The sequence below is a fragment of the Lycium barbarum genome, chromosome 6 (genome assembly GCF_019175385.1).
Source record: "Lycium barbarum isolate Lr01 chromosome 6, ASM1917538v2, whole genome shotgun sequence".
Lineage (NCBI taxonomy): Eukaryota > Viridiplantae > Streptophyta > Magnoliopsida > Solanales > Solanaceae > Lycium > Lycium barbarum.
In genome coordinates, this window is record NC_083342.1 from 82,047,195 (window position 1) to 82,119,283 (window position 72,089).

General features: G+C 38.9%; 1 protein-coding gene across 2 annotated transcripts; it reads right to left on the reverse strand.

Annotated features, from left to right (window-relative positions):
* Positions 1-24,158: 24,158 nt before the first annotated feature.
* LOC132644385 (uncharacterized) lies at positions 24,159-30,103 on the reverse strand. 2 transcript variants are annotated; one of them, XM_060360974.1, is made up of 10 exons: positions 29,851-30,103; positions 29,660-29,765; positions 28,999-29,087; positions 28,760-28,898; positions 28,247-28,321; positions 27,869-27,990; positions 27,712-27,787; positions 25,438-25,497; positions 24,576-24,746; positions 24,159-24,371 (listed from the first exon to the last, which is right to left on the reverse strand). In XM_060360974.1, exons 2-9 carry the CDS (start codon positions 29,759-29,761, stop codon positions 24,609-24,611), a joined length of 801 nt encoding a protein of 266 aa, XP_060216957.1. In that variant the 5' UTR covers positions 29,762-29,765; positions 29,851-30,103; the 3' UTR covers positions 24,159-24,371; positions 24,576-24,608. The 2 variants fall into 2 exon arrangements, with proteins under 2 accessions (XP_060216957.1, XP_060216956.1); XM_060360973.1 differs by having other exon boundaries at positions 24,159-24,417.
* Positions 30,104-72,089: the final 41,986 nt, after the last annotated feature.

A 72,089-nucleotide genomic window follows, 5' to 3' on the forward strand; every position in this document is an offset into this window, starting at 1 on the left:
GTTGTAAAGTTGTTACACGAAAACGTTAAGGCTACGGATTATTAGGAGTAACTTGAGAATGTAGTAGCCGTATGTGAATCGTTATGGAATGTTGTGAATGTGGGCTATTTGGAATGTTATGTGGGCTGTCCGGATTGGTATTGAACATATGATTATTGATGTTGGGGTGGTTGTATGTAGTTGATTTGAATGCGAACGAAACGTCGTCTAAATGTTTGAAAGGGATTGTTGACGTTAAAGTACGTATTGAATTCCCTCGTAGACTAATTGTAGCTCTTGATATCTTGATATAGGATAAGTGTTTTTGGGCAGCAAGTACAAGTTATAATACGACTAAACGCTAAAGGTATGTAAAGCCTATTCCTTCTTTCTTTTGGCATGTCCTAGACGTAAGTATGAAACGATATGAACCTTGGGGTAAATTCTATTCTCTAGTTCCATGTATGACTTATGATTCTATATTTTATTAAGGTTGTTGTCATGTGCCTACAATATGAGTGACTAATGAATAATGCATGAAAGTTCCTATTCTTAAAGAATTGCACAACTAGAGACATACTTGACTTTTAAAAGCTACATCATGTTAAAGTGATACATGTACATGAAATCTGAAACGTTTCTTGTAATAGTTTGTTATGAGACTTAAAATGAACTGAATATGAATATTATTTTGACACTTTAGAGCTGGTTAGTTGCTTATCCATTGAGTCTAAAAAGATGAATTGCATATATGTGGTTGCTCATTATTCTGCTCGTGCTTACCGCTATATCCTTCACTGAGTCCCGGGCCAGGACACGTTTTCATGCGCATGTTTACTACATTATTCACCGAGTCCCTCATTAAAGGGCCGGGACACGTTATATATATATATGATGATATGATGATATGATAATGTGATGATATTATGATATGGAGATGGCGGCCAGGAGGGCATATATTCCTTATTACCGAGTCCCTCATTAAAGGGACGGGACACGTACATGTTTATTTTTATGATTCTATGATTATAATTACCGAGTCCCTCATTAAAGGGCCGGGACACGATATATATGTTATATACAGAATGATTATGCAGCTTTGATTACAAAACTCTATAATGACATTGATATGAGAATTATATAGATGGAATATGTTCAAAGGCAAGTTTTATGAAAATTCTGGTTGTTGCATTGAGTCCTACATACCTTGTCTCAATATAAGTCTATTATTATGTTTCAAGCTTTACATGCTCAGTACATATTCCGTACTGACCCCCTTTCTTCGGGGGGCTGCGTTCATGCCCGCAGGTACAGACGCTCGTTTTGGAGATCCGCCGGCTTAGGATACCTATTCAGCTATTTTGGACTGCTCCTTTGTTCCGGAGCCTAGCTTGTGGTATAACTTCCTTTGTTGTATATATAAGTGTTTATTTGGGTATGGCGGGGCCCTGTCCCGCCATATGATACGGTCATTACTCTTAGAGGTCTGTGGACATCGGTGTGGGTCTGTTTGTAGTTGTTGATGCGTTTTAGGTCTATGACTTATGTTTGGGGCGTACCCATTCGTAATGGCAGCCTTGTCGGCTTGCATATATATGTATGTTTGGTATTTTGTATATCGTGGCAGCCTTGTCGGCTTGCGTAGTAATATATATATTTATGTGGTTATTTAAAAGTGCAACTCCTCAGGAGACAGGTGCCTAAGACACATAAAACTTTGACAAATTTTAAATAACTCCCTATCTCTTTATATACAAATGAGATCATGACATGCTAATTGTAAATGACTATAGTTAACAGATAATATGAGTGTCCAATTCGGGCACGAGTCACGGCCTACGGGGTTGGGTCGTGACAGAAGTGGTATCAGAGCGGTTCAATCCTCGGAGTGTCTACAGACCGTGTCGAGTAGAGTCTTGTTTATCGTTGTGTTGTGCACCACATTTATAAACAGGAAGCTACAGGACATTTAGGATTTCATCTTTCCTTTCATTCTAGATCGTGCGATAGAGCTGTATTATCAGGATAATCTTTCCCTAACAGATTGTTATGTTTACAACGATGCCTCCAAAGAAGGCAACAACCGCCCAGAAGGGCAAAACGGTAGTTGGAGAGACCAGTGGGACCCCGGAGGGTCACTAGAGCTTATTCCCAATATGTGCCTGAGATTAGGCTTCTGTCAGCGAGCTCCGCTACACCATCATTATCAGAGGAGCCTAGGGCAGCGGCAGCTACAGATCAGGAGACAGATTTACCACCAGCTCCTGAGGCTCCAGCACCCGAGCCTCCAGCTCCCCAGCCTGGGGCGGAGGATAGGGCTATGCGTGACGCAGTACAGTTATTGACCAGGTTGGTGTCGGGGCAGGCTCGCAGACACGGGTTAGGAGGTGATTATGCGGACAGACACGATAGTTCGAGGGTCCATGATTTCTTGACTTGTAAGCCCCCAGAGTTCTATGGGTCAAAGCCAGCAGAGGATCCACAGGATTTTATCCGATAGATGTTGCGTACGTTGAGGGTAATTAGAGCTACCGAGACTGAGTCCATTGAGTTGGCTTCATATCGGTTGCGTGATGTGGCTATTAACTGGTACGAGTCCTGTGTATTATCTAGGGCCGAGGATGCTCCTCCAGCAGTATGGGACGAGTTCGTGCAAGCCTTTTTGGGTCATTTTCTGCCTCCGGAGATGAGGCGGGCCAGAATTGATAGATTCCTACACTTGAGACAGGATGGCAGAAGTGTTCGAGAGTATAGTCTCGAATTTGATTCATTGGCTAGGTACGCGCCCGCTATTGTAGCTGACATGGCAGACAGGGTCTATCGTTACGTAATGGGGTTGGATAATTACTTGATTGATGGCTGTATGGCAATGGCTTCTCAGCCCGGTATGGACATCGCTCGAGTGCAGGCATATGCACAGGGGGTTGAGGGTCGACAGAGAGGGCGTCGATTTGATAGGGATCAGGATAGGGGTCATCAGAAGAGAGTTAGATCAGCTGGGTATTCTGGTGAGTTTTGGGGCGGGCAGCCCCAGCCGCAGCACAATAGATATCCTTCTCAACCGGCATGGAGTGAACCTCCACGATTCACTGGTAGAGGGTTTGATAGCACAGGGTATTCAGGAGCTGGTCAAAGCTCCATGACTTCCGATTTCCAGATGCACAAGGACTCAGGCCAGATGAGGCCATCTATACCACAGTGCCCTCGGTGTGGCAGGCGCCATCCGGGGGAATGCCGCCGCATTACTGGTGCTTGTTTCTCTTGCGGCCGTCAAGGCCATACTATGAGGGAGTGTCGATTTGGGGGTGGTGCAGGTGGTACAGCTCAGCCTACGGGATCAGTTGCTGGTTCTTCTTCTTCAGTTTCCATGCGTCCTATGGGACAAGGTATTCCGACGCCAGCAGGCCGTGGCAGAGGCCGTGGAGGGGCTTCCAGTTCTGGCGGTCCTTCAAACCGCTTATATGCTTTAGCTAGCAGACAGGATCAGGAAGCGTCGCCAAATGTGGTCACAGGTATACTATCGATTTTCTCCCGAGATGTATATGCATTGATAGGCACAGGCTCCACACTGTCACATATTTCTCTCTCTTTGTTGTAAATTATGACGAGTTTATAGTAAAAAGGAGTAGTAGTATGATTAAGATGAGAGTACAGAGGAAAAAGAATTGTGACGGATGCAAATGTATTGGTAGGACAGGCTGTGAGGTTGTGAAGGATAAGATTGACCAGGAAGGGTGAAAGGTTAAGTGTGCTTAGGCAACACTAATGTAACATTCGAGGACGAATGTTCTAAAGGCGGGAAGAATGTTATATCCCATATTTTCATATATTGGGACGTTTTAAACTAAACGTGACAAGTTAAAGACAAGACTATTTTAAGATACAGAGTAGAGATTTTAACTTCCGGTTTCGTTTCAAGTCATAATTCAACTACAATTTCGTTTGGCATTGATATATTAATGAAAAGTGGGATTAAACTAACCATTATTGGGATTGGGAACCAAAAAAAAATCTGCCCATATTGTTTTCCATGTGTAGCCTAGATTAGTGCCATGGTCAAAGGTTATTGACCCAAGATTAGTGTGGTACACATGTCCAAGTCTTGTAGGGAATACACATAATGAAAAATCAGATTTACTCCACAACTCACTACACCATTTCAACACTTACAAGTTAAGAACACATAGAGAGAGAAAAGGAAACTCTTGACCTAGAGTTAGTCGAAAGTGAGGTCCAAATTTGTTCCAAAAAAATCAGTTTTCTTCCTCAAATCAACTCCTCATTTAGTGTACAAGAATATGTAGTAGTTGTTGAAACGAAACCAAGAAGTGAAGCACCTCAATAGTGTTGAAAATTCGTCCAAAGTGAAGAACAAGATTGTAAGGTAAGAATGCTTATTGTTCTTGTGTTTCATGACGATTTGAATGTATAGTTCATGCATGATTGTTGTTGGATTGTTGTTGTAGTTGAAGTAGAGAGTTAGCCATGAGTATTGGTGAAGTCATGGTTGATTTCATTTTGCTTGTATTGTTGATGAATTGAATATGTATCAACATAAGTAAATGAACAAAGGTTGTAGAAGTTTGTTTGTGATGTGGCATGTTGGATATTGGACTGTTTTTCTAAAAATTAAAGTGAGCCATGGGTTGAAGACTCTAATGAAATCATGTCTAATCTTCTTGTACATGTATTGGAAATGGATTGAATGTGTTGTAGTTTGGATAAAAGGATGAAAATCATGAAGTTGTTGGACTAGTGTTAAAGCCGTGTAAAGGGACTGTTTTAGGGGAGATTATGGACTGTTTTGTGCCACATTTTGATTGTTGTTGTTATGGACATTGTGGTGTATTGTATGCATGTTAAATATGTGAATTAAGGTGCTAAAGAAATGAATTATGTTGAAGCATACAAGCAGTCCAAAACAGTGGACTGTTTTAGTGCTAGAGGTGAAATTGTATGTGTTGAGTGTTGATTCTTGTTATGAACGTTTAGTGGAAGTGAAGCATAATGATTCAAGTTGAAATTGATATGAATTGTGGGCTGTTGTAAGAATGGAAATGATGCTAAAACAGTTCCAAGAATCATGAAAGTAATGTCATTAAACATGTTGTTGTCGTTGTAAGGTTTTTGTGTCGACAAGGTAGTTGTTTGCGTACGAATTTGGTGATGTATTTGTCGTGTGGATAGCTGGTCATAACCTACTGAAAATATATGAAAAGAAGGCATGAAATAATGTGTAAGAATCATAGGTGGTTTGCTTAGTATGTTCGTAAATGTTTGCAAGAATTCCGAACATTGTTTAGGGACTGTTTTAGGCGTGTTGTTGATTAGGGACTGTTTTGGACGTGTTGTGGTTAGGAACTGTTTTGGACATGTTGTATTCTTTAAATTGGAAATACTAATGATAGTTAAGAATATATATTGTATTTACGTTGTTTGGGTTGTTGTAAAGTTGTTACACGAAAACGTTAAGGCTACAGATTATTAGGAGTAACTTGAGAATGTAGTAGCCGTATGTGAATCGTTATGGAATGTTGTGAATGTGGGCTATTTGGAATGTTATGTGGGCTGTCCGGATTGGTATTGAACATATGATTATTGATGTTGGGGTGGTTGTATGTAGTTGATTTGAATGCGAACGAAACGTCGTCTAAATGTTTGAAAGGGATTGTTGACGTTAAAGTACGTATTGAATTCCCTCGTAGACTAATTGTAGCTCTTGATATCTTGATATAGGATAAGTGTTTTTGGGCAGCAAGTACAAGTTATAATACGACTAAACGCTAAAGGTATGTAAAGCCTATTCCTTCTTTCTTTTGGCATGTCCTAGACGTAAGTATGAAACGATATGAACCTTGGGGTAAATTCTATTCTCTAGTTCCATGTATGACTTATGATTCTATATTTTATTAAGGTTGTTGTCATGTGCCTACAATATGAGTGACTAATGAATAATGCATGAAAGTTCCTATTCTTAAAGAATTGCACAACTAGAGACATACTTGACTTTTAAAAGCTACATCATGTTAAAGTGATACATGTACATGAAATCTGAAACGTTTCTTGTAATAGTTTGTTATGAGACTTAAAATGAACTGAATATGAATATTATTTTGACACTTTAGAGCTGGTTAGTTGCTTATCCATTGAGTCTAAAAAGATGAATTGCATATATGTGGTTGCTCATTATTCTGCTCGTGCTTACCGCTATATCCTTCACTGAGTCCCGGGCCAGGACACGTTTTCATGCGCATGTTTACTACATTATTCACCGAGTCCCTCATTAAAGGGCCGGGACACGTTATATATATATATGATGATATGATGATATGATAATGTGATGATATTATGATATGGAGATGACGGCCAGGAGGGCATATATTCCTTATTACCGAGTCCCTCATTAAAGGGCCGGGACACGTACATGTTTATGTTTATGATTCTATGATTATAATTACCGAGTCCCTCATTAAAGGGCCGGGACACTATATATATGTTATATACAGAATGATTATGCAGCTTTGATTACAAAACTCTATAATGACATTGATATGAGAATTATATAGATGGAATATGTTCAAAGGCAAGTTTTATGAAAATTCTGGTTGTTGCATTGAGTCCTACATACCTTGTCTCAATATAAGTCTATTATTATGTTTCAAGCTTTACATGCTCAGTACATATTCCGTACTGACCCCCTTTCTTCGGGGGGCTGCGTTCATGCCCGCAGGTACAGACGCTCGTTTTGGAGATCCGCCGGCTTAGGATACCTATTCAGCTATTTTGGACTGCTCCTTTGTTCCGGAGCCTAGCTTGTGGTATAACTTCCTTTGTTGTATATATAAGTGTTTATTCGGGTATGGCGGGGCCCTGTCCCGCCATATGATACGGTCATTACTCTTAGAGGTCTGTGGACATCGGTGTGGGTCTGTTTGTAGTTGTTGATGCGTTTTAGGTCTATGACTTATGTTTGGGGCGTACCCATTCGTAATGGCAGCCTTGTCGGCTTGCATATATATGTATGTTTGGTATTTTGTATATCGTGGCAGCCTTGTCGGCTTGCGTAGTAATATATATATCTATGTGGTTATTTAAAAGTGCAACTCCTCAGGAGACAGGTGCCTAAGACACATAAAACTTTGACAGATTTTAAATAACTCCCTATCTTTTTATATACAAATGAGATCATGACATGCTAATTGTAAATGACTATAGTTAACAGATAATATGAGTGTCCAATTCGGGCACGAGTCATGGCCTACGGGGTTGGGTCGTGACAGGATCATGCCAAAGGAAAGAAAGGATAGCCTTAACATACCTTAAAGTATATCCAATCGTCCAACTTCTACCTCTCGAACTTGCAAATCTACAATTAAGATAACATAGGCCTTAATTAGACTATTTGCCTCGCTTACTAACCATCTTTAAATACATATAGAGCTTAACGAATTATGGACATCATTTCCCTTGTAAGCTCAACAGCCCTTCGACTTCCCATTCAATCTAACATCGTCAACCACAATGCCCACAACAACAATGACAACACACACACACACACACACACACACACACACACACACACATATATATATCAAAATATACTTAAATCCATTTCCAATCATCTCTTAAAATAACCCCAAATCACTATATTACCCTTCATCAACTTACCACTTCCATAAGTCTCCTCTCTCTACTTAAAATCACTAAAACTCTTGATAATAAACTCAAATACAAGGGTAGAAATCATTTACATACCTCGAGGGGTCTAAGACTCCAAGAATCACTCCAACTCCAACTTCCTAAGCTTCACAACCTTGAAGAAACCCTAGAAACAACCTTCTTCTTGACAAGCACGGGTTCACGGGGCTTGGATCTTTTATTTATACTTGGAAGCCAAAAAGTTATAGTGGTGCGGTTCGACGAGCGGGTCAACGACCCATCGACGTGTCGAAAGTCCGTCGACCTGCGCTTGCAGATTCAAGGCTGCAGAAACATAACGATGCCGCACAACGACGGTCCATCGACCATGTTGACGACCCGTCGGCGATGACTGGTGTCTGCAGATTTTCTCAGATTCAGCTCAGATCGCGTCGATTCGATTCGTTTAACTTCTAATCCTGCAAATTGCCAGGAACACCTGCTGGTACCTTTATACACGGGGTAAGACACTTTCTATCTCCAAAACGCGAGCTCGGGTCTCTATTCCAAGGGCATACCCGACTAGGAAACCATAGGTTCTGCTACGACGCAAATGAGAGGCGTAACATGTTCCATGTAATTGCTTGTATTTTTTTTTAAACTATTTTATTCATTTAGCATAACCGTGTTATAAACCCGTCAACCGGTTCGGGTTAACCGGGTCAAACCAGTAATCGGATCGGTAAAATCGAAACCGGAACTGAAACCGGTTGAACCGATTCCAGTTAATCGTTTATTAAATACCGATCCGGTTTCGATTTTTTTGGAACCGGAACCGGACCCGGACCCGTTAAACCGGTAAAACCGGTCGAATTAATTTTTTTTGAAATGTAGCCGTTGGGCTGCTTTGTTGGACTGTTGGCCAACGGTCCATTTGCAAAAATGGTCGTTGCCAAACGGTCCCAAACCCACATTTTGGCCCCCCCAACCCCCCAAACTTTTTTTTTTAAAACACTTTAACACATCCCCCACCCCTGTATAAACCCCTCTCCATTTCCATTTTAATCCACACCAATTCACTCTTCTCTTTCTCTCAATCTCTCAATTATAGTTACTTTGCAACAATTAGCCACTTTAAATTTCTCTCAATTAAATATTATAAGGCCTTATTATAGTTTCAATTATTAATTTTGCAATTATACTATTGTTGGTGGAGTTGGTGATTTTGCAACAATCCGAAGTAGCTTTGGTAGATTTGCAATTCTAGCCGTCTTCACTTTGTTGGAAATTAGTCCGGCAATTTGGTACCTTCGTTCCAACTCTATCTTTATTTTTCGCAATTTAATTTATGCAATTTAATTCTAGCAATTTAATTTGTTGCTATTTATTTTCTTGTGATTTAAATTAATTCTATTTAATAATGGCGAAGAGATTTTGACGTGGTGCCGGTAGTAGTGGTATTGTTAGTGTCACGACCCAACCCCATGGGCCATGACTAGTGCCCGAGCTGGACACTCACATACGTACATGTTAGGTATAGTCAAACCGAATCTATGAAATAATATGGAAACTTGCATAAGAACTCCAAAGGTTCGTAACGTCATCATATATATACATACTCAAATAACCTGTCTCCTGAGGAGTCACAACTAATCAGAACATACTATGATACGCAAGCCGACAAGGCTGCCACTACATATCAATATCATACGCAAGCCGACAAGGCTGTCGCAACATATCAATATCATACGCAAGCTGACAAGGCTGCCACAACATATCAATATCCATAGCACATCGTATAGACACAGCTGAACAAACTTATACACAACCCACACATATGTCAACAGACCTCTAAGAATATCGATAGAGAAATATGACGGGACAGGGCCCCGCCGTACCCGTGGGTAAACATATATATATATATATATACACCATAAGATCTGTACCAAAAGTATAGGCTCCGGAACAACGGAGCTCTCCAAGACAGCTGAGTAGAAGTCCTATGCTGAAGGGTCACCAAACCGACTATCTGTACCTGCGAGCATGAAACGCAGTCCCCCCGGAGAAAGGGGGGTCAGTACGGAATATGTACTGAGTATATAAAGCATGAAATACAATAAAGAAGATCATAGCTGAAATAGAGATTACCAGAAACAAGTATGACTTTTAAAATATCAATACACTTGCCTTATGAAATGAAAATCATGCATATCAATATCATATATCATATCCGGCCCATTATGGGACTCGGTGAATAAGGTCGTCACATACCATCCTTGGCGCCATAATCACATCATAACACCATCACATCATTACATCATAACACCATCATATACATATATATATATATATATATATATATACACCGTACCCGATCCTCTAGTGAGGGACTCGGTGAACAATGCAGTGAAACTGTGCATGAGAACGTATCCTAGCCCGGGACTCAGTGAAAGATGTATTGAGGCATGCACGAGTAGAGTAGTGAGCAACCATATGCAAATTAAATCATATCTGAGACTCAATAAGATAATCAAAATGAACCATCATTTGAAAATTTAGACGATAGTCATATCAAGTACCTTTCGAATATCACTACAGATTATATTAAAATAGAACTTCTGGAATCATATACACGTATCAAGACATAATGAAATAGCTTCTGGAAGTTAAGAACATTAGCCATCCTAGTGGCTCTAAGAATAGGAGCTTCTGTGGAGTCATATATATATACGTCGTATGTTTGTTTCATAAAGATCATGCCATAAAGAAAGAAGGGATAACTTTACATACCTTTAACACTTATTTAAATGTCCAACGTCTACTTCTCGAGATCGTAGGTCTAAAATTAAGATAACATAAGCCACAGTTAGATCATCCACATCACTTACTAACCAATCCAAGTACGAATGAAACTTAACGAAATTTGGGCAGCATTTCCCCTGAAAACTTAACAATCCTCGAGATTCCAATTTAGCCAAACATCAATCAAAATACCAACAACAACAACACCAACAATTTCATATCAAACTAGAATTAAATCCATTCTTAAATCACTTCCAAAACAACCCAATATACATTCGTATACCAATGCTTGTATACACTTCTTTATTTTCGTATATCTATAGTATAACAACAAACACAACAACAACAACTACAACCAATCCCACGATATTCCAGCCCACAAAACAATTCATAACAACCACCAAACAACCCCAAAATATTGTCACAAAACAGCCGCGAAAATCATATAAAAACAGCCCGGTATACGCTTTGTATATGATATCTTCATACACTTTATTCTCCCAAATTCAAGAACAAAAACTTGTCAACAACATCAACAATTATTATACATCATAACTCAGCTAATTCCATCCATTTAATCCAACTAAAATAGCCCCCGATCCATAAATCTCAACAAAACAACAAACGAGTTTATAACGATATTTTCTCTGTTCTAATCCGTTAAAACTCTAAATAAACACTTTAATAACATAAAAGGAATCTTATACATACCTTAGAAGCAGCTCAACCACGAAAATATCCTCCCCCAGGATCAATATTTAGCTTAAAATGACGATGATAACTCGTACTACACTTTATCCTTCACGAGCCTCGGGATTCGGGGCCTCGAACTTGATCGATTCTCCACTTTCTCTCTTTAACTCTTCTCTCTCTCTCTCTCAAATATTCTGGATTTTTTTAGTGTAAAAATGAGGCTAAAGACAGAAAATTTCCCTTAAATAGCAAGGGAAACGGGCCTGACCCGACTTGGAATCGGGTTGGGCCCATTTCACTGCCCAGCTTGACCTTTCTGCCTTAAAACGTTCATAACTCTTTATTCCGATGTCACATACAGGTCCACGACCTATGGTTGGAAAGCTAATTCAATTATCTAAAACTTTCATTTTAGGAGTTTTCCTAAATTCTCAAATAATGATGGGGTTATGGTCTCCCGAAGTCAGAACATCCGAAAACGTAACTTAAAAACATCTTTCTGGAGGGCTTACACTTGGATTTGGCTCAAGGGTCCTTCTTGAGTTGTGTTTAACTTTACATATATTGTCCATATAACTTATCATATGTCCTTTATAAAAATCCCATCATGTGGGCCCCACCTCAGCTTACGGTTACGAGGGCTATATATCTTTTAACATATTATTCCAATCATATTGTACGAATTCCAAATATCATACTCATGCTACTACAGTATAATTTCATTCTTTATACTTGTGATATTTGCTCCCCCTCGAGCTCACATTAAGCCGTCTGTAGCCTTAGTAACACGAAATTTTCTGGGGTGTAACATCCTTCCCCCATTTGGAACATTCGTCCTCGAATGTTAAACTAATTCTGCACTTCCAATACTTCCTTAAATGTTCTTTTACTGAATTATGCCCTGCACATGCCTCCTTCATTGGTCGATCCCTTCAGTTTATTATAACGCATTCCAGATCTCTAAGTAACCATTCCCATAATATTTGTTCTTTCTCTTGCCTCTCGAGGTGATAATTCCACGCCGTTGTCTTTACTCTCCTTTTCAGTTCGCAGTTGGTTGACGATTGTATTGCGAGCTCTTCCGCTGAAATCTTACTCTCTCCTGGTGCACATAGTCTTAACTCGACTCTTCCTTCTTCTATAGTTACTCCTTTAAGACGTATCGTTCACTTCATCTTACCTCTCATGCGTAGACGTCCCTCATCGATTTATTAGACTTTACAATCCCTGGAGTATTTCATGCCTCTGGTAACCTGTAGACCCTTCGCAGACTCTGCGAATAAGACGAAATTTCCCTTGGTGTAACATTATTTTGCTTCAATAACCTTACATTGCTCTGTGTTACAGTCCATATTCTGGAATCTTCAGCATCATGTATCACTTCTCGACTTTCTTATTAAACGATTTTAATTGTCACTTTGCTTTTAGCTCTTAATCTCGATCTTTAGAATTGGCTATCAAGTAGCGCTGGAGTTCCCTCATAATATAACTTTACATAGCTGCTCTGTGCTCTGTCTATCATTAATTGGTATAATTCTGAAAGAATTTTTTATTTGACATATACATTCACTGTCATTCAGTAACCAGCTTGTTCTGATCGTCTCGCCTAAACCATTTCACAATTTCCCTTAACCCAACTTGTATCACTTTAGGCATATCATCTCGTGTCGTTTCTTTACCCTTAATTCAGACTCTTCTACTGCCTCTTTACTCAGATTTTGCTCGTAGTTTTTCTGTCACACATTATGTTGCAATCTTTACAAGAATGTGCGAAGGTGCTCAAATACCTTAGCGTCGTTTCACTAGTCCTTATGCTTTACCTTGCATCCTCTTCTTGTATCTCTCAATCGGTATCGGGGCTCAACTATGGCCATGTCCTATTTGCCCTCCGTACTAATTCTATCTCGGTACTTGACTCAAATCATCCTACACCTTTTCTTAATGTGTCCAGAATGTCACACCCACATTGTTGTTACTAAATCCTTACTCTTCTTATCAAGTACTCACTTGGTCTCATTCTTAATATACAAATATGCGTAGATCGCATAGCTATTCTTGTATAACTTGTACAAAGTACATCCAATCTTAGTCATAGTCTTTCCTTCTCCTGGTTTATTCTGCTTTACATATCTTATTTGTACTAAAACTCACTTGTTGTCTATCTTGTCGTACTCCTTTCCCTTCCTTTACTTACCATTCAATTTTCTCATATTCTACTATAGGAGATTCCCTATCTCTTCTCCTTTGCTACTTATAAGTCATAATATCATTAGCAAGCAACCCCGTTGCCAACATCTCAACCTTCAATCCAGTATAGCATTGCTATCCTTTATAATATCTCTTAAGTTACTCGTTACCATTTTCTTGTCGTATTCTTCCTTTTTATAGGCATCCACTTTCTAATGTCACGTAATACAAAATATTTACAAATGATCCTCAGTCTTGTCTCAAATACCATCCTGACTACTACTCGTTTAGCGCTGGCTTTCAAATCTTACCAACTTGTTTCCGCATGGGATCTCACTTGAAGTTTGAGTATCCATATTAGATATAGTGTCAATTGTCTCCATTTGTACTTACTTTGCTTTCACCCGCTTCCCCCCTTTGGGGTTGTACTTATACCATATCCATGCCTTTTCTTTATCATTTATAACTTTGATTCCCCACGTACGAACCCTCGACCAAATCACGAAGCAATGAGAACTCTCGATATATAGTACAAATCTTATCTGATGGTTGGTACTCGAGTAATGTAATTATTGTAGCAATTTATCCAAAGCCACATTCCATTTATTCCGGTCAGTAATTAGCTAGTGCTTATAGTCGTTTCAAATTCTCAATTAGATAGCACTTATATTCTGATGATAAGTGTCCCAAGCTTTCTTATAACACTATCTTTATCCCAACGAATATCATCTGTTTCTTCTAATAAATTCACAATACATCAATTGTTTTGCAAATCCACAATCCTTGTCCTTTAAGGATTTCACTATTTCCGAGGCGAAGTCACATACACGCAGTACTCCTTTATGCCTCATGCTCTTTCACCCTTGTTGTATACCCAACGCTAACTCCTAACTTACTCAAAATCATATCAAATTCGTCTTAATAGTGGTCTTGTCTTATCACCTTCTCGTTGTACTACACCTTAAGTTCGTAGCTATATATTTCCCTTTTATCCTATACTCATACTCAATTAATTACGTCTATCTTGGGTGCTTCCTTTAGTATTCCTTTCATTTCTCCAGTCTATGTCCATCTTTTATTTTGTGCACGAGAAATCTCATGCTACCTCTGTATCCTTCGAAAAACACTATTTCTACATAACCCCTTTTTCTCATTCTCCAAACGTATTCTGTTCATTCCTGTTTGTTCTTGTCATACTAGTCATTTTCTAGAACTCATTCTACCTCGTTGCTCATCTTTCTATAGTCTAGTCTTTCACAACTCTGTCACTTATATTGCTCGTGTTCTCGGTTATACATGTCGTAACCAATTACTGCACTGTTATTTTGCTCGCTTCCTTCTTATTTCCTTCTTTCAATTAACTCCTTCTTTTCTTGTGCTCACTTTCATTTCCGTTATCGCATAATCTTTATTCTGAACTTTCCCTACAGAACTTTATGAGTCCTTCTCATTCGTTCTATACCCTGCCGTTCCATTTCACATTGGCCTTTATACTTTAGTCACATAGATCACGTCATATCTTTTAGTTACTTCCTCACTGGGCTTTACTCATTTTTGTAGCTATCCTTATTATACTCACGTAATATCCTGTTCGTAATCAATCCTATAGTGTAACACTTCTTAACCTTATTCACGATTCTTACTGTGGTTTAATTACACTCTGTGGAGTAGGCGTACTTAACCTTTCACCTTTTCTGATCAATCTTATCCTTAATGTCTCACAAGCTGTTTTATCAATACCTTCATAATTTGTCATAATTCTTCCTCCTCCGTACTTTTATCTCAATCATACTATTACTCCTTTTAACTGTAAACTCATCGTAATTTATCCTTACTTATCAGTTCACTCGATACCTCTAATAAGCATTCTGTTAAGATTTGCCACCTTTTTCTAAATCATCCCTTAGTGTCACAAGCCCTTCCAAATCATCCTAGCATTTCATCAACAACACATGAAACACATGATCCTAGACAGCCCACAAGTTTGAGTTTTCCTTCCACAAATTTCCATCTCCAATTTGTTGATTAAGAACTAATAAACTCAAGGACATAAAGATATGATGAAATGTCACCTCAAGAACACAAGAACGCTCCAACTCCAAGATTTCGTTACCATGAAGCATCCTCCGAAACTACCACAAGAAGAGCTAGAATCCGACAAGCACCACGAGACTTCTAATGCTTATTTCACATAGTTCCCTCCAGATTTGTTCTTGGGTCACGAACGAACTATTTAGTTCATAAACTACTTGTTGTATGCTTTGTATTCTTCAAATAGAAATGAAACTTAATTGCTGGACGTTTTTGCTCTTCAACATGAGCTTTTTCTAAGGTAAAATGTGACTGGAAAGTATTCTGGTCCGTTCAAATGAATTCCAAACTTTGCTGCTCATATATGCTTCTTTGAAATAAAATTTACCAAGTAAGAATGATGCCTCTTATGGATGACATGGAGAGTATCTCCCAAAGCTTTAATCCAACATGATAAATTTACCCTATCGATATCGACCTCATACTTACTATTACTATCAATTCAATAGTTAACTTCATTTCTCGAAGTCAGGCTCGCAACTTGGTCAAATCCTATTATTACTGTCGACACGACCTTTCAAGACATGTTACGAACTTATATCTCATTCCCTTTTTATTTCTAAGAAAATTTTGGCAGAGTTTCCTCTGTATTTCTTACTATCCCAAAACCTGCACGCAGGAAATACCAACAATGCCTCACAGGGCCAACATATATACGTATGTATCATATCATATCATAGCCACACAGGGCTCCCAATTTCAAGTAGAAGTATAAAGATGTCGAAACGTACCTGATCCTTTAACGATCTGTCCTGTTATACCTTCCTATCTACCTTCCCTTTCACTCTTCAACTTTACATTTCAATCATACTTCAATATTCTTACCTTATCCGACATACATCTTTCGCGCCGTTGCTTACCTGTGTACTTTGTAACTTCCAGTATTATCAGTCACTTTCTTCTGTCGATGCCGTTCTTCAGCTGAAATCAAGGGTTAGTATAAGGAATTTCATTTCCTATGGCTGGGCTCTATCGCACGATCTTAGATATGAAAGAAAGGTAACATCCTAAATGTGCTGTAGCTTCCTGTTTATAGATGTGGTGCACAACACACCGATAAACAAGACTCTACTAGACACGGTCTGTAGACACTCCGAGGATGAACTGCTCTGATACCACTTTTGTCACGACCCAACCCCATAGGCCATGACTAGTGCCCGAGCTGGACACTCACATACGTACATGTTAGGTATAGTCAAACCGAATCTATGAAATAATATGGAAACTTGCATAAGAACTCCAAAGGTTCGTAACGTCATCATATATATACATACTCAAATAACCTGTCTCCTGAGGAGTCACAACTAATCAGAACATACTATGATACGCAAGCCGACAAGGCTGCCACAACATATCAATATCCATAGCACATCGTATAGACACAGTTGAACAAACTTATACACAACCCACACATATGTCTACAGACCTCTAAGAATATCGATAGCGAAATATGACGGGACAGGGCCCCGCCGTACCCTTGGGTAAACATATATATATATACACCATAAGATCTGTACCAAAAGTCTAGGCTCCGGAACAACGGAGCTCTCCAAGACAGCTGAGTAGAAGTCCTATGCTGAAGGGTCACCACACCGACTATCTGTACCTGCGGGCATGAAACGCAGCCCCCCCGAAGAAAGGGGGGTCAGTACGGAATATGTACTGAGTATATAAAGCATGAAATACAATAAAGATGATCATAACTGAAATAGAGATTACCAGAAACAAGTATGACTTTTAAAATATCAATACACTTGCCTTATGAAATGAAAATCATGCATATCAATATCATATATCATATCCGGCCCATTATGGGACTCGGTGAATAAGGTCGCCACATACCATCTTTGGCGCCATAATCATATCATAACACCATCACATCATCACATCATAACACCATCACATCATCACATCATAACACCATCATACACACACACACACACACACACACACACACATATATATATATACACCGTACCCGACCCTCTAGTGAGGGACTCGGTGAACAATGCAGTGAAACTGTGTACGAGAACGTATCCTAGCCCGAGACTCAGTGAAAGATGTATTGAGGCATGCACGAGTAGAGTAATGAGCAACTATATGCAAATTAAATCATATCTGAGACTCAATAAGATAATCAAAATGAACCATCATTTGAAAATTTAGACGATAGTCATATCAAGTACCTTTCGAATGTCACTACGGATTATATTAAAATAGAACTTCTGGAATCATATACACGTATCAAGACATAATGAAATAGCTTCTGGAAGTCAAGAACATTAGCCATCCTAGTGTCTCTAAGAATAGGAGCTTCTGTGGAGTCATATATATATACGTCGTCTGTTTGTTTCATAAAGATCATGCCAAAAAGAAAGAAGGGATAACTTTACATACCTTTAACGCTTATTTAAATGTCCAACGTCTACTTCTCGAGCTCGTAGGTCTAAAATTAAGATAACATAATCCACAGTTAGATCATCCACATCACTTACTAACCAATCCAAGTACGAATGAAACTTAACGAAATTCGGGCAGCATTTCCCCTGAAAACTTAACAATCCTCGAGATTCCAATTTAGCCAAACATCAATCAAAATACCAACAACAACAACACCAACAATTTCATATCAAACTAGAATTAAATCCATTCTTAAATCACTTCCAAAACAGCCCAATATACATTCGTATACCAATGCTTGTATACACTTCTTTATTTTCGTATATCTATAGTATAACAACAAACACAACAACAACAACAACAACAACTACAGCCAATCCCACGATATTCCAGCCCACAAAACAATTCATAACAACCACCAAATATCCCCAAAATATTGTCACAAAACAGTCACGAAAATCATATAAAAACAGCCCGGTATACGCTTTGTATATGATATCTTCATACACTTTATTCTCCCAAATTCAAGAACAGCAACTTGTCAACAACATCAACAATTATTATACATCATAACTCAGCTAATCCCATCCATTTAATCCAACTAAAACAACCCCCGATCCATAAATCTCAACAAAACAACAAACGAGTTTATAACGCTATTTTCTCCGTTCTAATCCGTTAAAATTCTAAATAAACACTTTAATAACATAAAAGGAATCTTATACATACCTTAGGAGCAGCTCAACCACGAAAATATCCTCCCCCAGGATCAATATTTAGCTTAAAATGACGATGATAACTCGTACTACACTTTATCCTTCACGAGCCTCGAGATTCGGGGCCTCGAACTTGATCGATTCTCCACTTTCTCTCTCTAACTCTCCTCTCTCTCTCTCTCTCTCTCTCTCTCTCAAATATTCTGGATTTTTCTAGTGTAAAAATGAGGCTAAAGGCAGAAAATTTCCCTTAAATAGCAAGGGAAACGGGCCTGACCCGACTTGGAATCGGGTTGGGCCCATTTCACTGCCCAGCTTGACCTTTCTGCCTTAAAACGTCCATAACTCTTTATCCCGATGTCACATACCGGCCCACGACATATGGTTGGAAATCTAATTTAATTATCTACAACATTAATTTTAGAAGTTTTCCCAAATTCCCAAATAATGATGGGGTTATGGTCTCCCGAAGTCAGAACACCCAAAAACGTAACTTAAAAACATCTTTCTGGAGGGCTTACACTTGGATTTGGCTCAAGGGTCCTTCTTGAGTTGTGTTTAAATTTACATATATTGTCTATATAACTTATCATATGTCCTTTATAAAAATCACATCATGTGGGCCCCACCTCAGCTTACGGTTACGAGGGCTATATATCTTTTAACATATTATTCCAATCATATTGTACGAATTCCAAATATCATACTCATGCTACTACAGTAGAATTTCATTCTTTATACTTGTGATATTTGCTCCCCCTCGAGCTCACATTAAGTCGTCTGTAGCCTTAGTAACACGAAATTTCTGGGTGTAACAGTTAGGGGTGGGTTTAATGAGGAAACATTTGTGGAAGAAACACCTAATTTAGGTATTGATGTTGGTGGAAATAATCCACTTTTAGATCATGAGGCAATGCAACAACATTATACCAACACTTTTAATGAAATTGATGATAATGATGAAACACAAGCCCCCGAAAATCCCATAGGAGATACAAGTCCTGCACAATCACATACACAAGATAAACTGCCTAGAACTCGTAAGCCAACCGCTAAAATTTGGAAATTTATGACTAAGGATAAGGAAAGCCAAACAGCTAAATGTATCCTATGTGGACAAGTATTTGCTTTTAGGCAAGGAACTAGTAAGAATGGTGAAACGGGTACACTAAATGGTCATATGAGAAAGAAACATATAGATGTTTGGGGAGAGCAAACGGGTTCAAATGTGGGGGGTATTCAAATGACGATAAACCCACAAACCGGTAAAAATTTTAAGTATGACAAGAAAAAAGAGCGTGTAGAAATAGCTTATGATTGTTTACCATTTTCCTTTCCTTCGGATTTGGGGTTTGTTACTTACATTCAACGTTGTTATAATCCGTTATTTGAGGGTATTCCTAGAAGTACTTGTAGAGCGGATGTTATAGATTTGTATAAAAAATATAGATTTTATTTGCGCCATGTATTTAATTATTTAAATTGTAATGTTTCTCTTACCGCTAATTTGGGTCTTAGTCTTAACAAGTTAGATTTTTTTGCTATTACATGTCACTGGATTGATGATAATTGGGTTATGCAAAAAAGAATTATAACTTTTTTATATGATGAAGGGAAAGGTCGTCACGGTGGAAAATTTTTAGCGGATTCAATGTCTACTATTATGAGATTTTTTAACATTTATAGAAAAATACTTTGTATTGCTTTAGATAATGCTTCTAATAATACAAAGGCGATTGGTCTTTTAAAAAGGGAATTAAACCCTCCGCTAAAAAATATTTTTCATGTGAGATGTAGTTGTCACATTTTAAACTTAATTGTTAAAGATAGTCTTGTGTGTTTTGACGATTCTATTCAAAAAGTTAGAGAGGCGGTTGTGTTTCTTTTTTGTAATGGTAATAGGGGAAGAATGAGAGATTTTAAGAATTATTATGTGAAAAATAACCTTAGACCTAGGAAAATTCAAGTAGAAATTGAGACTAGGTGGAACTACACTTACATTATCCTACAACAAGCATATGAGTATAGGATTCCCATACAACAAGTTCACAACAAATATAATATTAATAATGATGATTGCTTAAATTTTACGCATTGAGAAGATGTTAAGGAATGTGTTGAACTCTTAGAATTTTTTTATAATGCAACTCTTGCTTTTAAATCAATTCTATCCCACGGTAACCAGAATTTTAGCCTACTTAGCGGAAATAGCTAGAGGTTTACAAGAGTATAAATATAGACCCGGACCCGGTTATCAAGCGGCTATTTTTGATATGACAACAAAATTTAAGAAGTATTTTTTTCCCATCCCAACTTTATTTATATTGGGTTCTCTTTTAAATCCTTGTTTAAAAGTATCTTATACTAAAGCATTGGTTAATCAAATTTATACATTTTTAGAAATTGAAGAGGGAGTTGAACCATCTTTAGCTGAAGCCGACCTCGCTATTGATGCCGAGTTTAGAAAAGTTTTTAGTCATTATTCTAATTTGAAAGAACATGCTACACCCGTTGCTCCACGCCCTACTACTTCTCAAAGTAGCAAGAAGGGCTTGTCGGGTTTGTCGCATTTAAAAGTTTTACATTCACATCCAACTCCTTCTTGTAATGCAAACTTTGATGAATATCACTTTTATTTGATGCAGCCAAATGTGGATATCAAGGAACTAGATGATTTGGACGTCTTAGCATGGTGGAAGAAATACAAGGCAAGTCATCTGATACTCCCAAGAATGGCTCGAGATATCCTTACGGTTCAAGTATCAACCGTGGCTTCGGAGAGTGCATTTAGCCAAGGAAGACAACAAATTGGAGACCATAGACACTCATTATCCGGATTTAGCTTGCAAGTACTAGTGTGCATTCGCGATTGGATTAGATAGGAGCGACGCAACCAAAACTTAGAAGCGATGGAAGGCAAAGATGAAGAGATTGAAGATTTGATAGCAAGTAGAGCGGACCAAATGGAAGACTTTGAAGATATCTCCATGACCGAATATGATATGAGGGAAATTAACCAAATGATTGAGAATTGGTGATTTTATTATTCTACTATTTCTTTGCAACTCATGTATTATTTGCAAGTTAAAAAAAAACTACAACTTGCAAATAAATGTTATCCAAGAATGAATAAAATATATGGCTCATTGAGCTTTCTTCTATTTACTTGTGTTCATATTTTTACTTATATTAAGTTAGGAATATACTTAAAATATACTAAGAATATACTTATAATATACATCTACTTAAATTAAAAACTAGAAAGTTATATACTTGAAAAATAACTAAAATATACTAAGAATATACTTATAATATAAATATACTTAATTTATAAAATACGAATTTATAAACTTAGAAAAACATTAAGCTATAAATAGCTTAAGTTATAATATATAAGTATATATAGTATACATATAACTTATATATATATATAACGTCACCCCATATATTAAAAAAAAAACGTGCACCCCATATATTAAAAAATCAAACAATATTCATGTAATTCCCAAAGTATCCTCATCAAGTCAATAATAGTGGATCATTGCCACATGCATATTAACCCATTAGTGGGAGCAAATGAAATTATTGCAAGCAAAAAACATGAACCTCATATTATTACTTTTCTTCAAAATATTTAATTGTTGTATTTGTTATTCCGCCATGTCATTTATTTGTTACGTTTACTAAAATAAATATACTTAAAATTTATATATTTAAAAAATAAGATACAATTTAATTACTTTTTTATTTTTATTCTTACTCTAATAAATGTGAAAAGAGATTAATATCAAATGAAGATCAAATAATGAATAAAGTAAATTAGTCAAATTATAATTCTAATTCACGTTTCCTTAAAAAATCATGCAAAAGACAACATGACAAGTAAAATGAGCTAAACCGAGAATAGTTACCAAAAATTAAAAAATAACATTTCTTCGTTTAAATAGAAAATCAATTTCTACTTGGTTTCGTTTTAAACATGTAAAATTAATTTAATAATTTGAATTAGAATTATCCAAATTAAAATTTGATAACAAATAATGAGTATTTTACACATTTAAATTAATCGAATTAAAATTGAAAGTATCAACTGATGCTTAAATATTGCTATTATTTTATCTCAAAGAGAGAAAAATAGTTTTCTTTTAAACGATTCTTCTCTTTTAAAAAGTATTAATAAATTTTCGTAGCAAACATGAATATAATAAAGTTTTAGATACGGAACACAAACTACAATGTTATATTAATCGTATTTTGAACGCAGTGTGTGTATATATATATATATATATATATATATATATATATATATATATATATATATATATACATATATTATCACTATCTAAACACAACTACATATACATATACATAGATACACTATAATCCGAAGTGTTGGGCCCGTGGCCATCTAGTATTTAAAATAATGATCAACTACGAAAAAAATACACAGTCATTTAAATTCGTTTATGATGTTTCTATGTATGTGTATTTGAACCAGTGATGCATATGTTTGCATGTTTTTGTGTATTTGAACCAATGAGGACGTATTTTTTTGTATGTATTTGAATTAGTGATGAACTGCGAATCAAATACACAGTCATTTAAATTCATTTATGAATGTATTTCTATATTTGAATTTTTCAATAAAAACTTAAATACAATTGTTTTCTAAGTGTTTTGAAGTTACAAATCATGTATTTTTCGAATTACTGGTTGAATGATCGTAGTCTCTGTTTTTGTGCTTCCTTCTATTATTAATGTTTTTGAATTTTGAATTTAGTTACAAAAAGAAGGGAAGAGAGAAAGAAAATCCTGGTTGGAAAAAGAAATGGAAGCTAAAATTATGGAACAAAATTTACCTTACCAAAAGAAGGGAAGAGAGAAAGATATTAAAAAAAAAATCATTCTGTCTATTAATAAACACCACCGTTAATGCCTAAATTTAAGGGATCTGGTTATTATTTACAGATTAGTTATGTATTTGAAGACCTTCAAATACACGCGTCCAAATACATAAACTAACGAAATGGTAGCTACATATCGTAATATTGAAAAGGGTAGCTACTAATAGTAAGAACCTATAATAAGGTAATTATTTCTGTAAATTTACCATAAAGAATGGAATAATTACTTGATTACCTTACCAAAAGCAGGGAAGAGAGAAAGATATTAAAAAAAAATATATATTCTGTCTATTAATAAACACCACCGTTAATGCCTAAATTTAAGGGATGTGGTTATTATTTACAGATTAGTTATGTATTTGAAGACCTTCAAATACACGCGTCCAAATACATAAACTAATGAAATGGTAGCTACATATCGTAATATTGAAATAGATAGCTACTAATAGTAAGAACCTATATAAGATAGTTATTTCTGTAAGTTTACCATAAAGAATTGACTTGTTCGAATCTTCCTTAGTTTCCAAGAAACAACTTATCCGACGTTTACACTGAACCACGTTAATTAATCATAATTAAGTAATATATTAAGGTAAAATAAACATCAATTAACCACAAGTGATGAACGTGTATGTAAACGGCATGACATTTATAAACACCAAGGGTCCAAGGGTGAGTAAGACCAACAAAGTAGGTAAACCTAGAGCAAAGCTTAAGACCAACAAAGTAGGTAAACCTAGAGCAAAGCTTCACTTTAATGAGTAGATCTGATTCCATTGAGTTCCTTTTGCTAAGCCAAAATCAATTTTTGTACATTATGAGTAAAACGGTTAAGCCAAAATAGCTGATCAAACAAGCCAGAAATTTGAAAAATATCAAAATAGGCTCCTTGTCGCCAGCAAATACAACATCACAGCCAATCAGCGGTCCTACACTTCGGTATTGCATCACACTACAATTACTGAAAGGGATGCCACATTTATGATTAGCAATGTCGGACAAAGATACTGTAAAAATGTTAGTTTACAATCAGTTCTTTCACTTGTTTTGTTGGCTCAGTAACTCAATGAAGAAATAGGTATTGAAAAGACAAGAAAACAGCTGTACTTGATGAACATAGAGGTTGATTTCATAAATGATAACCCTGGTGAACCACTGTAAGTACCTGCACAAGCTCCAAAAGAGCAGTAGTTGTCTGCTACTGGCTGTGTCTAGCCTTTCTCAAAGTCTTAATCAAACCCTTTGCAATTTTCCAAAACCAGACGGTATTCAGCAGTGCCAAAACAGGAGGTACAGTTAACAAGCTATAGAAGCCCAGTGGATAAACTTTCTTTATCTGAACAACAATTGAAACAGTGTCAGAATGGAGAGGGGATGGAGGAAACAATTATGTTATTTCCGAAAGTCTTATCAAGTAGTGGCCGTTGATACAACTACCATAAGTACAAACAATATAACAACACATCAAGCAAATCCCATGGACATATAATGCCATACCCGACAATCAATTGCATGTTATTCTGTTCAGATATGAGATAACTACGAAGTTTAAGATTTCCCACTCTCATCAATTAAATAGGCTAGCCCCAGGGCTTTGCTCTAGTAGTAAGAGCGCAGTGTGTAATGGGTGGGTTACGCACGCATCACGGTTCGAACACTGCCCTAGACAAAAGCCTAGTAGTTAAGTGGAGAAAGGTAGAGGAGCAGGCCCATTATTCACTGAGTTCAGCACTGTTTGCCACGATCCTCAGAGATTTCAGAGTTATTAAAAAAAAAAAGGCTAATCAATAAGAGAAATTCCAAATACACGTCTGCCTTGTTCAGACACTTGGATCATGCAGAAGGAACCAAAATTTTGACCTAGCTACGCAATAAATTAAGACCTAGAGTTTACTGTAAATCCATGTATAGTATAACATACTTGAAAAGTTCTGCACAGCTTCAAAATCTCATAAGTATTTTAAGTTGAAGAGGAATTAGGCCTTAAAACAGTTTAGATCCAATACATTGTGCAAATAGGTACTCACCTGATCAAAATGGCTAAACATGTGATAGAAAAGGAAGAGAAACAAAAAAATCCTTGCAACCTGAAAGAATCACATCAAAAACCTTGGTTATAAACAACAACAACATACCCAGTATAATCCCACAAATGGGGTCTGGGAAGGGTAGTGTATACGCAGACCTTATAGTTAACAATTTATTAGCATCCGAAGTCTCTTGGCGGAAAAAGTTAACAATCAAAAGCATAAAAAGAACACGTCAAATGAAAATAAGAATAATAACATTTCAAGATTTTGCTTTCTCGAACATACAACTAACTTGACTTTTCCTTCAATTTTCATGAATTACTTGGGGAAAGAGTCAAAACTCTTGACTAAAAGATTCATGATGCTATTAAGCTAAACCTCAAAACAAATGTTTATAACTATTGCAAGTTTGTAATATTGCTTAAAACCCAGGCAATCTCTTGTGCTTTCTTGAAATGAGGATATTTTGATATATTGGTCAGTGGTCACAAATATAATATTTTGGGATCTCCAACAATGAGAATTACTGTATTATTGTTTCAAAAAGGATAATCATATCAAGTAAACAAGGCTGAATACATATACGGCCCCTCAAACTTGTCCGGTTTTTTCATTTAGACGCGTGAACTAAAGGTTATACCTATTAAGGACCTGAACCCAAGTCAAACTGTGCCTGTCAGACACCTCACAAACAATCTTCCACAAAAACAAAGTGCGTGACTTTCAAACGCTATGACCAGGGGGGAAAAAAGCGAATCAAGAGGTGACATGTGGAAAAAAAAAAGGAAAAAAAAAGAACCTCTCTGCAGCTCCTCTTTACATTCGTGATTCGTCTACCGCTCATATCAGTCGCAGCTGCTACCAATTTCTTATGTGATCGATAATTACACTCCTTCCTCCTAATCATTATCAGCACCAAACTAACAAACTTAACATTCAAGAGTGGCACCCTGTTGAACTTTTACGGATTTAAATTTTCTTTCATCCTTTTCAGTGTCCTAACAAATAACTTAAATGAGTTTGAAAACTAATTGAATCTGGAAAAAGAAAGGCTAATTTGGAAGAGCATATCAGTCCTCCTTTTAATATAAACCAGCGAATACTTATATGGATGTTAAAAAAATAATTTAAAAATAATGTTTCAACTTGGGATGGGTTTGAATGAAAGAGGAGAAAAGTGGGTTTAGGAAGAAGAATGATTCTATTTGTCCGGTAGGGACTTAGTAGCTCAGTTGGTTGGCTACCTGAACTTTCACCTTGTTGGTGAGGGTTCGAATCCCCACATTGTAATCCCCTCCCCCATTTCCTCCTCCCCTACCCCCTATGTAATAAAAAAACAATTGGGATCTAGTAGCTCAGTTGGTTGACTACCTTAACTTTCACCTTGTTGGTGAGGGTTCGAATCCCCACATTGTAATCCCCTCCCCCATTTCCCCCTCCCCTACCCCCTATGTAATAAAAAAACATTTTTTTTAAAAAAGATTCTATTTGTCCGAAATGGAAGAGAATGGTCCAAATATGAATGTCATTTTTAAAATAAGAGAAAGACGGTGGCCGGAAAATTATTTTTCTGGAGAAGTTTCATATTATGCAGTAAATGGTTTTCTGGTACGCGCTCAATGTCGGGTAGATGACATGCTTTTTGCCATGTCAGAGTCTTGTGTCTAACAGACACACTTTAGCTTGAGAGTTTAGGTGTTTATACGTAGAACTCTTAGTTTAGGTGTCTTAAAGAGAAAGTAGGGCAAGTTTTGAGGGGGTGTCTATGTATTCAGCCAACAAACAAATTGTTTAACCAACATCCTTGTAACATAACCTGCTAAGCCACAAACCCCTTTCAGCAACATAGCCACATAACAACTACCAGTTGTTTCACTTGAACGGAACATAATAGAAGCAAACTTTCGAGATAGGTGATACAACGAACTTGGATTCAGGGTTAGCTGTTATTGTTACACTACATTGCATTGGTGTTAGCACAAAGCCATTTCTGGTGAGATTAGACAACCTATTATTTTAGAGAACCCTATTTCACACTTCTCGAGGACAAATCAGAAGTATCTTGTGCCTAAAATGCTTTCATCAAAGAAGAAAAGCAATTTGCAAATTTATGACAAAAGAGGTCATTAGTTTAAATAGACCATTCTTGCCAAATTAATTTTTCCAAAATCGATAGCCACCCAAGTAGGTTTAGCTTCATATACGAGGCATGCCATATCCGCATAATTGCAACAACAAAGACAGAAGGAAATATATTCTCGTAGACCATACCAGCCACCCAAGAAATAAAGCTACTCCATTGCAGACATAAAGCTTAGAGTTCTTTTGAGCAGCAACATCCAGGTACCTGCACATATGCTAATGGCAGTCACTAATGTAGAATGTGAGGTTTGGAGGACAAGGAATAGCAGATGCTGATTGCTCTTACCATCTCAAATTAACAAAGGGAGTAGTACTCTCGGTAAAGAGTACCATAAATATATATATCTGTGCTTGACCACTTAAAAGGGATTGAACAATTGCAAACATTGAGAGTCCATGATGAAAGACCTGGATGAGAAATGAAGATTCAAAGGCAAAGTACAATCTTAAACATCAACGCCACAAAAGTTTCAACTAGATATACAATCAGACCCTATGAAGAGTAAGAGAAAGTTATTCATCAACCTTTAACAAGGGCTCATTGTTGGAGTTGGGCAGGATAAAGTAGAAAGGAGTAGACCCTATTACGCATTGATTAAAAGCCCAGTCACTCCAATTTATGCAATTGATGATATAATTATATAAGAAAATACCCCATACTTACATACTCCATTCCACCCAAGGCTGGGAAGTAATACAAAATCATTGCCAAGTCTGCCAGAAAGTAGCCGGTGGAGATCTGCATCACCATACAGATAGAATAGAGCTGAGAATAGATTATACATCCAGCATAATGTCAACACAAAAGGCTAGAGTTGAATTAGATGAAGGAACAAGGAATTTGTTCACAAAGCAAGACCAAGACAACATTATTATGTTTAGATCCTTCAGATGAAGTGATAGCAGAGTAGCCAGGGGGAAGTAAAGCCGTGATTGTGTTACTACCCTGGGAAACTGAAAACATAATGATGCATGAAAACAATAAGGGTATGAATTAAGCATTTTGCTCAAAACAGTCAAACTCCTTTTGTCAAACATACTTCACAATGTGGATAAAACATTTGCTCAGCTAAATTAATTTTTATAAAATGTCAAATCTAGCTAACTGATGAATTGGAGAAAAATTGGCAACCATTTATAACTGTAATCTAAAAGGAAGTCAGTTTGGCATTAATACCCCGAGTATGGTGTCTGAAAAAGCCGAGGTTCTATTGATCATTAACTCATCCTGAGCACCATCAAGGAAAAGATCTGATTCAAGCAAGAGATATATAGAAGCAGCTGCTACAAGGAGTGCATGGAAAGTGGAAAATCCTCTGAACAAACGAAAGATTCCTCAGTAAGACGCTGACACCATCCAAGCTATATCACTAAAAATAGAAAAACAAAAATTTACATGAATGTTAAGATTACTACCTGTTGTTCCATTCAAGTTTCTTTTGGTCGTCAAGTTTAAAATATCCCGTGAAGAACAAAGGACTTATAGCACCTGTTAATTGATAAACCTTCAACCAAAGAATATAACATCTTCAAAAGTAAGACGAAGCTGTTCAAAAAATATAAAATAATAACTGTTCAAAAGTAAGACGAAGAACAATAAGACACACTATTTTTTCCCCTAGAACTAGAGAAGAGAGAGCGAAAAAGGGCATACAAGTCCTAACTCTTGCCAGAGCTAAAGATTGTATTTTAGAACCTCTTTTTTTTTTTTAATTAATAAGCAAGAAGAAGTATTATCCATGTAATAAGTAGAGAGTAATACAATTTGGTTATACTTATAGGGAACTCATAAAATCCAGATGAGTTATATATGCTTGTTTGCACGGAATACAAGGAAATAGGCCTCAATGTATTGTTTGCAAGATGATAATATGCTCTTTTCTTTAAAGTCAAAACAAAACAAAGCCTAAGCACAGAGAAAATAACATCCCACTTAAGTAGTTCAACATCAAGCAATCCATATTTACACTTGAAAAGGGTCTAGAATCTCAGAAGGAGCAAAAATATGTGATCAAGAATTTAGAGACGTACACACAATAAGAGCAAGACCAAATATAAGAGAGGAAAAAGAACTCACAATTTTACACATGATGATACCAGCAAAGGCAGAAAGTAACCAGTGTAATTCTTTACTTGGGGTAGCATGACCCGCTATGCTAATCAATCCAAGACCCAACATATTGCTACAAATGGAAAGCCGCCAAATCATAAAAACACGAAAGAAAAAGATTCAAAAAGGAAATGCATAAATAAGGAAGATCGTAAAACCTGAAATCTGTGTTTATTAGTATGAGGTAAAATGGTTAAACCCCTTTACAAGATAACCAACCGAGACAGAACAAGAATGTTCAAACAAGTCAGAGAATTGACCACATCCTTGACAAATGATGCCTACTGCTACTAGTAGCTTACAACAATTAATGAGGGGGAAATATAACAGTAACAAATTGGTGTGAAATTTAATGAGGGGTTGGGGGTGGAGGACCATGACCAAAATTGGATTCTCTTCGTCATACTTGGCTCACACTGGCGCGTGGCGTGGAAAGTGTTTTAAAGAAAAGAAATGGGCCCCACGTTTTATTGAAATTTTTACAAGGTGCAGCATATTTACAGGGCGGTTTGGTAGGTAGCTAAAATTATCCCGAGATTATAATTCTGGGATTAATTTATCCCAACCTTAGTGGTATAAGGTGGATATCTCACTCTTGGGATTATGCTTCATTTTGTACCGTGTTTGGTAGAAGGTATAAATTTATCCTATCCCAGAATAAATTTATACCTCCTACCAAACATGGTATAAAAAATTAGTACTGACGTATCCCAGCTTATACCATGCACCAAACGACCCCATAGAGTCTAGTAACACAAATGACACAAGTTTTGCATTTTTTCATAAATAACATATTTTATAACAATTTTAGCATAGTATAAATTTCGGCATTGATTGATAAATTAATGAGATCCCACCAAATCTTGGATTTCATATTTTGTTCCTTTTTTCAACTTACACTAATTCTTTTTGTATGTTTGTTTTAAGAATAATTGATTTTAATTAAATAATTAATTAATCTTAAGTAGATATACTATTGATTTATTTGTTGACTTAAAAGCTAATAAATATTATACTATGCTTAATATATATTGCTATTATGCCATTTACATTTGTAGTATATTATTTCAAGTATAGGTTTATCCATAAACTATCGACCTAAAAACACATAAGCATCATCATCAAATTTATAATATGGTTAAAATAATGTGTATACTGTTGGAAATCTTACGGAAAATAATCGATCACGAACACTGTAGGGAATTCTTGAAAGCTTGAGGCATGTCACTTAAAACACTGTTCTTAAGGACATTTCACCTGGTATAGATGTATCCCCCAAGATTCAAGATAATAATGAGTCGAAAGATTTGTATTCAAGGAATAATAAAGGGTCTGATATAAAGAGTATTAAAGGTGATTAATATCTATTAGTCGTGGATAGTGAAAAAGAATGTGTTATAATATACTTTTTGAGATATAACATTATTTTTTCTGAACAATCCCCCACATATCTTGAAAAGAATATTTAGGAATAGATCGAAGTAAGAAGTTTTGTTGGGTTTCTACATATGAATATAATGCTCGAATTTGGTGTCGCTTAGACTATGAACCAGTCCTGGATAAAATAAAACTAAACTAACGGAACAATTGGTGAAGTTTAGAATTTCTATGCACCAAAAAACCTTTTATAAGTCTAGGATTTTATTCTATCACATTATACTCGCACAATCTTTGTCGTTATCTAGGTTTTGCGCTAAGAGGCTATGTGTGTGTCGTGGTTTTCATGAGTGCTCTAGAAATCCGTCACAATTTCATAGGAGCGGTACCACTCCACACTCATATAGTTCCAATCATTAAGTGTATTCTGTAGAGCAATACACCACCTATAAATGATATGAATTGGATTAAGAGTTTAACTCAACCTCACTTTGCCTTGCAGTAGTTGCACTATATTCACACACCATAGGAAAGGAGATAATTTAATAGTGCACTTTTGATAAACTAATGACTTGTTATTACCCATTTGAATCTAATTCATGGAATCACCAATCACATAGGTTAGGTTACAATCATTGTTAATCTTCTCAAATGACAAAAGTCTCATTTGAGAAAATTACTGCAAGAATAACTTGTTGGTCTGCTAGATTGGTGTCTTATGCAGGAAGAGTTTGTATTGTTTGGTGTTCAAACCTAATGGGTCCAAATATTCATACTGCCCAAGAAGATAATGAAAATGATTGATGCATTGTGTAGATCATTCTTGTGGACAGGTGGTGCTGATATCTCAAAAAAGCTCTAGTCTCATGGGCAAAGATCTTTCAACCTCAAACTGCAGGTGGGCTGAACATACTTAAATTGGTTCTGTGGAACAAGGCTGCCATCATGAAACACGTGTGGGCTATTGATTTAAAAAAGATTGCTTATGGATTCGGTGGGTTAATGCACACTATATAAAGAACAGGACCCTTGAAAACTTTCCTATACCTAAGTCAGCTTCTTGGGTTGTGAGGAAGATACTACAAACTAGAGACCTGTTAATGCAACATGGAAAACTACAGGGTGACTTGACAACTACACTGTCTACAATGCATAGAATGGGTAAGTTTGAAATCCAGAAGGCTTACTTGCTTCTTCTGCCTCAATATCCAAGAGTAACCTGGAAGAGTGTGGTGCTTAACACAAATCTGCATCCTAGATTCAAGTTCATCATGTGGTTAGCTATTCAAAATAGGCTGACTACCATTGATCGACTCTTGAAGATTGGGATTGTAGTGCCTATTGAGTGTGCTTTCTAACTATCCATATCTAAAAAGTGTATAATTCTCGGCTAAACGACTTCAAGTTCATCCTGTGGTTAGCTATTCAAAATAGGCTGACTACTATTGATTGACTCTTGAAGATTGGGATTGTAGTGCCTACTGAGTGTGCTTTCTAACTATCCATATCTAAAAAGTGTATAATTCTCGGCTAAACGACTAATTTTGTTGAATCTTAATGATTGAGGTTTTAACTATTAAGTGCATTTGTTCATTTTTATTTTTTATATATATATATATATATATATATATATATATATATATATATATATATATATATATATATATATATATAAAATAAAGCTACGCATACACAAGACATATAGATATTCTATGTAATAAAAACTCAAAAATCACTCCTTTAACTCTCTTAAATATATTGAATTAATCATATTTATTTTCTATTGAATGACTTGCTCTAATTAAACATGATAATTCCAGATCGGTTACAAACCTTTTTACCTTTCCTTTCTTCTCAAATTCTCATAAAGTTGTAGTTTCTCATTTCTACCTGAAACCCGTGTTACATTATTCTGTTTAAGGTTTCATTGCATCTCTTTTGGCCTGAATTTTCCTATGACACAAGAATCAAGGGGAATGTATGGCTAATTTTTCTTGATCTAGACTGTTTAGCTAGAGTCAAATATGATAGCTATATTCTTCAAGGAAGCCAAGGTCTGAAGGTGTAAATCATAACCTCCTTGTTTTTTTCTTAGTGCTTATGCATTCTTATTCTTCTTTTTCCTTTTTTTTTTGTTGGCTAAGAATTCTTCTTTTTCCTTGATTCATTGTGATTTTAACCTTTTACTGAAGATTTTGAATTCCAATAGAATTTTCCTTGTCTACACCGTGTGAACCTGAAATATTCATTTCAACTCAAGAATTTGGAATACTTGGAGAATTCATCAGGTATTCAATTTCCCTTCTTAAAATGAGACATATAATGGTGATTGGCTTCAGATATTAACACGCTAGGTATTTTCGCAATGAAGATAAAAAAAACGAGTCTACAATATAGTGTGTCATGTTGCTCAACAATTTAGAGGTAAACCATTATTGCATTTCTAATTTGGCTTCCTATAATCATTATCTTTTCAAATGTCATTCTCTAATGACATGATGTAAGCCCTCCGATAGCAACTACAATTGAAGTCAGGAGAAAAAAAAGTTAGATCGGTAAATATAAATATTTTAACTGTTTTATGTAAATTTACTCATACTCTTTGAGTTCTCATATAAAAGTATTATTTTAATCATCTGAAATATGCCAACGGTGTTATTTTGTAGCATGTAGCAAATATTAGCAACATGGAGATAACATCATCTACTAACACTTCACCGAAAGTAAGGTATTATCTACTTCTTTTTATTTGATTTTACCAATTTAATATTTAATCTTCAGTTCTCCTTGGATATAATTTTCTATTAAATGGAAAAGGACTAGAGGAAATGTGTAAGGTATCTTGCTTTTTGAATAAAGTTTATTGTTGCCAGATTTTTTTTTAAAAAAGTGTTCTATTTAAGAGGATTTAGTATGAAAATGGCTATGTATTCTTTTTCACCTAGCTACTTTTTGTTTTATGTTTATTCATTTTTTCATATTTTGTTTCTTGATTTTTTTTCTTGGTAATGTGATTTTTTGTTATTATTAATTTATAATGCGATAAATAATGCAATCCAAGTTGCCTCAAGGCCGTTTAGAAGGAGTTAAGCACGTGACCTTCAAGCGTTACAAGGGATGTTTATGAAGATGGGCGTGCCAGAGCATACTTTGATGCCTTCTTGGGGATCCCAAATGTTGATGATTGCATGGGAAGCGGAAATGGAAGAATGTGACCGAAAACTAGGCCGCAAGTGGGTCACATCTGGGTGAATCTTCATTGTTCATTGGTTTGGAGTTTGTGGGGCATATGCGGCCACAAGTTGAGTATGTGACGCCGTATCTTGGGCCGCATTCTCAAGGAACAACCTGTTTGGGTTATCCTTGCAAAGTGTGGAAGTGTCATTTTTGGGCCTTCTTTATAATAACTAGCCTAAACTATAAATAGCTAGCTTAGATCATTTCCTTCCTTAGATTATGCTGAATATTATTGCTATTCTCTTGAGAGAGTGCGAGTGCTTGTTGAAGCTTTTGATTGAACTTTTATTTAGAAAGGTGGGTTGCTTGGGAATCTAATTCCCTTGAGGTCTTTCTAAGAGTTAGGTGTTTGTTGGATTTCCTTGAATTTGGGTTTTGGAATCTTAGGATCCATAGTTCTTATTCAAGTCCTCCTTGTGTCTATCTATTTATCCTTTAATTCCTTGTTTGTTTCCTTTTCCGCATTTGATATCAGAGCCTAGTATAGATTTGTTCCAACAAATCCAGTCTTGAGATTTGTTACTACAAAAAAAAAAAAAAAAAAAAAATCAAAAAACGCAAAAAATTGATTCCTTGTTGTTTTGTTGTTCCTAGCACTAGATTTGGATTTGTTACACCTCGGAAATTTTTTCGTTGATGCACAGTAAATAGACTAACGGAGGGCACGAGGTATACGATGTTTCAATAAGTAAGAAACAACATTTGATGATCCTAATTGAGATTTCAAGACATTTGAGGTAAGAGAAGAAGGTTTGCCAAGAAAGGCAAGGTATACGTTAGGTGTCGGATTTACGAGTACTAAATTAATGATGACCTAATGATGTCTTAATGAAGAGTTGTAACTCTCCTTAGGTTGGTAATGAAGTGTTAAACAAGTGTTAAGAAGGTTCCATAAGGATTGGAGATCAAACGAAACGACGGAAGCCATTTCAGAGAAGTGGAGTTATACGACCACTTATACGGTCCGTATAAGGGGTCCGTATAACCCCCAGAAGGGATATGATTTTCATGATGGTGAACCACGACCACTTATACGGACCGCGCAATGTTGTACGGACCGTAAAAGTGTCCGTATAACACCCGACGGGCTGAGTTATTTACAAGTATATTAATGTGATCCCACTTCATTATTTTCATTTTAACACTTCTCCACTTCTCTCCAAGTCTCTAGAACATTCCATACATTTCATATACAAGAATCCAAAGGAGATCCAAGGCTCATATCATTAATCTAAGGGAATCAAGCATAAGGAAGCTCTTAGGGGTTGCTAGAGTCAAGAAAACTTTATGGATTGAAGCTAGGGTTTTTCCTCAAGTGAAGTATTTCCACCCAAAGTCCATTCCTACACCATCTAAGGTAAGTTTTATGGTCTGTCCATGTTGTTTAAAGTATTGAGGGGTCGGAAGACTCGGATTGTAGAAGGAGATAGAAAATGGGTCATGAATGTGAGAATAGTATCATTTTTGAGTAGTAGCTTGGAATGAGTCATGATTCTTGATATGTGGTGATTATAATTATGTTATAAATGACATTAAGAACATGGGATAAACATTATATGTGAGTAAGCGTAATAGTGTACCATGACCATGATTATGGATGAAATGAAGTGAAATTGTGAAATGTGGATGAAAGAAGATTGTTGGTTACAATATTGTGAATGTATTATAGACGTTTGGGAGTTGATATATGATATGGGGAAAGTTGTATAGACAAATGAGATGCTGCCCAATTTTCTCTAGCTTTAGTCTAGTATGTAAAGCTATCGATTTTCTAATGATAGTGCAAACTCTATTGAAGGTAGAAACGCGAGCATTGAAGGAGAACGCTCAAGCGATAGAATAGCTAAACGAAAAGGTATGTAAGGCTAACCCTTCTTTCAATAAGGCATGGTTACTTGGCCATATATCTATTCTTTCATGAACCTATGATGTCCTCCAAATGATTCTATCTTTAAAAATTACTAAAGCTCATGGTTCTCGTTATGTTTATGATTCTACTAAATTCCTTATAGGATGAGTGATCCTCTAAGGATTGATGTAATAAAACGACGATAGTAATGATGTCAAAGATGCTTATGCGCTCTTATGTATATGTGTCTATGTATGACTATTAGGTAACACCGAGCTTATATGGCCGGGTATGATATGTATTGCGCGCGCACCATAGTTGGGTACGGATAACCCTGAGCCTTGGTAGGGATAGGTATGTATAATCACCGAGCCTTGCCATGGCCGGGTATGTGAAACACCGATCCTTCATGGTGGGGTATGCTATGAATATGATTATGTAAATGAATATGAATATGAATATGATTATGAATACGAATGTGGATATGAAAATGTATACAAATACGAATACAAATATGGATACGGATATGGATATGTACATGTGTATGTACACAAACACGCATTAGAAATGGAAGGTCCCTATGAAAGGCAAGTAAGTGTTTATGACGAAGGTTCTGCTACCTCCCATCTTATGCTATTTCTTATGTTGTCTCTTATGCTTCGATAATGATGTTGATTATGCTTTACATACTCAGTACATTCTTCGTACTGACATCCTTTTGTTTGTGGACGCTGCGTCATGCCCGCAGGTGGCCAGGGAGGCAGGCTTGATCCATAGCTTTATTACTCAGGGACTATGTAGAGGAGCTCTATTTCATTCGGATCTACAATTTTTGGTATCTATTCTTTTGTATACATACTTATGGGAACGGCGGGGTCCTGTCCCGCCTATATGATGTGACATACTCTCCTTAGAGGCTCGTAGACATGTGTATATTGTTAGATGTCTTTAGCCTTGTCGGCTTATATTTTGTATATCATTTTGATAGCCTCGTCGGCTTATGTACATTGATATGGGCATAGTTGTTGATGATGATATAAATGTATTGTTACCTAATGACATTAGTACGAATGATGGATAGAAAGTATGATTTAGCTATCTGGCTCACATAGATGTAAATGTGAATGTACGATAACAGGTGCCCAGGTGGGATAACACCGGGTACCCGTCATGGCCCTCTGTTGGGTCGTGACAAATGTGGTATAAGAGCAGTTCTGTCCTAGGGAGTGTCTACGAGCCATGTCCAGTAGAGTCTTATTTATGGGTGTGTTGCGCGCCACGCTTATAAACAGGAGGCTGCAGGCATTTTAGGAATGAATGACCTTCTTTCTTCATAAGATCGTGCGATAGAGCTATGATATAAGGACTTCTCTTTCCTTAACCGTGTGTTATGTATTTCAGAAATGCCTATAAAGAGAAAGGCTACGGCAGCCCAAAAGGGCAAGACGGTGGCAGAAAAGCGGGCTGAAAGAGCACCACCAACGGATATTGAGGAGGGTGAGTCCCAGAATGCGGCTCAATCTCAATCCTCCCATTTAGTGCCTATTTCTAAGGAACATGAGGGAGCCTCAGCCCCAGCTCCAGCACCTCCAGCTCCTCCACCGGATGTTTCGGGCCAAGATGTAAAAGAGGCCATTCATTTACTTACTCAGTTGGTTGCCGCCCAGACTCAGCGGCAAGGCACAAGGCAAGGTGATAGGGCTGTTAGTGCAAGGGCCCGTGATTTTATTAGCTTGAACCCTCCGAAATTTTTCGGATCAAAGCCGGATGAGGACCCTCAGAATTTTATTGACAGAATTGAGGACACTTCGGTTGATACATGCTTCGGACATCGAATCGGTGGAGTTAGCATCCTATAGATTGAGGAATGTTGCAGTTCATTGGTATACAGTTTGGATGGCTTCACGGGGAGCCAATGCACCTCCCCCGGTATGGCAAGAATTTGTGGATGCCTTCCTCCGACATTACTTGCCTCTAGAGGTTCAGCGGGCTAGAGCCGAAAAATTCCTAAATCTCAGGCAAGGGAGCATGAGCGCTTTAGAGTATAGTCTCCACTTCAATTCTTCAGATAGGCATGCTTCATCCATGGTTGCGGATATGGGTGACCGAGTGCATCAATTTGTGAAAGGCCTAGGGCCACATTTGATGGATAGGTGCTTGACTGCGTCCTTTCAGGACAACATGGATATTTTACGCATTCAAGCCCATGCCCAAAATTTAGAGGAAAGCCAACAACAACAAAGAAGTGAGCGTGAGCATGATAGAGGGTATAACAAGAGGGCTAGATCTTCGAGTCTGATAAGTGAGTTTAGAGGCGGGCACCGGCATCAATTTTCTAGGCATTCAGGCCATTCTATGACTAGTGCGCCTCCACGGTTTTCAGGCCAGAGATTTGATAGATCTACTCATTCCGGGCCAAGTCAGACTTTTTTCGGATCACAGTTCAGAGGTGATTCGAGTCAGGCGAGGCCACCCGTGCCACGATGTTCCCAGTGTGGGAAGTTACATTGGGGCCGGTGCCGATTACGCTCAGAGGTTTGCTATGCATGTGGTCGGCTAGTCCATATTATGCGTGATAACCCTTCGGTTGGTGGTAGAGGTAGGACCCAGCCTTCAGGATCGACAGTCGGGTCTTCATCATCGATACGCCCCATGGGGCCAGGTTCACATGCGCCAGTCGGCCATGGTAGAGGCAGAGGGAGAGTCCCCAGTTCTAGCGGTCCTCAGCACCGTATTTATGATTTGGCTGGACGCCAAGATCTTGAGTCCTCTCCTGATGTTGTCACAGGTATATTATCAGTATTTTCTCATGATGTATATGCTTTGATAGATCCGGGCTCCATATTGTCATATGTTACTCCATATATTGCGGGTCGATTTGGAGTCAAATTGGAGTCGATCAAACCTTTTGAGGTGTCTACAGCCGTTAGTGAACCGGTGATAGCTAGTCGAGTATATAGAAATTGTGTAGTGGTGATTTGTGACCATCGTACTATGATTGACTTACATGAGCTAAAAATGGTAGATTTTGATGTTATTATGGGTATGGATTGGTTGGCTTCTTGCTATGCCAATGTTGATTGTAGAATGAAAATGGTTCGCTTCTAATTTCCGGGAGAACCATTTTTAGAATAGAAAGGGAATACTGCGTCACCAAAAGGTAGGTTCATTTCCTATCTTAAGGCAAGGAAAATGATCACAAAAGGGTGCATTTACCATCTAGTTCGGGTTCAAGATGTAGAAGCTGAACCGCAAGCTCTTCAGTCTGTCCCCGTAGTGAATGAGTTTCCGGATGTGTTCCCGGAAGAGCTTCCGAGCCTCCCTCCAGAGCGGGAGATTGATTTTGCTATAGATGTGCTGCCGGATACTAGACCCATATCTATCCCTCCTTATAGAATGGCTCTCGCAGAGTTGAAAGAATTGAAGGAGGAATTGAAAGACTTGCTTGAGAAAGACTTTATTAGGCCTAGTTCTTCCCCGTGGGGAGCACCCGTGTTGTTTGTCCGAAAGAAAGATGGTTCTTTACGAATGTGTATTGACTATCAACAACTGAATAAGGTGACGATTAAGAATAAATATCCTCTTCCGAGGATTGATGATTTATTTGATCAATTACAAGGTGCCAAATGGTTTTCAAAAATAGATTTGAGATCCGGGTATCATCAAGTGAGAATTAGGGAGAAGGATATCCCTAAGACAACCTTTAGAACAGGATATGGCCATTTTGAGTTCCGGGTGATGTCATTCGGGCTAACTAATGCACCAGCAGTATTTATGGATTTGATGGACAATGTGTTCAGGCCCTTCCTAGATTTATTTGTGATTGTATTCATCGACGATATCTTGGTGTATTCTAGATCCGAGGCAGAACATGCAGATCATTTGCGTACTGTCCTTAGAGTTCTTCAATCTCGAGAGTTATTTGCCAAGTTTTCTAAGTGTGAGTTTTGGTTGAACTCAGTGACATTTTTGGGGCACATTGTTTCAGCCGATGGTATTCGGGTAGATAGCCAAAAGATTGAGGCCGTGAAGACTTGGCCAAGGCCCACGACTCCTACGGAGGTTCGTAGTTTTCTGGCTTAGCAGGTTATTACAGGAGATTTGTAGAAGGCTTTTCTTCTATTTCTGCACCACTCACAAAGTTAACCCAGAAATCAGCCAAATTTCAATGGACAGATGCTTGTGAGCATGGTTTCCAAGAGCTAAAGGATAGATTAACTTCTGCCCCAGTCCTGACACTTCCAGAAGGATCAGAAGGTTATGTTGTGTATTGTGATGCTTCAGGCGTTGGGCTAGGCTGCGTGTTGATGCAACACAGTAAGGTGATTACGTATGCTTCATGATAGTTACGGAAACATGAGAAGAATTATCCAACCCATGGTCTCGAATTGGCTGCAGTGATTCATGCATTAAAGATGTGGAGACATTATTTGTATGGTGTCCATGTGGATATTTATACAGATCATAAGAGCCTTCAGTATATCTTCAAGCAGAAAGAGTTGAATTTGCGGCAACGGCGGTGGTTGGAATTATTCAAAGACTATGATGTTGACATCCTGTATCATCCTAGAAAAGCAAATGTTGTGGCTGATGCTCTTAGCCGTAGATCCATGGGAAGTTTATGCGATGTGCAGCCAAAGAAGAGGGAAATGGCTCGTGAGCTCCAGCAGTTAGCTAGCCTAAGAGTTCGAGTAGTGGACTCAGGTAGCATGGGAGCTACCATTTAGAATTCAGCAATCTCGTCGCTAGTAGTGGAAGTGAAGGAGCGACAATATGAAGATCCCCTGCTATTTCATTACAAAGATACACTCTCTCAGAAGGAGAAGTCATCATTTGAGATTTCTGGAGATGGAGTTATTCGATGCCAAGGCAGGTTAGTGTTCCTGATGTTGTAGGATTACACCACCAAATATAGAGAGAAGCCCATTGCTCCCATTATTCTGTCCACCCCGGAGCAACGAAAATGTATCATGATCTTAATTCTATAAATTGGTGGAATGGGATGAAGAAAGATATAGCAGAATTTGTAGCTCAATGTCCCAAATGTCAGCAAGTAAAAATCGAGCACCAAAAGCCGGGCGGATTGTTGCAAGCCATAGAAATTCCAACCTGGAAATGGGAAGTAATTAACATGGACTTCATTACAGGCTTGCCCCATTCCCGACGTAAGTATGATTCTATATGGGTGATTGTAGATAGACTTACGAAGTCAGCTCATTTCTTACCAGTCAGAACTACATATATAGCAGAAGATTATGCAAAGCTTTATGTTAACGAGATTGTGCGGCTTCACGGTGTTCCAGTATCTATTATCTCCGATAGAGGGACTCAATTTACAGCAAGTTTTAGAAATCTTTCCAAGAAGGTCTGGGGACTCATGTGAGCCTTAGCACGACATTTCACCCAGAGAGGAATGGACAAGCCGAATGTACCATTCAGACCCTGGAGGATATGCTACAGGCATGCGTATTGGATTTTGGAGGTAGTTGGGAGGATCACTTACCACTTATTGAATTTGCTTATAATAATAGTTATCATTCTAGCATCCAAATGGCGCCGTATGAGGCTTTATATGGGCGAAAGTGTAGATCCCCAATTGGGTGGTTCGAGGTAGGAGAGACTTAATTGATAGGGCCAGACTTGGTCCAGCAAGCTATTGAGAAAGTTAAGCTCATACAGGGTCGATTATTAACAGCTCAGAGTCGTTAAAAGTCCTATGTGGATAATCGTCGAAGGGACTTAGAGTTCCAAGTGAAAGATTGGGTATTCTTAAAGGTGTCGCCGATGAAGGGCGTAATGAGGTTTGGCAAAAAGGGGAAGCTTAGTCCCCGGTACATTGGGCCTTATGAGATTGTGTGTAAAGTAGGCAAAGTGGCTTACGAATTAGATCTACCTCCTGAGTTAGAGTCAGTTCACCCAGTTTTCCATGTATCAATGCTTCGTAAGTGCATTGGAGATCCTTATAGAATAGTACCAATAGATGATGTTCAAGTTACAAAGTAATTGTCTTATGAAGAAGTTCCCATTGCCATTTTAGATAGGCAAGTACGAAAGCTCAGAACCAAAGAAGTAGCTTCAGTTAAAGTTTTGTGGAAGAATAATAATAGAGAGGAAATGACTTGGGAAGCCGAAGAAGACATAAAATTCCAGTACCCACAATTATTTTCACTCTTAGAGGAGATTCACGCAGAGATGCCATTATCCTCAGGTATGTAATGCTTTTCTTGATGTTTTCTTGGTTGTGTGTGACCATGGTATTTGTCATTGTTGTTGTAGCCCTGTGTGGCGATGTATTTTGGGTTGCTGTGCAGGATGGTAGTGCCAAATTATAGGAAAAACGCTGGCAAAATTTTTATAAAATCCCTGAGAACCTAACATCGAGGGCGAATGTTCTTAAAGGGGGGAAGAATGTTACACCTCGAAATTTTTTCCGTTCATGCACAGTCAATAGACTAATACGATGTTTCAATAAGTAAGAAACAACATTTGATGATCCTAATTGAGATTTCAAGACATTTGAGGTAAGAGAAGAAGGTTTGCCAAGAAAGGTAAGGTATACGTTAGGTGTCAGATAAGATTTATGAGTACCGAATTAATGATGACCAAATGATGTCTTAAAGAAGAGTTGTAACTCTCCTTAGGTTGGTAATGAGGTGTTAAACAAGTGTTAAGAAGGTTCCATAAGGATTGGAGATCAAACGAAACGACGAAAACCATTTCAGAGAAGTGGAGTTATACGACCACTTATATGGTCCGTATAACTTTATACGGTCCGTATAAGGGGTACGTATAACCCCCAGCAGGGGGATGAGTTTCATGATGGTGAACCACGACCACTTATACAGATCGCGCAATGTTGTACGGACCGTAAAAGTGTCCGTATAACACCGACGGGCTGAGTTATTTACAAGTATATTAGTGTGATCCCACTTCATTATTTTCATTTTAACACTTCTCCACTTCTCTCCAAGTCTCTAGAACATTCCATACATTTCATATACAAGAATCCAAAGGAGATCCAAGGCTCATATCATTAATCTAAGGGAATCAAGCATAAAGAAGCTCTTAGGAGTTGCTAGAGTCAAGAAAACTTTATGGATTGAAGCTAGGGTTTTTCCTCAAGTGAAGTATTTCCACCCAAAGTCCATTCCTACACCATCTAAGGTAGGTTTTATGGTCTGTCCATGTTGTTTAAAGTATTGAGGGGTCGGAAGACTCGGATTGTAGAAGGACATAGAAAATGGGTCATGAATGTGAGAATAGTATCATTTTTGAGTAGTAGCTTGGAATGAGTCATGATTCTTGATATGTGGTGATTATAATTATGTTATAAATGACATTAAGAACATGGGATAAACATTATATGTGAGTAAGCGTAATAGTGTACCATGACCATGATTATGGATGAAATGAAGTGAAATTGTGAAATGTGGATGAAGGAAGATTGTTGGTTACAATATTGTGAATGTACTATAGACGTTTGGGAGTTGATATATGATATGGGGAAAGTTGTATAGACAAAGGAGATGCTGCCCAATTTTCTCTAGCTTTAGTCTAGTATGTAAAGCTATCGATTTTCTAATGATAGTGCAAACTCTATTGAAGGTAGAAACGCGAGCATTGAAGGAGAACGCTCAAGCGATATAATAGCTAAACGAAAAGGTATGTAAGGCTAACCCTTCTTTCAATAAGGCATGGTTCCTTGGCCATATATCTATTCTTTCATGAACCTATGATGTCCTCCAAATGATTCTATCTTTAAAAATTACTAAAGCTCATGGTTCTCGTTATGTTTATAATTCTACTAAATTCCTTATACGATGAGTGTTCCTCTAAGGATAGATGTAATAAAATGACGATAGTAATGATGTCAAAGATGCTTATGAGCTCTTATGTATATGTGTCTATGTATGACTATTAGGTAACACCGAGCTTATATGGCCGGGTATGATATGTATTGTGCACGCACCCCTGCAGTTGGGTACGGATAACCCTGAGCCTTGGTAGGGCCAGGTATGTATAATCACCAAGCCTTGCCATGGCCGGGTATGTGAAACACCGATCCTTTATGGTCGGGTATGCTATGAATATGATTATGTAAATGAATATGAATACGATTATGAATACGAATGTGGATATGAAAATGTATACAAATACGAATACGAATATGGATATGGATATGGATATGTACGTGTGTATGTACACAAACACGCATTAGAAATGGAAGGTCCCTATGAAAGGCAAGTAAGTGTTTATGACGAAGGTTCTGCTACCGCCCATCTTATGCTATTTCTTATGTTGTCTCTTATGCTTCGATAATGATGTTGATTATGATTTACATACTCAGTACATTATTCGTACTGACGTCCTTTTGTTTGTGGACGCTGCGTCATGCCCGTAGGTGGCCAGGGAGACAGGCTTGATCCATAGCTTTATTACTCAAGGACTACGTAGAGGAGCTCTATTTCATTCGGAGCTACAGTTTTTGGTATCTATTCTTTTGTGTACATACTTATGGGGACAGCGGGGTCCTGTCCCGCCTATATGATGTGACATACTCTCCGTAGAGGCTCGTAGGCATGTGTATATGGTTAGATGTCTTTAGCCTTGTCGACTTATATTTTGTATATCATTTTGATAGCCTCGTCGGCTTATGTACATTAATATGGGCGTAGTTGTTGATGATGATATAAATGTATTGTTCCCCAATGACATTAGTATGAATGATGGATAAAAAGTATGATTTAGCTATGTGGCTCACCTAGATGTAAATGTGAATGTACGATAACAGGTGCCCGGGTGGGATAACATCGGGTACCCATCATGGCCCTTCGGTTGGGTCGTGACAAGATTCCCTAGTGTTAATAGAGTCTAATTCCTAACTTTCAAGTTCATTTGAGTCATTTTGGTTCATTCACCATTGTTGGGTTGAAGAACAAGCTTGTGGGTTTTTGAAGAAGAAGTAAAAATTTAAGCTTGAAACCTATTGGGCTTTGTTCTCCTAGTGCTAAAGGTCTTGGATCCGAAATTTGGGAGGAATTGAAAATGATTTGAAGATCTGATTTTTTTTTAAAATTCAAAGTGTTATTGAAGACCTTCAAACATTCTCGAGGAAAAAGGTTGAAATATGTGCAATTTGATCTTCAAACCCTAATTCTATTTGGTGAAAAGTGTTTATTAGGCCAAAAGAGGAAAAATATCTGAAAAGGTGGGTGCAAAGGAATAAAGGGTTTTGGGATTATCAACAAAAGTCAGGTGCACAGATCCCCAAGGTGAAAATTTGCATTGAAGTCAATTTTACGACCAAAATCCGACCACAAATGTGGTAGCATATGCGACCGCATTATATACTTGCAACCGAATATGCATCGCATCCAACAACATTTTCCTGAGTTCACTATTTCAAGTTTGCGACTAGTTTGCGGAGTCTCAAAGTAAATCCCATTCCTCAAATGCGTTTTATGCCTCCACTTGCAGGCCCGCATCCGCCTTTTGCAGGGTCGTTTTCCATGCCATGAACAACCCATATGCGAAGCGCCAACCCCTATTTGTACCCGCATTTACCCGAAATGGAATTGCATTTTTGTTCTTCAAAGGCTATGAAGTTTGTTACGCCCCAAGCCGTGGGGCATGACGGGCACCCGGCTTTACCGGCTGAGCACCACTTGGTGTACATTCAACATATTCAACCTAATACAACTACGGTTAACTCTGCGACATGTGTATAATGTGATGGAATCACCTGCACGCAGAATAGGTCCAACACAGGACATTTAGGATTGTTTCATTTCTTTCTTATTCTAGATCATGCGATAGAGCTGAGTCATAAGAAGTTTATTCCTAACCTTCATTGTTCATACATACGGCGATTCCTAACCTTCATTGATTATCACATGACCCTTAATCAAGATATATATCCATATGCCCTTTAGAACTTTCAAGAAACCAAATCAAACAAAAAAAAAATTGAAGAACACCTCCTTAGAGGCTCTCGGCCGAACCCCCTTCAAAAACAAAACAAAAATTTTCTAGCCTTTGTTTTAAATTTAAAAATCGTGTCCTTCTTGTAGTTGTAACAAGTGCAAGACGCTCTTCAACGTGATATAATTAGTTTGGCGGAAGAATCACGTTTGCGGCAAGTCGGAATTTCAAGAAAAAGGTGAGAATTCCATATTTTTATGTTATGAAATGAGTATATATGTTATAGTGATTAGAGTTGCATGAAGAATATGGTATTTTGGTGTGTATGTGCATGACGTGAGTGTGTGTGGAGTAGTGTTGGCCGTGAACCATGCTAGTTTGGTAGGGAAGATGAATTGAATTCTCTTTAGTTCGTTAGTTGCGTCGTTATGGCATTTATGGCGTAAATGAATGTTTAATGAGTTGAATTCGCATTGAAAATGGTTGCGGGTTCTTATGGGAAATTATATGATTTTTGTATATTTTATATAATTATGGAAGTAAGACTTTAAAATGTGAATTATGGTTGTTGTTAACGAATTTGGAATGAAACAACGCGAGTTAGTATGTTCGTCGTAGTTGTTGACGTTTTGGATGCAATATTGTTATATCCCGTGTTTTCGTATAATTGGAAATCGAGAAATAATTACGACTTGTGTGTTATAAGGACATAATTTGATTTTTGAGAATATGACTATGTTGGTTATGGAATTATTAATGTCAAGACCTCGGGGAAGGCCGAGGGTAAATTTGGAATTTCGGAAATTAGTCTCGGGAATTACAAATCGGGATTTTAATGAATTGGGCCAAGAAGTTGAACAACAAAAATTGAGGCCCAAAGAGATGGGGTGGCCGGCCACAAGGCTTGGCCCAAGCCCCATTTTAAGTGGTCATGTGATTATCACATGACCCTTAATTGAGATATATATCCATTTGCCTTAGAACTTTCAAGAGGATTGAATCAAAACACAAAGAAAATAAGAAAGCACCTCAACAACACCTCTCGGCCGAAGCTAGAGAAAGAGAGAAAGAAAATTTTCTAGCCCTTGTGTTTGATCCAAAAATCTTGTTCTTCTCATATTTAAGAAGTACTCAAGACGCTCTCCGACGTGGTATAATTGGTTTGGCACAAGGATTCCGTTTGCGACAAGTCGGAAAATTAGTAAAAGGTAAGAATCTTGCCCCTCTAATGTTATAGAATTGCTAGGAATGTGTTAAGGATTGGAAGTAGGCGAGAATCCCGTAATTTTGATATAAATAGAAAGTCGTGGGTGTGTGTGTATAGTGTGTATTGGCCGTGAGCCATAGAGAGGAAATTGATGTGAATTGATCTTGGTTAAGTTTGTATAATGTGTTGTTGTGACCTTTATGTCGTAAAAGATTAATTGATAAATGGAATTGGCGTTGAAAAGTGATTTTGGATATTATCGGAAAGTGTATACCCTTGGTATCATTATGTATATCATTGTATATTTAGGGTGCTAGAGACTTTAGATATGAACTTATAATGATGTTAATGAATTCGGAATGAAACGACGTGAGTTAGAATGTTCGTAGTGCGTTTTAGATGTTTTGAAGAATTTGGGAAAATAATGGATTTTATGCAATTTCGTGTATGGCATGGTTTGTAATTAGAATGGGATTATATAAGTTTGAATGTGGGAATGCATACAATTATGTGGATATAGAATTGGAGTTGTGAAGGTTTGAATGAAAAGTTGTCAACTTATGAAATCATGTAAAACTTTGAAACTAGAATGGTGTTATTGTTGTTTGTTTTGGTTGTTGATATGTGGGCTGTTGTAGTGGATAAAATAGGAGCCGAGCTATGCCTCGGGGATGTTAGATTTATAGGGGAAGTGCTGCCGAAATTTCGGTAGGCAATTATGAAGTTAAAGGCATTTATAAACCTAAGGATCTCATTTGGTAACTTTGACCATTTGCAGATTTTTGACGAGACGGGACGGAACTTTTGGAGGAGCTTACGACATCTGAGAGGTATGTAAAGCTTCCCAATTCTTTATTAGGCATATCTTAGGGTGTTAGTTGAATATGTGACCTTCCGGAGCATTTCTGCTCCTCGAAACCCGATCCACAGAAAAGTTACTATTCATTCAATTCTATTGAAGCTTAAAGGCTCCAATTTGGCTAGAATGCCACTATTCGTCCGAAACCTATCGAAATGTGGTCGGGTAACCTAGGAATGATAATGTATGACCTTTGGCATATAAATGCTCGTAGAAACACGTTCGCCACCTCACTTCGACTCGAGGTGGGCCCGCTACCCCAAAATGCCCGATTTGCCCTTCGGGCCACCTTTGATAATAAATTTGTACATATTACTTCGGATCTTTGGAACATCCTCCTACGGGGTAGGTTTGGGCAATTCGATACGCTAACCTATGTTTTGAATTATATGGACCATTTTGGAAACGTTTTGCGAAATGAAACTTTATGTCGACTAAGTATTCGACTATTTTGTAATATGATATCATTTATGAATTTACTTTGTTTTGAAACACTATTTTGAAAGACGATTTGCATTTGTGTGCTCACGACTCCGTTCGTGCCTTATTATGACTTCGTTCACCGGTTCCCGGGCCGGTTTTGATTCGTGCGCCTTATGATAATTCGGCAGTATGCTGTGTTACGGTTCCCAAGGCTTCGCCATAGGGCCGGGTTCCGTTTGGAGTTATGCTGTGATATGGCTCGGGATGCGATACGCTCACCGATGATTATGATTATGTTCAGGGATGTACGGAGATTTGAAACCTTCTGGTGTTATGCTGTGTGTGGCGCCAGCGTCGGAGTGGCGACCACGTTCTTAAGCGCTTGCATGATTTTTACTTGCATACTATATATGTATATGATTTCGTTGCAGACTTTGACATACCAGTTTGTACCCCACTTTGACATCTGATTTGCTTTCGATTTTGATTCATATTTCTGTATTCCGTGCTTTACATACTCAGTACATATTCCGTACTGACCCCCCTCTCTCCGGGGGCTGCGTTTTATGCCCGCAGGTGCAGATCTTGGTGATCCTCCGCAGTAGGCTCCTCTTTCTGCTTTCTCGGAGTACTCTCATTCGATTCGGAGTCCACTCTTGGTACAGACTCCTCTACTCTGTATATATTTTGGATATTTGACAGTTTGGGTACGGCGGGGCCCTGTCTCGCCATATGTTATGATTTGAATTCGTAGAGGCCTGTAGTCATCTTTGTGGGGTGAGGGTCCTATGTGTCCTATGTGTATGATTTTGCTTTCGGGTCTTAAAGCGGTCTGTTTGATATGATGGCCCCAAATGGCCCTTCTGTATATATTTGTATTTTGACCGGCGATGCCTATTCCGCCGTTTTGTTTGAGTTTGATTTGACATGACCGCTTAAGACATATTTTCGTTATAAATTATATTTGACATAACTTTTGTAAAACTATGAAATCAGTTTGGATTTGGAAACGAATATGCGATTTTGGTCTGGGTACCCAGGTAGGGTGCCAGTCGCGGCCCACGGGGCTGGGTCGTGACAAATATGGAAAGTGACGAATCGTTTGAACTTATGTATGTTTCTCGGAACATTATTGGAATATGTTTGAATAACCTTGAATGAGGAAATGAATACGATAATGTGGACATTAGTTTGGTATTGCGAAGTTTGAATGCAAGTTGTCGATTTATATAGAAAGGAAGAATATCGACGCTATAGTGACTTTTGTTGTGACTTATGATGTTTGTGATGTTGTGGGTTGCTGTGTCGATATGTATTGAGCCGAGCTAAGTCTCGGGGGTTTTATATATATAGGGGAAATGCTGCCGAAATTTCGGTAGACAAAAATGAAGTTAAGCGAATTCTTAAGCCTTGAAATCCCTAATTGGTAACTTTGACCATTTGCAGATTCTGAGCGAAACGGGACGTAAGTTTTGGGCGAGCGTAAGTCGTATATAAGGTATGTAAGGCTCCCCACTCTTTCTTTTGGCATGTCTTAGTATGCTAGGTTGATATCGGAACCCCGGGAGCAGTTCTGCTCCTCGAAATCCGAATTAGAGAATGGCTACTATTCATTCAATTCAATTGAAGCTTAAAGACCCTATTTAGACTAGAAAGTAACCAAACGTCCGAAACTTATGCAAACGTAGTCGGATCACTTCGAAACCTTTATGTATGATCCCATAGACCCCAAATGTCCGTAATTCATGTTCGCCACCTCGACTTGACCCGAGGTGGGCCCGCTAAACCCGAGATGCCTTATTTGTTCTATTAGGCTCTCTTTTTGGAAAAGTTTTGATAAGGGATCTTCGGTTATGAAATTGTCTTCTATGAAAAAATGTTGTGATTACTATAATGTACTAAACTATATTTTGAGCCATACGTACCACTTTGAGAACACCTTTGTGAAATGAACTTCCGTACTAACAAATTATTCGACTACTTTGACTAATGAGATGACTTATGATGTAATCAAGTTTCGAAAGACTATTTTGATATACAAATTGCATTGTTTGCTCACGACTCCGCTCGTGCCCTTATTATGATTTCGTTCACCGGTTCCCGGGCCGGTTATGATTCGTGCGTACTATGATGAATTCGGTCGTATGCTGTGTTACGGTTCCCGAGACCTCGCCATAGGGCCGGGTTCCGTTTGGAGTTATGCTGTGATATGGCTGGTGATATGTATGATGATATGTGTGTTTGGGGATGTACGGAGATTTGAACCTTCTGGTGTTATGCTGTGTGTGGCACCAGCGTCGGTGTGGTGACCACGTTCTTGAGCTTTGCATGATTTTGTTGGCATTACGTATATATGATTTTGACCCAAGATTTTGACATACCGTTCAGTACTTCTCATTTATATCTTGTTTGCTTTCAGTTGTGGTCTATATTTCTGTACTCTATGCTTTACATACTCAGTACATCTTTCGTACTGACCCCCTTTCTTCGGGGGCTGCGTTTCATGCCCGCAGGTACAGACACAGGTGATCCACCACTGTAGGCTCCACTTTCTGCTATTTCGGAGTACTCCCTTTTGATCCGGAGTCCAATTTTGGTACATACATCTTTTGCTATGTATATATTTTTGTATATCTGACTATTTGGGTACGGCGGGGCCCTGTCCCGTCATATGATTCTGTCGGTCTGTTTAGAGGTCTGTGGACATGTTTGTGGGTTTGGGTCTTTTTGTATGGTTATGTGTATATGTTGTTTGGGCGACCCCATACGCCGAGGCGGCCGGTCCGCATATGTTTATACGTTGCTTTGTTAGCCCTGTGTGACCTTTGTTGGTGTTTGTTGTGTACAGGGTTATTTTGGATAGTCTGTAAAACAAAGGAAACTCTGCCGAAATTTTTCTGGAAATTATCTAAATTTGGAATATAGCCTTGTCGGCTTCTGCTATTTACTTGAATGCATTTGATAGATGGGTTCGGGTGTCCCGGTAAGGTGCCAGTCGCGGCCCACGGGGTTGGGTCATGACAAAAGTGGTATCAGAGCAGTTTGTCCTCAAAATGTCTACAGGCCGTGTCTCGTAGAGTCTTGTTTATCGGTGTGTTGTGAACCACACCTATAAATAGGAGGCTACAGGGCATTTATGGTGTTACCTTTCTTTGTAATCTTAGATCGTGCGATAGAGCTGTGCTATTAGGATGATTTTGAACTGATTCGTTATTGTGTTTGCAGTTATGCCTCTGAAGAAGGCAACGGCGGCCCAGAAGGGCAAGGCAGGGATAGCAGGGACTAGTAAGGCACAACGAGTTACCCGGGCTCGTGTTTATGATTTGCCCGAGGTTGTGCCCCATTCAGAGGGATCCGCTACACCACCACAGGCGGAGCCTGGAGCAGGTCCATCAGCAGCTCCAGGGGCCCGAGTACCCGCACCCGAGCCTCCAGCTCCTCACCCAGGGGCGGAGGACAGGACACTGAGAGAGGCTGTGCAGTTATTGACCACTCTGGTAGCGGGACAGGCGCTACAGACGCGGGCAGAGAGATGATGATGATGACGACAGGCGTGACAGCCTGAGGGTTCGAGAGTTCCTATCGTGTGGCCCTCCAGAGTTTTTCGGGTTTAAGCTCGACGAGGACCCCCATGACTTTATTCGGGGGATGCGGCGCTCACTAGACTTGGTCAGGGCTTCAGAGACTGAGTCTGTTGAGCTGGCTTCGCATAGACTACGGGATGTTGCTGCTCACTGGTATGAGTCCTGGGAGCTATCCAGGGGTGAGGGTGCTACCCCAGCTACTTGGGACGAGTTCGTGACTGATTTCACTCACCACCTTTTGCCCCCAGAGTTACGGCGAGCGCGGGTTGACCGATTTTTGCATTTGCAGCAGAGGGGTCGGAGTGTCCGTGAGTATAATATGGAGTTTGATTCTTTGGCCCGGTATGCACCTGCCATAGTAGCAGATATGGCCGATCGGATGCACAGATACGTGATGGGGTTAGACCGCTATTTGATTGATGGCTGTATGGCGGTGGCATTGCAGGCAGACATGGATATTGCCCGACTACAGGCTTATGCCATGGGTATGGAGGACCGACATAGAGCTGATTATTCTAGCAGAGATCGGGACAGGAGGCCGCCCAAGAGGGCCAGATCCGCAGGTTATTCTGGAGATTCTCGAGGCGGACAGCCTCAGCAGCAGCAGTCAGGCAGACATCCTCCTCCGTCAGGCCGGGGTACACAGCCGGCCGGTAGGATATTTGACAGTGCAGGACCGTCTGGGGCCGGTCAGAGTTCCAGAGCGTCAGGTTCACAGGTATCCAGAGGTCCCAATCAGCCCAGACCACCCAGGCCCCGTTGTTCCCATTGCGGGAAGTCGCACCCGGGAGAGTGTTATCGACTTACTGGAGCCTGTTTTTCATGCGGCGGTCAGGGCCATATTATGCGAGATTGTCCGTTGGCGAGCGGTTCTGGTAGTGTAGCTCAGCCGACGGGATCAGCCGCTGGTTCATCATCTGCTCCATCAGTTGCACGCTCTGCGGGGCGAGGTATGCCTGCACCGGCGGGACGCGGTCGAGGTCGTGGCAGTTCTTCAGGTTCTAGCGGTCCCTCGAACCGTATATATGCATTAGCCAGTCGCTAGGACTAGGAGGCTTCGCCGAATGTCGTCACAGGTACATTATTGGTTTTCTCCAGATCTGTATATGCACTGATTGATCCTGGTTCTACTTTATCATATATTTCCCCGCTCGTTGCTAGTAAAATTGGGATAGTGTCTGAACCTATAGAGCCATTTGAGGTAGCTACACCGGTCGGGGATTGTATTATAGCGAGGCAGGTATATAGGGGTTGTTCTGTGACTATATGTGATCGCTGCACTAAAGCTGACCTGATAGAATTAGATATGCTGGAATTCGATGTTATTATGGGTATGGACTGGTTAGCTTCCTGTTATGCTAATGTTGACTGCCAGAAAAAGGTAGTTCGTTTTCAGTTTCCAGGGGAACCAGTTATAGAGTGGTTCGGGTCTACAACATCGCCGAGGGGTAGGTTTATTTCGTACCTCAAGGCTAAGAAGATGATTCAGAAAGGCTATATCTATCACTTGGTTCGTGTGCATGACACTACAGCTGAGACACCTACTATTCAGTCTGTTCCGGTCGTTAATGAATTCCCAGACGTATTTCCTGATGAGCTTCCGGGTCTTCCGCCTGAACGGGAGATAGATTTCACTATAGACTTGTTGCCGGATACGCAACCTATATCTATTCCTCCGTACAGAATGGCACCGGCAGAATTGAAGGAATTGAAAGAGCAGCTGAAAGATTTGTTAGATAAAGGCTTTATCAGACCCAGTACATCACCCTGGGGAGCGCCGGTACTATTTGTGAGAAATAAAGATGGGTCGCTACGAATGTGTATCGATTATCGGCAATTGAATAAGGTGACTATAAAGAATAAATATCCCCTCCCCCGGATTGATGACTTGTTTGATCAGTTGCAGGGTTCTAAATATTTTTCAAAGGTGGATCTGCGCTCAGGTTATCACCAGGTGCGAGTGCGAGAATCTGATATCCCAAAGACTGCTTTCAGGACCCGGTACGGGCATTATGAATTCAGAGTTATGTCTTTCGGGTTGACTAATGCTCCAGCGGTATTCATGGATCTGATGAATCGGGTATTTTGGCCTTTTCTGGATATGTTCGTGATTGTGTTTATAGACGATATTCTGATTTATTCACGATCAGCAGAGGAGCATTCGGATCATTTGAGGACAGTACTTGGCACTCTCCGTCAGCAGAAATTGTATGCCAAATTTTCCAAATGTGAATTCTGGTTAACTTCTGTGGCATTCTTGGGGCATATTGTCGGCGTAGACGGTATTCGGGTCGATACGCAGAAGATTGAGGCTGTACAGAATTGTCCCAGGCCTACTACACCGACAGAGGTACGCAGTTTTCTGGGGTTATCCGGATATTATCGCAGGTTCGTGGAGAATTTTTCTTCTATTGCAGCACCACTGACGAAGCTTACTCAGAAAGCAGCGAAATTTCAGTGGACCGATGCCTGCGAGCACAGTTTCCAGCTGCTGAAAGAAAAACTAATTACAGCACCATTGTTAGCTCTTCCAGAAGGATCAGACGGGTATGTTGTCAACTGTGATGCCTCCGGTATTGGGATAGGTTGCGTGTTGATGCAGCACGGTGAGTTATAGCCTATGCTTCCCGGCAGCTCAGACCGCACGAGAAGAATTATCCCACTCATGATCTTGAATTAGCCGCGGTGATTCATGCTTTGAAGATTTGGCGGCATTATTTATATGGGGTCCACGTTGAAATCTATACGGACCATAAGAGTCTCCAGTATATTTTTAAACAGAAAGAGCTGAATTTGCGGCAGCGAAGATGGCTTGAATTATTGAAAGACTATGACGTTGATATTCTGTACCATCCTGGGAATGCCAATGTGGTAGCGGATGCACTTAGCCGCAAGTCCATGGGCAGCTTGGCTGATGTACCACCGGGTAAGAAGGACTTGGTTCGTGGAATTCATCAGTTGGCCAACCTTGGAGTTCGTTTGGCAGATTCTGGGGATTCTGGGATTTCTGTTCGTGCAGTTGCTGAATCATCTATTATAGAAGAGGTAAAGCAGCGTCAGTTTGAAGATCCTATTCTGGTTCAGTACAGAGATGTGGCCCTTAATAAAGAAAAGACTCCGTTTGAAATCTCGCCTGAAGGGGTATTATTATATGAAGGCAGATTCTGTGTACCAGATATTGCAGGCCTACGGCGACAGATTATGGGCGAGGCGCATAATGCACGGTATTCTGTTCATCCTGGTTCCACTAAAATGTATCATGATCTCAGATGTTTATATTGGTGGGACGGTATGAAGAAAGATATTGCCGAGTTCGTTAGTCAGTGCCCGAATTGCCAGCAAGTAAAAATTGAACATCAGAAGCCCGGTGGATTATTACAGGAGATGGAAATACCAGCCTGGAAATGGGAGATGATTAATATGGACTTCGTTGTTGGGTTACCGCGCACTCCACGCAGGTACGATTCTATTTGGGTTATTGTTGACAGACTGAAGAAATCAGCCCACTTTCTCCCAGTCCGGACTACTTATTCGGCTGAGGATTATGCTAGATTATATATCAGAGAGATTGTCAGACTCCACGGAGTCCCTGTATCTATTATTACTGACCGAGGTGCCCAGTTTATGGCAAATTTCTGGAGGTCATTTCAGGAGGGATTAGGGACTCAGGTGAGCCTCAATACAGCTTTTCATCCTCAGTCCGACGGGCAGGCCGAGCGCACTATTCAGACACTGGAAGATATGTTGCGGGCCTGCGTTATTGATTTCAGGGGCAGCTGGGATGATCACTTGCCGCTTATTGAGTTTTCTTATAATAACAGTTATCACTCCAGTATTCAGATGGCGCCGTACGAAGCCCTTTATGGTAGAAAATGCAGATCTCCTATTGGTTGGTTCGACGTGGGCGAGACTAAGTTAATTGGGCCAGATGTGATCCAGGAAGCAGTGGATAAGGTAAAACTTATCCGGGACCGATTATTGGCTGCACAGAGTCGACAGAAAGCATATGCAGACAAACGACGTCGACCGTTAGAATTCCAGATTAGCGACTGGGTATTTCTGAAGATGTCGCCTATGAAGGGTGTCATGAGATTCGGTAGAAAGGGTAAGTTGAGCCCGCGGTATATCGGGCCATATCAGATCGTGCGGAAGATAGGCGAGGTCGCCTACGAGCTAGACTTACCCTCCAATTTGGAGGCCGTTCACCCGGTATTTCATGTGTCTATGCTACGAAAATGTAAAACTAAAGGTAATTAAGGTGATTTAGGCACTAAGAAGCTAATGATACTTGATAGAGTGTTCTTCTGTTCTTTATGGATGATTTGGAGCATCCCTGAAAGTGAAGTAATCCTATATTTGGAGTTGTTCTTGCTGGTTGAGATAGGATTACATCTTTTCCACATGTATTTGAGTTTATGTAGGCTCTATCCACCTTGTTTGAAGAAGGGATTGTAAAAAGGAAAAATTAAAAATCACATGAGGACCTTTGTAGTGAAGTGTTTGGAATAAATATAATAAGTGAGTCAATGTCGTCAGATAGGTATAATGGTGTGACAAGACTCAGGGTCAAGTAGAAGCAGTAGGCGAGAGGAAGCTAGCATTGGGAATATAAGAAAGGATATAAGTCACAAGGTTGTGCCTTTACTATGAAAGGCAAATTGGACACCCTGGTGATAGTTGTCAGCAAAATGGATTAGCCCTCTAGTATAGGATATACCAATAACTTTGGGCTTCGAAAGATTTTTGTGACGATGAGAATATTAATATCTGTTAGTAAGCAATTAAGCAGCAAAGGGAAGTATGGAAGGACAATGACCTTGGAGAGTTATTAAAGGTGGTCACCCTGAGACATGTGTCATAAGTTGGAGTTAAGTTCGTCAAGCTTGAGCCACTAGTTGCAGACTAGTGGCACCCTAGATATGTAAGTGATCCATCTATTCCTAATAAGTAATGACTATAGTAGAAGGAGCAATAAGTAGCGTCCTGTCACGAACCAACCGGAGGGCCATGACGGGCACCCGGTGCTAACCCACCCGGGCACCTCTTATCGTACATTCGTATTCACATCTAGGTGAGCCACATGGCCTACTCGTGATTTCTATACATCAATAATACTAATCATATCGGACAACGACACATTTATATCATCATCAACAACAATGCCCATATCCATATGCACAAGCCGCCGAGGCCGACAAAATAATATACAAAATATGAGCCGACAAGGCTACAAGACATCTAGCTATACACAACCGTCTACGAGCCTCTAAAGAGAGTATGTATCATCATATAGCCGGGACAGGACCCCGCCATGCCCATATGTATGTACACAAAAGAATAACACCAACAGCTGTAGCTCCGGATGAAATGGAGCTCCTCTATACAGTCCCTGAACAAGTAATCTATAGATCAAGTCTGTCTCCCTATCCACCTGAGGGCATGACGCAGTGTCCACAAACAAAAGGACGTCAGTACAAATAATGTACTGAGTACGTAAAGCATAATCAACATCATAATAGAAGCATAATGAATGACATGAGATAGAGAAGTTATAAGATAATGAAGCCATTTATACCTCTAGCGTTGTTCATCGTATTTACTTAACCCCTTTTCTAATGGGGATCTTCCATTTCATACATTTATACTTGTAGTAATATCGTACCCAACCATAGAGGTTTGGTGTCTTACATACCCGACCATAATAAGGTTCGGTGTCTTACATACTCGACCATAATAAGGTTCGGTGTTATACGTACCTGGCCCTACCAAGGCTCAGTGTTATCTGTACCCAACTGCAATGGTGTGCACGCGATAGGTATCATACCCGGCCATATAAGCTCGGTGTTACATAATAGTCATACATACTTAGACACGTATAGATAAGAATCCACAAGTATCATCAACATCATTACCATCATCGTTTTCGTTACATCTATCCTTAGAGGATCAACTATCATATGAGGGAGGTAATAGCATCCTGAATGTATCGAGGATCATGAGCTTTAGTAATTTTAGAGATAGAGTCATTTGGAAGACATTATGGAACTCATGAGAGGGTATATAGCAAGGGAATCATGCCTTAATGAAAGAAGGGTTAGCCTTACATACCTCTTTGTCTTCTTAACTACTTAACATTCACCGTCGAAGATTGAACAATCTACATTTAGAAGGATTCATAGCATGGTTAAGCCTTAATGATACTCTTAAATTCAAACTAGAATAATTCATGATCTAATGAAAATTGGGTAGCATTTCCCCTATTTCGTCAACTTCCACCATATTACAAAGTAATTCCTAACAACCACAATAACATCCACAATATCATTATCAAGTAATCACATTCCATTAAGCCTTCAAAATTCATTTGCATGCTCAACTTACACTAAAAACTTCACACCCATTCTTAGCACATTTTCATACAACGCTTCCTCATCACTATTTCTACCTTCCATAAAATGATTATACCCATATCATACTAAGAATCATGACTCAAGTTAGCTTACTGCTCAAAAACATCACAAAAGCTACATTTAGACTTCATTTTCTACTTTCTTCTTCTACCCAAGTACTTCAACAACCAAGCATTCATGATAACGTGAAATAACAATGAAAACTAACCTTTTATCTCATGATAATGAGTTTTGGAGTAGCTATCAACTTATACAAAAACCCTAGCTTCAATACCCAAGAATTCCTTGTTGTCTACTAACCCTAGCAAGACTTCTAGGCCATGGGTACCTTGATTCTTGCCTCTTGATCTTTGTAATCTCTTGGGTTGGAGTGGAATATGTTTGGAGAAGGGTTTGGAGCTCTCAAGACTTGTGGAAGTGTGAGAAATGAAATAAAAGAACAAGGGTCATCTATTTATTCAAAAATTAAAAAGCTGCTCGATGGACTTATACGGACCACTTATACGTCCGTATAATATTATACGGTCCGTATAAGTGGACCGTATAACACCACCATGGAAACATCCCTTTCTGTAATCATGTTATACAGACCCCCCTTATATGGACCGTATAAAGTTATACGGACCGTATAAGTGGTCATATAACTCATAGTTATTTGAAACTTTCTCTCGCTGCTTCGTTTGACTTTCAATCCTCGTGGGACCTTCTTGGCACTTACATAACACTTCATTAACCATACAATAGGCCCTATAGTAGCCCCTCAAGACATTACTAAATAAATATTAGCTCAATTATAGCGAAAACCTTTCCGAACACGACTTACATTTCACTTCCTTCAGCAAACTAAATTTCACATATTTATACAACTTCGAAATCTTAGGGTGCGCACTTTAAGCTATCTAATACTTCTCTTGATCTCGTAAGGATTTCATAATCACCTTTGATCACGTTAGCCTATTCACAAGGCAACAAATCCAGAATTTTTGAGGTGTAACACGTCCACATGAAGAATTGTTAAAAGCAAGAAAATGACAGTGTGACTCTCGGGAATAAATCTCTAAGTATGAGCTAATAACAATTCTCTCAAGGGGGGAGATGAAGTGATAGAGAATCGAGAAGGATTACGTATTAACCTAATGGCAGAACGCCAAGAAGAATTGTAGTCAAGAAAGGGCGTTAGTCACAACTTTACAAAGGTGTCGTGGCTTGAGAATGATACATAAGTACGAAGGGTCAAACAAAAATGGTGATTAACATTTGACGAGAGGTTTCCAACCAACAGTGAGCACAGCCGGGTATTTGAGGCTTGGGTGAGTAGTAGGAGGTGTAAGCAAAGACGGAATGGTATGGTTCCAAGAGGAGTTCTTCACGATTAACGTATAAAGAAAACCTGACACAAACAATTGATAATGGACGTATGAAAGACCTAGGTGTGGCAAGATAAGAGGTCACGGACAAGTCACTAGGCCATACAAGAGCACATGAGAAATTCAAGTGTATGAAGTTCACATAGTTGAAACCTCAAAGGATATTACAATAAGATAATGGAAAATAAAGTTCGGTACATGCATTCCAAAGAATAAAAAGTGGTCCATCAAACTTAGGATACCAGGAAAACATATGAAGGTTATGTGTATAGGAAGCACTATTAAAATGAAGGAGGAAGTGGAAGCAGTTAGAGGTAATCGTAAGTGGTTTAATTCACCTGAGATTCTACGAAGAGCTTGAGGCTTAGCATAATCAAGGAAGTCTTTCTATACGCAAGTGATGGAACGCATTAACCAAAGACGAAAGCAAAGTGAGATCCGTTCTAAGTCTAGTGGCTTGATTTAGATCCTTATGGGCAAGGTATTCCACATTATCAATATATGCAGGATGGTGTATGCGTCCAACCAAAAGTAAGTGAGTTACCCATCTATCACGTCTACTGAACGTCGAATTTTGAATCAAGGGTAATGTCGGGAATTCTGTACTTAGCCAGTTCCAAGATATGCGAAAACCAAGGGCAAGTTAACGTACTCATATTATAAGTAGTAAGTAAGTAAGGAAAGGAGATCGTTTTGCATAAGAATAGTTGAGGAAACCCGATAGGATTTACCTATCGCATGGCTTGAAGCTAACGACAGACGTATACGTGCTAGATAAGGCAGAACTTCTTATATTATGATCCCACTAGACACCCTTGCTGGTCCCAATAACATTGGGTGTATTTTTGACAAGAGAGTAACAAAGTCACGAACTGAGATGATGACTCAAATTATTAAGAAGTTGTAATATTGATACCCCACACCGTCGAAACAAAGTAAATATTGTAAACAATACTGACAATCGCAGATTTACGGCAAGCCTAATATACCTAGGCCAAGGCGAGAGTTGGCCGAGAATTGCAAAGACTAGTTAGTTGGGAGATAGATCATTAGGACCCAGATGAACAACGAAGGTCATTACTCAGGATACAGTAGTATCTTTTGTAACACCAAATCAGAGGGCGACAGTAAGAAGGTCCTAGCTTAATCCGTAATTTAAGGAAGCAAGCCCAGTGGGATGAAGTAACATCATGTGAGGGGGAGAAAAGAATGAGATCTTTACATATCAAGCCAATTATGTGTTGTAGATGTAGTGGGATTTCGACGTTAGATCATGGCAAAGATTTGCTACTTCCGTTATCCTGGTAGGGGTCAATCATGATAATACCATGATATCGAGAAAATGAGTCATAATAGTAGTCCTTAGATAAGTATTGTGGGTATATAGTTATGACCGAAGTTACATTACATGGTTGGTATGATCACTAACAAAATACAGGGCATAGAGAAAAATCAATCAGGTAGTTAGATTCGAATAAGACTGAGCTTACTAGGTGCACTTCAAGTCTCGCTAATAAGTTCTTGATTATTATTGGTGGTAGACCATAATGGCTTATAAACCTGTGGTTCCTGACTTGAACATATGTGATAGAATGACCTTTAGGATGAAGCTTATCACTAAAAGACGAGCGTAGTTCCCCGTCAAAGTGGGATGAGTGTAAGAGTAATAGAGTGTGAGTTGAAAAGTACCCAATGAGGATCCTGGAATAGTACGTGCAAGGTCGCACAACATATTAACCTTCCCTCCGCTGTCAGGTAGCCACAGTGAACGTAAGAATTAAACACTCGGATGTTGGGTGTAGGTGTAAGTTATATATGGTAATCACTATCTTATCAAAGTCAACACGACACCTTATGAGACTGCGTACGCATAACAGGGTTGAACTCTCAAGTGGTTCAAAATAAGTGAGGTGGAGTTACTGAGACCCGATCTAGTCCACCAAGTCGTAAAAGAAGTGAACTTGCTCGGAAGCGGGGGTTGGAAGCCCAGAGTCATCACAAGTCATATTCGGACATGCCACGATGAGAGTGGAGTTCCAAGTTAAGGACTGGATGTTCATGTAAGTTTAGCCGATGAAAGGTATAATGGGCTTCGGAAAAGAGGCAAACTCAGCCCGAGATGCATTGAGCTCCACGGAATCGATAAACAAATAAGTCAAGTATCATATGACTTGAAGTACCTTTAAAGAGGGCCAAAGAAGAGAAGAAACCCAAGTACCCCTATTTGCTTCCAACCGAAGGTTCTCGATGGCTAAGGCTCAATTGTACGTCTTTATCGTCAGGTCATGTTGAGGTTACGCTAAAATCTATTCCATGATTCAATTAAAGCCTTGCAAGGAGATGCGGGAGTTGGACATCGTGTCATGGCCCAACCAGAGGGCCATGACGGGCACCCGGAGCTAACACACCGAGCACCTCGAAACATACATCTCATAAACATTTCTAGGTGGACAATAAAGATAGCTCATAGATATCGTAATCTGTAAGGACATATATCATAACAAAACGGCACATCTTTATACAATCTTCAACAATTATGGCTATCATCACCAGCCGTCAAGGCTACTAAAATGTTACAACAATATGAACCGGTTGGGTTATGAAACGTCTAACTGTACACATATGTCTACGAGCCTCTACACAGAATACAAGAAACCATGAAGACCGATACCAATAGACTGCAGCTCCGAAGTAAGTGGAGCACTCTTGAGATTCCGCTGAGGAAGCTCCTATGGATCGGATCCGTCTACCTCTCTACCTGCGGGCATGAACGCAGCGTCCACAAGAAGGGATGTCAGTATGAACCATGTACTGAGTATGTAAGGCATGAATATAAACATAATAAGAAATATAAAACATAACAGGAGATAAGGATAACCTGTATATTTGATTTCCTCTTAAGGCGGATACCATGCATGTAACTTTAACCTTGTAAAATCAATATGTACATAAAATCATGGAAGACATCTGAGACATGTCATTGAATGTGCAAAGATAAATAAACTGTTATGGCTATATCAAGAAAACACATATACCTATAGAAATGCCACAGCATAGGCCACATCGTCACCCCTAAAAAACATTACAACATAGTAGAGTGGTTGAAACACTATGATGTGGATATTCTTTACCATCCCGGGAAAGCTAACGTAGTAGCCGATGCCCTCAGTTGTAAATCCATGGGTAGCTTGTCACATGTGCCGCCAGAGAGAAGAGAAATGGTTCGTGAAGTTCATTGATTAGCTAGCCTCGGAGTTCGATTGATAGATTCAGCTGATGCAGGAGTTACTGTTCAAGACACAGCAGTGTCATCTTTGGTAGTACAAATAAAGGAACGTCAGTACAAAGACCCTGTCCTAGTTTATTACCGAGATACAACACCTCAGAAAGAAAAGACACCCTTTGTGATTACAAGTGATGGGGTACTCAAGTATCGAGGTGAACTATGTGTTCTTAATGTTGCAGGACTCCGTCAGCAGGTTATGGGGGAGGCACATTACTCTCACTATTCTATTCATCCAGGCGCAACAAAGATGTACCGTGATCTCAAGGAAGTTTATTGGTGGGATGGTATAAAAAGAGATATAGCTGAGTTTGTTTCCCAGTGTCCAAATTGTCAACAAGGTCAAGAGAGAGCACCAGAAGCCCGGAGGTCTATTGCAGGCTATGAAGATTACGTCATGGAAGTGGGAGGTGATTAATATGGATTTCATTACAGGTTTGCCCCGTACTCCGCGAAAGTATGATTCCATATGGGTTGTAGTTGATAGGCTCACAAAGTCAACCCACTTTCTGCCTGTCAGAACTACTTATGCAGCCGAGGATTATGCGAAGCTTTATCTCAAGGAGATTGTACGACTTCATAGTGTTCTTACAACCATTATTTCAGATAGGGGAGCATAGTTCACAGCTAAATTCTGGAAGTCTTTTCAGCATGGATTGGGGACTCAGGTGAGTCTCAGTACTGCATTTCATCCGCAGACAGATGGACAGGTGGAGCGTACTATATAAACCCTCGAGGATATGCTTAGTGCTTGTGTGCTTGATTTTCAAGGCAGTTTGGATGGCCAATTCCCTCTTATCGAGTTTGCCTATAATGACAGTTACCATTCCAGTATTCAGATGGCTCCGTATGAGGCCTTATATGGGCGGAGGTGTAGATCGCCCATAGGATGGTTTGAGGTTGGAGAGAATCAGTTAGTAGGCCCAGAATTAATTCAGCAAGCAGTTGATAAGGTGAAAATGATCTGAGAAAGGCTACTAGCGGCACAGAGTCGACAGAAATCCTACGCGAATAATCGATGACGCAAGTTAGAGTTCGAGATAGGAGATTGGGTATTTGTTACACCTCGGAAAAATCCTCCATTCTTGCACAAGTGCATGAACTAGTGAGGAGTACGAGTATACGATATTTCCATGAGTAAGAAATGACAATAGATGGCCTTAAGTGCGATTCCAAAGGCATACGATGTTAGACGAGAAAGTTGGCCAAGAGAAGGCAAGGCATGCGATGCGTATCGGAAAGGAAATACGAGTAATGAGTAACGAGGATCTAATGATGTCTTGGAGAAGAGTGATAACGTCCCTTAGATTGGTATTGAAGTGTTGAACGAGTGTTAAGAAGGTTCCATAAGGATTGGAGATCAAACGAATCGACGAAACGAACTTCGGAACCACTGGGAGTTATACGGCCAAACATACTGGCCGTATAAATTAAACGGTCCGTATGTTTGGGACCGTATAATCATCCTATAAAGGCAAAAGTTTCTGGACCAAATATACGGCCAGACATACGACCTGTATAAATTATACGGACCGTATGTTGGTCCGTATATATGGTCGGGATAGATTTGGATCAATAAATGAAGGGGGCAAGTCTTATTTCATTTCACTTCTATATCACACCCCTTCTCTCTAAAACATCTATCTATATTTATTCCACAAGAATTCAAGGATATTTGGTGATCAACAACATAAACCAAGTGAATCAAGTGTAAGGAAAACCATCAAAGATCATTCAAAGTCAAGAAATCCCATGGAGGTAAACTAGGGTTTTGCTCAAGTGGAGTATTATCAACCAAGGCTTGTTCCTATGACATCTAAGGTAAGATTCATGATATTTCTATGTTTTTTAAGGTATTTAAGAGTTGAAATGCTTGGATTGTAGAAAGGTATGGCAAAATGGGTCATGAAGGTGGAATAGTGCCATTTTGAGAAATAGTTTGAATTGAGTTATGAGTCTTGATGTATTGTGACGTAAATGTGTTATAAATGATGTTGAGAACATGAGATGAGCAATGTACGTGAATGGACATAGTTGTGTGTTATATCCATGGATATGAGTAATTGAAAGCAAATTGAGAAATGTGGATAATGTGGATGAATAATGACTATAGTTATGGTATTGTGAATGTGTTGTTGATGTTTGGGAGTTGATATACTGTCACGACCCAGCCCCGTGGGCCGCGACTGGTGCCCTACTTGGACACCCAAACGGACATACAAACTAAATCATCATTTTTAAACAGAGTTGAGAACGAATATTATCTTGCGCGATTGCGCGTACAAAACATTATATCAGAATCAGAAGAGGCGGCGGAATATACATCGCCGAACATATGCACATATATCAAAAAGCCGGCAAGGCTATCAAATATGTCAAAAGACGACAAGGCTGTCAAATGGCACAACGGCCCAAAACGCATATACAAATGCACGCCGACAAGGCTGCCACAAACATATACAAAATGCACGCCGACGAGGCTGCCATAACGAATAGAGTCATGCAAACACATCCGTACAGAAGTAGGCACACACACCCACAAATACGTCTACAGACCTCTAAACAGACAAACCGAATGATATGGCGGGACAGGGCCCCGCCGTGCCCCTGAACAAATACATATATACATGGCGAACGAATATATACCAAAATGTGTGCTCTGAAATGAGAAGAGCACTCCAAACAGCAGAAGAGGGTGTCCTAAATGGGTAGATCACCAAACTGTGCGTCTGTACCTGCGGGCATGAAACGCAGCCCCCGAAGAAAGGGGGTCAGTACGAAATATGTACTGAGTATGCAAAGCAGAATATACAGAAAGCAAATCTGAGACATAAACGAAATGGAAGTACCAAACATAAGTGCAAATCCAACATATCAAAATTTGCTTACTTTCAAAAATATGTAAGTAATGCATAGGGTACAGAAGAATATGGTCGCCCACCCGTCGATGGCGCCATAACACAGCATAACACCAGAAAGTTTCAAATCTCCGTATCCCCGTCACATATCACATCACAACATAACGCCATACACAGCATAACACCAAATATAGGTGGAACCCGACCCTCTTTTGCGAGTAGCTCGGTGAACCATAAACACAGCATAACTCCGGAGTATATCAAAATGCGCACGACCACCGAACCGGCCCGGGACTCGGCGAAAGGAATAACAGAATGCACGAGTAGATTCGTGAGTAGTCATATGCATAAAATCATTATCATAAATTCAAACATAAGTAAAATGATCATATTTGAAATCGGAATAATAATCATACCAAATTCTTTCAAAGATTCTCTGAATTACATAAAGGAAAGTCGCGGGACCCACGGACGGGTATTTACCCGTCGGGCCCGCCTATGAAAAACATACGTATCATACATAATGCAAACTTTTATAAAAATATTGGAGTAATCCGAGCATTTATGTGAAATGTATGGCATTCAGAAATTTCGAAGTTCTTTAAAGTGAAACCTTTTTGCGCAAAGTTCGGAAAGCGATTATTTCAAATACATAAAGGTTCATATTTCATCAAATCATACATAAGAGTGCCAAGGAACATATATAGATCATATCATGCTCGGATTTCGGATTTGGAATTTCCTTAAGGCTCTAATCTAGCCTATGTAAAACTAAGACATGCCAAAAAGAAGGGAGGTTGCTTTACATACCTCGTACGCACTCCAAGATGGCCAATATAAAGTAAATTCCAATCTACGCCTCGGGCTCCCCAAGGTCTACAAATATGCCAACGAATATTCAATATTAAACATAGGCACTTAAGCCATTTATTCCAACTAACATTAAATTCTACAGAAAATTCGGCAGCATTTCCCCTATAAATAGGCCATCCCGAGAATTTAACTCGCTCAAAATCAACAACAACAACCACAATAACCAACCTAGCAACATCGATAATCAATTCGAAAGGCAAAATAATAATAGTAGCTCTCTTTTACACCATTAGACAACTTTCCAATTATTCAATTCAATGGCTTACTTTCAAGCCACAATATCGTTCGTACATTCGATTATTAACCCAAACCCATACTAACAACATTCAAGAACATTCTAAACAATTCACATAATTTTTCCAACAATCCACAATTTCTCCAAATTTTTGGCCGAAAACAGCCCCTACCCGTGAGCAGCCCACTGGGCACACTTCCGACTTTCAATTCATGTTTTGTATCACAATTCACAATATAACGATACCATTTTCATAAAATATACAAATTACATCAACGCACAATAACCCTCAAATCAGCCCGTACAATCTCAACATCAATCTTAAGTCATTAAATGCTCAATTCCAAACTAAAATTCGTAACGACGACACGAAAGCGCTTAAGCGATAATAATGCGATATTCGGCATAATCTATGACTCACATTCATTCACACTACACATATTCATATGTTAATGGTTCTCATATATAAGGATTGCATTAAATGCACAAAGTTCTCCAAATCAGTCCGCAACGCTTACTATATCAATTCGGGACATTTAACTCTCATTTCCAACATACAAATCATCACAACAACCATTACGACGCTAAGCGATATTAATTCATTCTTTGCTACCATTTGGAGGCTATATACACGGCTACACTACACATATACATGTATCGATGATTTTTATTCTCTTCTCCACTCTACGACAATCAATATGCTACAAGCAATTAATTCATCAACCTAATACCACACCACACACATATACTTCACACGGTCAACACACCCAACACAAGACCCAACTTCAACATTCCATATTTCATGATTTTTATCCATTTTAGCATACTACAATATGCATACAACATTTATAACTCCAAAAACAAGATTAGAACTCACCTTTATTCTTCAATCCACCAATAGGCTAGGGTTTGTAAATGGGCAAAATGAGTGGTTGAATGACCCAAACAATACTTCCACGCTACTTAGGGACCTCCAAATAGTGGGTTTATACCAAAGAAATAATTTTAGAGAGGCAAAAATGGGACTTGATTTTTCTTGGTTGTGGCCGAGAACCATGGGGGAGTGGAGGCTCTCCAAGTCTTGTTATTTTTCTCTAAGTGTAGAAGTGGGAAATGAGAAAGATGACTTAGTCTTTTTTTTTTTTTTTTTGTATCCACAAATATCTCCCTTTGTTTATGGCCCACACATGTGTTGGACCAATTAAAATTGGCCACACAATGTGTGGGACCATTTCAAGTCCACACGGCCACCATGGCTTTTGGTGCAAGACTTTTAAATTCCAATTTTATGAATTGTGGTCCCAATTTTTCCTAAGTGTCCAATGCCATCAATTTCATATTCAACTTATGTCTCAAAATAAAATCAAATGGTCAAAAGTCCCGACGTCAAATCCCGGAATAGTCTTGGCCCTTAATTGTCATAGGTAATCCGAGTTGTCCCAATGTATAAAAATACGGTACGTAACATCCTCCCTCCCTTAGGAACATTCGTCCTCGAATGTTGGATTAATGCTACTAATCTTACTCAAATTCGGGGGAGTTTATTTTATAGCCATCATATACAAATCGATCACAAATCAACATAATCAAACAAAGAATTTGGATTACCTGAAGGTGCCGAAAATAGGTGAGGATTTTTTTTTTCATCATCTGCTCCTCAGCCTTCCAGGTTAATTCCTCGCGGTTATTATTATTCCGCCACAGTACTTTAACAGAAGCCACATCTTTATTCCGCAACTTTCTTACCTGACGATCCAATATGGCTATAGGTTGCTCTTCATAAAATAGCTCCTCGGTGACCTGTATATCGTTTGTAGGAAAAATTCTGGAAGGGTCACCAATATATTTACGAAGCATAGGAACATGGGATACCGGGTGTACCGCTCCCAAATCAGCTGGCAAATCCAATTCATAGGCCACCTTGCCTATTTTGCGAACAATCTGATAAGGCCCAATATATCTCGGACTGAGCTTTCCTTTCTTGCCAAATCTCATAACGCCTTTCATAGGTGACTCTTTCAGAAATACCCAATCGCTAATCTGGAACTCTAACGGTCGACGTCGTTTATCAGCATAAGATTTCTGTCGACTCGGGGCCGCTAATAGTCGCTCTCGAATCAGTTTCACTTTATCGACTGCTTGCTGGATCACATCTGGATCAATTAACTGAATCTCACTCACGTCAAACCAACCAATCGGAGATCTGCTTTTCCTGCCATACAAAGCCTCATATGGTGCCATCTGAATACTAGAGTGATAACGATTTTTATTATAAACAAATTCACTTAGCGACAATGATCACCCCAACAACCTCTAAAATCAATAACACAGGCCCATAGCATATCTTCCGGTATCTGAATAGCACACTCGGCCTGTCCGTCGGACTGAGGATGAAATATTGTGCTATGACCCATCTGAGTCTCCAGTCCTTCCTGGGACGATCTTCAGAAGTTAGCCGTAAACTGAGCACCTCAGTCGGTTATAATAGATATAGGAATCCCGTGAAGTCTTATTATCTCATTAATATACACTCTGTCATAACCTTCAGCCGAACAAGTAGTCCTGCCTGGAAGAAAATGGGCTAATTTCATTAATCTATCAACAATACTCCGAATAGAATCGTATCCGCGTTGAGTGCGCGGTAAGCCTATAATGAAGTTCATGCGAATCGTTCCTCGTTCCCAAACTGAAGTTTCTAATTCCTGAAGCAACCTGTCCGGCCCTTGATACTCGATCTTGACTTACTGACAATTTGGGCATTGGCCAGCGAACTCTGCAGTGTCCCTTTTTCATACCATCCCATCAGCATAAATATTTTAGATCATGATACATTTTTGTGGATTTAGAATGAACAGAATGTCGAACATTAAGTGCTTCGCCCATAATTGATCATCACAGCCCTGCAACGTCAGGCACACATAATCTGCCTCCGTATAATAATACCCTTTTCAGACGAAATTTCAAACTAAGTCTTTTCTTTATCAAAGGTCGTATCTTTGTACTGTACAAGTATAGGATCCTCAAACTGATGTTGTTTTACCTCTTCTATAATCGACGATTCAGCAACTTCTCGAACAAAATCCCAATATCTCCAGAATCGACCAAACGGACTCTAAGGCTAGCTAACTGATAAATTTCCACGAACCAATTCTTTCTCATCAAACTGTACATCAGTCAAACTACCCATGGACTTACGGCTAAGTGCATTAGCTACCACATTGGCTTTTACGGGATGATATAGAATATCGACATCATAATCTTTCAATAATTCAAGCCATTTATGCCGCAGATTTAGCTCCCTTTTGCTTAAAAATGTACTGGGGCTCTTATGGTCCGTATAAATACCAGCGTAGACCCCATGTAAGTAATGCCGCCACATTCTCAAAACATGAATCGCCGCGGATAATTCCAAATTATGTATGGGATAATTTCCTTCGTGCGATTTGAACTGCCGGGGAGCTTAGGCCATAACTTGACTGTGCTGCACTAATTCATAATCTATCCCAATACCAAAAGCACCATAATAAGTAACATACCCGGCTGGCCCTTCGGGAAGAGCTAGACTGCAGTTGAAATTAATTTTTCCTCCGGTACTGGAAACTGCATTCACACGTACCGGTTCACTGAAATTTCACGGCCTTCTGAGTTAACTTCGTTAATAGTGCCGTAATAGAAGCAAAGTCCTTCACCACTTTTCTGTAATACCTGGCTAATCCCCAAAAACCGCGTATTTCGGTCTATGTCGAAGACCTAGGCCAACTTTTGATCGCTTCAATCTTCTGTGTGTCAATTGTTTCTATTTCTACTTATTTTACTTCACTTTCCTCCGCTCCCCCTCTTTTGGGGTTGTGCTTATACCGTATCCATGTTTTTCCTTTATAATCTATAACTTGATTACCTTCGTACGAGATATTAACAAAATTACGAAGTGATGAAATTCTCATTCATAAAGTACAAATCTTATCTAATAGCTGGCACTCGAATAATTTAATTAATATAGCAATTTATCCTTTAATAATCATATCCTTCCTTCATACCCGTTCCTTATCCGTCGTTCTATTTTCTCGATAGTCAAATTACTTAATATTCGCATGATTCATCATTTCATGCCATAGGTTTTTTTTTTCTTTTGCCCTGCATTATTACATTCCAGTTCGTTTTTCGCAAGTAATTTCGTGCTTTGCCCGTCGACTCTTTTAGAAGCTCTGCTTAATTACGTTTCTTACGGTTCACTTTTGCTAACACTTTGATCTCTTTACCTTCCACTCAATTATTCTCTTTTCCTTCCAAAATATCGTCGTATTAGCATCTTCCAATCTCAACCCATAGCAAAACCAATATCTGTTTATCTCGTAACATCTGTATCATACCTTTCACTTTGTCTCATAAATTCTATTCTGTTAATGTCTCCCATATATTATAACGCTGACTATTAAGGTTCACTAAGCGATCGACATAGTCATAAATGGGGAGTCCTATACATATATATATATATATATATATATATATATATATATATATATATATATATATATATATATATATATATATATATATATATCACTAGCATTTCTTTTACAAAGCGTCTTCAATCATCTGTTCAAACTCATTCTAATTCTGGAGCTGCGTTGCTCTTTCTCCCTTTTTCACTAATCTAATCCGTCTCAGCCCACGCGACCTTTATAAAGTTTCTAATCACTCCACATACTCTAATTTCCTTTTTGGTTACTCCAAATTTCCTATTTGTCTCTTATGTCCATATTTGCAAAATGTTTTGTACATTTCCCAGGGGGTCACCCATCCCAGAATTGCTCTGGCCCTGGCACGCTTAACCTTACAACTTTAATGCATTTAGATACGTTAAGGCTGGTATAATTGCATCAATTTCCCTGCACGACTTTTATCACGTAATTT

Excerpts from the sequence above, each read along its gene's own strand:
- LOC132644385 (XM_060360974.1), bottom strand. The coding sequence starts at position 29,761 with ATGTTGGGTCTTGGATTGATTAGCATAGCGGGTCATGCTACCCCAAGT. Across the intron at positions 29,088-29,659 it reads GTATCATCATGTGTAAAATT|GTTTATCAATTAACAGGTGC; the intron begins GTGAGTTCTTTT and ends CTTTGGTTGAAG. Across the intron at positions 27,788-27,868 it reads CCCTTTGTTAATTTGAGATG|GTACCTGGATGTTGCTGCTC; the intron begins GTAAGAGCAATC and ends GCATATGTGCAG.